This window comes from Myxocyprinus asiaticus, chromosome 9, assembly GCF_019703515.2.
Source record: "Myxocyprinus asiaticus isolate MX2 ecotype Aquarium Trade chromosome 9, UBuf_Myxa_2, whole genome shotgun sequence".
In the NCBI taxonomy this organism is placed as follows: domain Eukaryota; kingdom Metazoa; phylum Chordata; class Actinopteri; order Cypriniformes; family Catostomidae; genus Myxocyprinus; species Myxocyprinus asiaticus.
The window spans coordinates 29,408,140-29,480,228 of NC_059352.1; the positions used below are offsets into that span (position 1 = coordinate 29,408,140).

Here is a 72,089-nt window from a genome sequence, read left to right on the forward strand (position 1 = left end):
TTAAAGAAACGTATATTTCACCCCAGGCTCGTTCATGTCCTCAGTACATACATACTCATAGTATCAGCAGCTCACTCAGACTCCTTGGCAAACTTCAACAGTTATTGGACCGGCTCATTCGATACTTTGAGTCGGACACGACCGAAAAGCTGACTTTCGATGCTGCCTGTAGGTTTAAGTCGTTAATTTCGAACAGGTTCTTTGGCAAACGGTCTAGTCACCTATAAGAGCCATCTAGCCTGTATGAGTTCAACTCGTTCATTTCAAATTCTGTCTCAGGGTACTAGTTGTCTACATTTAGCATAATTTTAGTATGTTGTTGCTGATACATAAGTTAATGAAATTCAGATTTCTTGAAAACAAACACAACTAGAAAATAATTTGTAATTAATAATTTGTATAAATAAGAGTTAAAAAAAAAAAAACAAAAAAAAAAAAAGGCTGCTTAATTCAAGATTCTCAATTCTCAAATATTTTTAAATAAGTAAAAAAAAATAAATAACAGAAACCGACATCTGAAGGTTTATAAATGTTTTACTCAGTAATTCTCGGCAAATGTCGACAGTTAATGGGACCTGCTCATTTGATTATTTTTGAGTCGGACAGTTTAACCTGCTGCATAGCCAGTAGCCTACAGTTTCAGCTGTGCATCTTGCATCATCAGCCTGGAACTAATGTTTGATTTTGTCAATCAGCTCAAAAGAATTAGACATCACTAATTTGCACTTAGTTATTTTACACAACTGGTATAGAACCATATAAACTCAGCAAAAAAAAAAAAAAAAAAAAAAAAAAAAAAAGAAATGTCCCTTTTTCAGGACACTGCATTTTAAAGAATTTTGTACAAATCCAAATAACTTTACAGATCTTTATTGTAAAGGGTTTCAACAATGTTTTCCATGCTTGTTCAATGAACCATAAACAATTAATGAACATGTACCTGTGGAACTGTTGTTAAGACACTAACAGCTTACAGACGGTAGGCAATTAAGGTCACAGTTATAAAAACTAGGACACTAAAGAGACCTTTCTTCTGACTCTGAAAAACACCAAAAGAAAGATGCCCAGCATCCCTGCTCATCTGCGTGAACGTGCCTTAGGCATGCTGCATGGAGGCATGAGGACTGCAGATGTGGCCAGAGCAATAAATTGCAATGTCCATACTGTGAGACACCTAAGACAGTGCTACAGGGAGACAGAAAGGACAGCTGATTGTACTTGCATTGGCAGTCCACGTGTAATAACACATGCACAGGGTCGGTACATCCGAATATCACACCTGCGGGATAGGTACTGGATGGCAACAACAACAACTGCCTGAGTTACACCAGGAACGCACAATCACTCCATCAGTGCTCTGACTGTCCACAATAGGCTGAGAGAGGCTGGACTGAGGCCTTGTAGGCCTGTTGTAAGGCAGGTCCTTACCAGACATCACCGTCGCCTATGGGCACAAACCCACCTTCGCTGGACCAGACAGGACTGGCAAAAAGTGCTCCTCACTGACGAGTTGCGGTTTTGTCTCACCAGGGGTGATGGTCGGACTTGCATTTATCGAAGGAATGAGCGTTACACCAAGGCCTGTACTCTGGAGCGGGATCGATTTGGAGGTGGAGGGTGGGGCGGTGTGTCATAGCATCATTGGACTGAGCTTGTTGTCATTGCAGGCAATCTCAATGCTGTGCGTTACAGGGAAGACATCCTCCTCCCTCATCTGGTACCCTTCCTGCAGATTCATCTTGACATGACCCTCCAGCATGACAATGCCACCAGCCATACTGCTCGTTCTGTGTGTGATTTCCTGCAAGACAGGAATTTCAGTGTTCTGCCATGGCCAGCGAAGAGCCCAGATCTCAATCCCATGGAGCATATCTGGGACCTGTTGGATTGGAGGGTGAGGGCTAGGGCCATTCCCCCCAGAAATGTCCGGGAACTTGCAAGTGCCTTGGTGGAAGAGTGGGGTAACATCTCACAGCAAGAACTGGCAAATCTGGTGCAGTCCATGAGGAGATGATGCACTGCAGTACTTAATGCAGCTGGTGGCCATACCAGATACTGACTGTTATTTTTTCACACAAACTTCAGATTTTATGGAAATGTATTAAAGATACTTAAAAAAAATAAAATAAAAGAATTGACAAGATCCATTAGCCCTTGACCATGGAGTAGTATCGTCTTGAGGCAGAGGAGCTACAGGAAGGTTGATAAATAGGAGCATTCTGGCCAGACACTGAACCAGATCTACTCAAGATCTCAGAAGGCAAAGAGGTACTGGATGACGTTTGACCAACACTTGGCTGATTAGGCATCAAATTGGAGACACTCTGTGAACAATAGTTGCTGGAGAAACTCTGGGATGGAGTATATTGACTAGCTACTGAAGTACGGGTCATTTTGTTGAATAGCTGGTGGAAATCTGACTGGGAATCAAACCCACAGTGTGTCTGAGATGGACCGAAGAACATAGCAGCTTGGGGATTCAAGTCCAGAGATGGAGTTAAATTGGAATCTGTGGGGCGTTGCAGTGAAGCAAAGCGACCAGACATCTGGCTATTGGTTGTAGATAAAGGCACTTCAGATGAGGCGAGGAGTCTAGAGGGTCTCTCAACTACACCAAAGAGACTCTGGGATGCAGAGATAGGGGTCTTACCACTCTGGGTTACAGAATTCAGAGGAGGGCTCAAGGCAGATAGGAGAGAAGAAAACCCACTGGGAGGCTGAGAGCTTTGAGGAGAAGAGCTGCTCTGTAAGGCATCTGTACCAGAGGTCTGAATACCATGCATCCAACTAGAGGCTGAAGATGACAATCTTTGAGGCATTTTGATCTGAGACGAAGGGGATACACTGGGAGTTAATTGGTAGTACTGTCTGGACATGGGTACACTTGCATACAAGGAAGATACAGAGGCAAGCTGGCTAGAGGGGTTTTGGAGTTGGGCAGATGGGCCATCAGATAGAGCTACTACCACCCTGCACAGACATAAGGCGACTGAAAACTGCCAGCTGACTGCCAGACTTGCTCCAAGAGCCCAAACCACATAGACTGGAAGAGCTTTGATCACTGGAAGACTGGGTAGAGACACCAAGGTGTGTGGAACCAAGCTTTGCATATGCAGGGGCTCCTGGTGTATACTGATTAGAGCTGCTTTGAGACTGAGGAAACAGACCATGGTAACTGCCACTTCCTACTTGTGTGGAAAGTGATTGACTAGGACCTCTTTGTGAGGACAGTGAATAGAATGTACTGGGAGCCTGAGAGCTTGGAGAGGTGTTCAGTGATGCGGCTGCATCAGTGGTCTGAACATCTCAAGTCCAACCTAGAGTGGAAGACTGCCATTTGAGACGGGAAGGATACACTAGGAGATGCTTTGTAGTACTGACCGGACACATTAACATTTAGGGAAGGAGGAGATGCAGGGGTATACTGGCTATAGGCATCTTGTGGTTGGAGAGCTGAGCCAACTGTAGAGCCATTTCCTCCCTGTGCAAAGACAAAATGACTGAAAGTTGCCAGTCGTGCACCAGCCTTGTTCGGAGAGCTTGAACCATATAGGCTGTAAGAGCTCAGATCACTGAAAGACTGGCTAGAGACACACAAGGGTGAGGACCCAAGCTTCGCAAACACAGGGAACCCAGGGGTATATTGACTAGAGGTGCTTTGAGACTGGGGAAACAGTCCACGGTAACTGCTACTTCCTACTTGTGTGGAAACTAATTGACTAGGACCTCCTTGTGAGGGTGAATAGAACATACTGGGAGCTTGGAGATGGAGATGCCACTGCATCAGGGGTCTGAAAAATTTCAGTAGAGGCAGAAGGCTGCCATCATTGAGCCATTTGGCTCTGGGACAGGGAGTATGCACGAGTTGCTTTGCTCTCCTGACTAACACCTTGGGGTGATGACAAAGGCACATACAATGGAGACCCATGGGCAAATTGACTTTTGGTACCTTGAGGCTGGGGTGAGGGGTCAACATAAGTGCTACTCCCCTGTAATGGGAAGGAAGTGGAATCCGAGGGCATGTCAGGGCTGCCTGGGAAGGTAGACGTATACTGCCTACGTGAAGTCTGAGCAGTGGCAGACTGGCTGAAGACACCTTGGGGTGAAAACACTGGAGTGCTTGCAAATTTACTAGAGGCAGCAGGAGCATACCGACCAAAGTATTCTTGAGACTGGGGAAATGACCAACTGTAATGCTACTCCCTCCCTGGGAGGATACAAGCTGACTAGAACCTGCTTGAGGCGGAGCGCCAACCTGTGATGTTGATGAGAGTTGACTATATAAAGCCTGATCACTTATGGGCTGGCTAGAAACACCAAGGGGTGAGGAACTAAGCTTTGTATATCCAAGATACCCAGGGTCAACCTGGTTAGAGAGCCTTTGAGATTGGATGGAGCCACTGTAAGGACTACCCATTCCCTGAGGGACAAAATGAGAGCTGCCTTGTGAGGCAGAGGCATTTTACCTGGAGCCTGAAACTCTGGACTGGCTAGAAACACCTAGCAGGGAGGACATGGGAGCAGTTAAATATTTGGTAGGGAACACCGGGGCATATTGACCAGGGACGTGCTGAGGTTTGGGAGAGGCGGAAATAGAGCTACTTCCCCCTGGCACAGGGACAGGACTACTGGAAGTTGCCAATTTAATGCCAGGGCTACTCAGAGCACTTGCCATATACTGATGAGAGCTCTGGTCATTGGTGGACTGGCAAGTACCAAGCTTGCGGTACATAGTAACAGGGGAATACGGACTAGACATGCTTTGAGACTGGGGCAAACCACTGTAGCTTCCACTTCCTCCCTGTGTAAAGAGAGCCGGCCCAGAACTGACCCAGGAGAAAGCGGACTCTTGAGCATTGGGAGCCGAGCCATTGAAGGAGACATTCCCTTGGGTGCCAGTTGATTAAGAGCTCAGACTATACACGGTCCGAGAGCTTTGGTCACTGGAAGACTGGCTTGGAAATCGTGAGAGAGGCTCAGGGCTACCCTGAGAAACTGAAACGGAGCAGAAAGGGCTGACAAACTGTGAAAAGAGACACTAACCTGGGAGTACAGAGGAGGAAAAGCAGCTTCTTCTGATTGAGAGCTGGAGCTTTCCGGAGAGCTGGTTGCATGCAAACTAGTGGAATTTTGATCACTGGCGCTCTGGTCAGCAGTGGACTGCCCATAAACACTTGAGGCCAGGAACCGAGCTTAGCATATGTAGGGTAACTGCTACTTCCTTCCAGAATAGAAACAATTTGACTAGAAGCACTTGCAGATTGTGGCCCTGAGCTGCTCTGTGATGTTGAGGAGTACTGGCTTTGGAGACTAAAGGTCGATTGGCTTGAAATATCCTGAACACTTGAACCGGAGGACCCCTGGGGTTGAAGAAGTGATGTAAAACTGCCTACATGCTGTTCTTTTTGAGATGGGGCAAAGAAAGCAGAAACAGCACCACTTTGAACAGGAGACATAGATTGCTGGCTGCTGGAATCACCACCTTTCACATACTGGGACAACTGAGAAAACTTGGACCCACTTTCCTGGCAACTGTCAGGGAGCACATTAGAGCCCACTTCAACAGGAGAGATCCCAGTCACTGAGGCCTCTGACACAGAAGACTGAGCTGCACGAGGAGAGAAGGAATTGTGAGAAGGGTGACCCCACCGAGGGTGGCTGCGTGGATAAGCCCCAACTAGAACACACGTTTGAGTCCTTATTATAAATGAAGGTTAATAATGTGAAGTGAAATAAATGTATAATATTTTCCAAGACCAGATTCACTCTTCAATTTCTCACCTTTAGAAATAACAACATTACTCAAATGCCAGGAGAATCACAAGAAACCTACAATTAAAAAACACATTTTCCTTTTTATTACACCACTTACAGGATCCCTCACAAAGACAGGCTGAATAAACAAACTTACCTTTTCCACCCCTGATCCATAGCAGGAAAACAAAGAAGCCAAACAATTTTCTAGTCCACCTTTTCAAACCACACCATCATCCTCAAACTCCAAATCCAAGTACACATGTCATGAGAGGTAAATGTCTTTTATAGGCCTTTAACAGTCTAATCAGATCAAATGACTAATCACATGACTAATTACTGGTGTTCACCTGGGATTGTGAAAAAAAAAAAATTAACAGAAAAATTAAAGCAAAGTCATAACAATTGCAAACAAAATCATGTTTTCCTTATATTACTTTATTTTACTTATTTTCTGTTTTTTTGTGCTCTCTGACAATTTTGCTCATATTTTATTTTTTTTGTATGCTTACGCTGTATTTTTCTTTGCTTTTGTTTCCAAGTTCTGCGCTTGGTTTTCCAAAATTTGTGAGTACAGTTTCATGTAAATCGGTGCGATTTGCGTCCCTATTGGTCCACTAGTTCTTCATTGACAGCTCCTCCTCTAGACAATCATTCGAAGAGGGGAGGTGACGTCATTCCAATGCAACTCTGACGGCCGCTGCTCAATATTATATTATTTGTGGTTGATAGATATGCTGCTTGTGCCTGTTTTGAGTATTTTCTGCCAGCTCTAGGAAACAATGTGTTGTCCGAGTAGGCCATTATCACAGTCCGTTAACATGTATCGAGTCTGAATTTAGTTAGCAGAGTTTTAGTTTAGGCATTATTTAAGACTTCCTTGTTTGTAGGTTATTGGCTGCATATCTATAATATATATATATATATAATTATATGTAAGCATTTCTATATTTATCAGTATTTTAATAGGCCTTGGTGTCGGGATCTGGATTTTATTTCATGGAAAAGTGGATCAAGTTGGGTTCTGAAATCGCGACTACATTGGTACAGCTACTAAAAACATGCATCAAACACCCACACCAACCCAGCCTTTTTTTTATTTATAGATATGCAGCCAATAACCTACAAACAAGGAAGTCTTAAATAATGCCTAAACTAAAACTCTGCTAACTAAATTCAGCTGACTCGATACATGTGTTAACGGCCTATGATAATGGCCTACTCGGACAACACATTGTTTCCTAGAAAACTTGGAAGCAAAAGCAAAAAAAATACAGCGTAAGCATACAAAAAAATGAAAATATGACCAAAATTGTCAGAGAGCACAAAAAAACAGTAATACAACCAAGGAAAATATGATTTTGTTTGCAATTCTTATGACTTTGCTTTAATTTTTCTTTTTTTTTTGCAGCATATTTTAAATGTTTATATATTTTTGATTCATGCTTGTTATTTTTTGATCTGCACTCATTATTTTGATCTGTGCTTTTTATTTATTTTTGCGCTTATTTTTTTATCTGCACTTATTATTTCTTGATTCACGCTCATTTTGATTCACGCTTATTTTTGAATCCGTGACCGCAATGGTTTTGGTGGGATTTTGAGCCTATAAAAAAAACAAAAAAAAAACAAAAAAAGAGGTGAAATCTAGATGCTTGTTATTGGGTGCTGGTCATATAATTAGAATATCATCAAAAAGTTGATTTATTTCACTAATTCCATTCAAAAAGTGAAACTTGTATATTATATTCATTCCACACAGACTGATATATTTCAAATGTTTATTTCTTTTAATTTTGATGATTATAACTGACAACTAAGGAAAATCCCAAATTCAGTATCTCAGAAAATTAGAATATTACTTAAGACCAATACAAAGAAAGGATTTTTAGAAATCTTGGCCAACTGAAAAGTATGAACATGTACAGTACGCAATACTTAGTTGGGGCTCCTTTTGCCTGAATTACTGCAGCAATGCGGCGTGGCATGGAGCCGATCAGTCTGTGGCACTGCTCAGGTGTTATGAGAGCCCAGGTTGCTCTGATAGTGGCCTTCAGCTCTTCTGCATTGTTGGGTCTGGCATGTCGCATCTTCCTCTTCACAATACCCCATAGATTTTCTATGGGGTTAAGGTCAGGCGAGTTTGCTGGCCAATTAAGAACAGGGATACCATGGTCCTTAAACCAGATACTGGTTGCTTTGGCACTGTGTGCAGGTGCCAAGTCCTGTTGGAAAATGAAATCTGCATCTCCATAAAGTTGGTCAGCAGCAGGAAGCATGAAGTGCTCTAAAACTTCCTGGTATACGGCTGCGTTGACCTTGGACCTCAGAAAACACAGTGGACCAACACCAGCAGATGACATGGCACCCCAAACCATCACTGACTGTGGAAACTTTACACTGGACCTCAAGCAACGTGGATTGTGTGCCTCTCCTCTCTTCCTCCAGACTCTGGGACCCTGATTTCCAAAGGAAATGTAAAATTTACTTTCATCAGAGAACATAACTTTGGACCACTCAGCAGCAGTCCAGTCCTTTTTATCTTTAGCCCAGGCGAGACGCTTCAGACGCTGTCTGTTGTTCAAGAGTGGCTTGACACAAGGAATGCGACAGCTGAAACCCATGTCTTGCATACGTCTGTGCGTAGTGGTTCTCCCCCACATTTTTGAATGGGTTTTGTTTCACAATCCTCTCCAGGGTGCGGTTATCCCTATTGCTTGTACACTTTTTTCTACCACATCTTTTCCTTCCCTTCGCCTCTCTATTAATGTGCTTGGACACAGAGCTCTGTGAACAGCCAGCCTCTTTTGCAATGACCTTTTGTGTCTTGCCCTCCTTGTGCAACGTGTCAATGGTCACCTTTTGGACAACTGTCAAGTCAGCAGTCTTCCCCATGATTGTGTAGCGTACAGAACTAGACTGAGAGACCATTTAAAGGCCTTTGCAGGTGTTTTGAGTTAATTAGCTGATTAGAGTGTGGCACCAGGTGTCTTCAATATTGAACCTTTTCACAATATTCTAATTTTCTGAGATACTGAATTTGGGATTTTCCTTAGTTGTCAGTTATAATCATCAAAATTAAAAGAAATAAACATTTGAAATATATCAGTCTGTGTGTAATGAATGAATATAATATACAAGTTTAACTTTTTGAATGGAATTAGTGAAATAAATCAACTTTTTGATGATATTCTAATTATATGACCAGCACCTGTATAAAACTACTTATTTGTTCAAGGTAAATTAACTTTAATGGTAATTTTATAAGTAATTTACATTTTAAATTGCTTATAACTATTTTATTGAATTCTAAAGACTTTCAGATACATTGAAAATGAAGTATACACTTTTGGGTGAGAATCTAAAAAAGTCTGTATTACAAAAATATGGGCAATTTCCATGTTTGGTGGTAAAATGCAATGGTGCCTGCAGCTGTAGAAATATTTCACCAATCATGAAATGTGTCCCGTATTTCAGTTGGATGTTTAAAAGAACTAGCGATGACCAGTTTGCGAATGATTAATTATTTTGAGTCGGTTTTTTTCAGTGAATTGGCCAAACGGGCTTGCAAAATGGTCTGAATCGATTTGTGATTCAGTAGACAAATCATTCATAGCCCTCTCTCACCGAATCATTTGGAGCGGTTTCTCACACAGTAAAATGGTATCGGGATATTTACGAATACAGCGCTGGATAGAGTATAAATTTCCCTACGGTCAACTGAAACAAAAGGCTGTCTTTTTGAGAAGTAACTTTGAGAAACTTCAGCTAGTGCTGTGTAGGGCTTAGTGGTTTACCGGAACTAAAGCAGTATCGTAATACAAAATTTTTTTTAACGGTATGATATCATCTTGTTGCTAATTTCGGTATCATATTACAGTATGCTGTCATTAGCAAAACGATTTGAGATGTGACAGTTTTGAGATGAAATCAATGACAAATTGAAAATAAAATAAAAAACCTCTGGGTATGGCCAAATGTGATCATTAAACAGCAGAAGGATGTAATTTAATTAAATAATATAGTCACATGCGCTGCACGCTACAGACTGAACAATAGGTGCCGCTCTGTTCCTCTGTTTAACACACACACACACACACACACACACACGGTCGCGCGCACACTCACACAAACTCAACACATGCTACTGATACTTAATTTTCATTCAGTGTGTTTATAGTACAAACGGCTGTTAACACTTAAATGAACTCCTCCGGTACAGCTCAGAGATTTCAGCTCAAGAGTCTCATAGGATTATCCCAGCACTAATGGGAAGCTTGATATAACTAACCCGAAAAACAGGAAGAACTAAAAGGTCTGTCAAAATAAAAGTCCCACTAACATGAACGCTCTATTCAAATGGATGCATGAAATTGAAGACAGAAAAATCGAACTGCTGTATAAAAATGAAATATTCAAAAAGTAGCAATAATACTTATAATAACAATTATATAATATTAAATGGTTGTTTTATTATTATCTTTATGCAATATCACAAATGCAAGTGTTTTATCATCATGTTGTGATTCAGCCGTAACAGCCTTGTGCCACAGCTATAAAATAAAATTCATGAATGTTTTCATAACTACTGTGAAGCTCTATTGTGCAGCATTTTATTTGACCAAAAATAAAATTGCAATTTTTTTGTAAAAAATAAATAAACATAAATAATAATATATATATATATATATATATATATATATATATATATATACACAGGTGCATCTCAATAAATTAGAATGTCGTGGAAAAGTTCATTTATTTCAGTAATTCAACTCAAATTGTGAAACTCGTGTATTAAATAAATTCAGTGCACACAGACTGAAGTAGTTTAAGTCTTTGGTTCTTTTAATTGTGATGATTTTGGCTCACATTTAACAAAAACCCACCAATTCACTATCTCAAAAAATTAGAATACATCATAAGGCCAATAAAAAAAAAACATTTTTAGTGAATTGTTGGCCTTCTGGAAAGTATGTTCATTTACTGTATATGTACTCAATACTTGGTAGGGGCTCCTTTTTGCTTTAATTACTGCATCAATTCGGCGTGGCATGGAGGTGATCAGTTTGTGGCACTGCTGTGGTGGTGGAAGCCCAGGTTTCTTTGACAGTGGCCTTCAGCTCATCTGCATTTTTTTTGGTCTCTTGTTTCTCATTTTCCTCTTGACAATACCCCATAGATTCTCTATGGGGTTCAGGTCTGGTGAGTTTGCTGGCCAGTCAAGCACACCAACACCATGGTCATTTAACCAACTTTTGGTGCTTTTGGCAGTGTGGGCAGGTGCCAAATCCTGCTGGAAAATGAAATCAGCATCTTTAAAAAGCTGGTCAGCAGAAGGAAGCATGAAGTGCTCCAAAATTTCTTGGTAAACGGGTGCAGTGACTTTGGTTTTCAAAAAACACAATGGACCAACACCAGCAGATGACATTGCACCCCAAATCATCACAGACTGTGGAAACTTAACACTGGACTTCAAGCAACTTGGGCTATGAGCTTCTCCACCCTTCCTCCAGACTCTAGGACCTTGGTTTCCAAATGAAATACAAAATTTGCTCTCATCTGAAAAGAGGACTTTGGACCACTGGGCAACAGTCCAGTTCTTCTTCTGCTTAGCCCAGGTAAGACGCCTCTGACATTGTCTGTGGTTCAGGAGTGGCTTAACAAGAGGAATACGACAACTGTAGCCAAATTCCTTGACACGTCTGTGTGTGGTGGCTCTTGATGCCTTGACCCCAGCCTCAGTCCATTCCTTTTGAAGTTCACCCAAATTCTTGAATCGATTTTGCTTGACAATCCTCATAAGGCTGCGGTTCTCTCGGTTGGTTGTGCATCTTTTTCTTCCACACTTTTTCCTTCCACTCAACTTTGTTAACATGCTTGGATACAGCACTCTGTGAACAGCCAGCTTCTTTGGCAATGAATGTTTGTGGCCTACCCTCCTTGTGAAGGGTGTCAATGATTGTCTTCTGGACAACTTTCAGATCAGCAGTCTTCCCCATGATTGTGTAGCCTAGCGAACCAAACTGAGAGACCATTTTGAAGGCTCAGGAAACCTTTGCAGGTGTTTTGAGTTGATTAGCTGATTGGCATGTCACCATATTCTAATTTTTTGAGATAGTGAATTGGTGGGTTTTTGTTAAATGTTAGCCAAAATCATCACTATTAAAAGAACCAAAGACTTAAACTACTTCAGTCTGTGTGCATTGAATTTATTTAATACACGAGTTTCACAATTTGAGTTGAATTACTGAAATAAATGAACTTTTCCACGACATTCTAATTTATTGAGATGCACCTGTATATATACACTACTGGTCAAAAGATTTGAAACACTTACTCATTCTTTATTATAATTGTTTTCACATTTTAGAATAATAGTAAAGTCATCAAAACTGTGGAATAACATAAATGGAACTTTGGGAATTATGATGTGACTAAACAAAATCCAAAATAAATCAAAACTGTGTTATATTTTAGCATTTTCAAAGTAGTCACCCTTTGCTTAGAATTTGCAGACATGTACTCTTGACATTTTCTCAACCAACTTCTTGAGGTATCATGCTGGGATGCTTTTTAAACAGTATTGAAGGAGTTCCCATCTATGTTGGGCACTTATTGGCTGCTTTTCTTTATTATTTGGTCCAAGTCATCAATTTCATTTTAAGGCCTGTGCAGACCTCTAGGCAGATTTCTGTGCGTCCCCTCAGATTAAATCCTGCAGGCGCCCATGGGCGCTACAGGGCTGAGATATTTTTTTTTATACAAAATCTCCATTTGCGTTCTGCAGAAGAAAGAATGTCATTCACATCTGGGATGGTATGAGGGCGAGTGAGAGAATTTTCATTTTTGAGTGAACTATTCTTTTAAAGGTGCAATATGTAACATTTTTTTTTTTTGCGAATGTGTGAACGGCTTGTAACGCAACTTAAAAAATGAGCCCTTCCCGGACTTCCTAGGTTGCCTATTAAAGCCTGTAGACGGATTTTCATGCAAATGGAGCGGGTCGCTTTTGCCGGGAAAATCCAAAGGATGTGACATTTATGCACGCTCCTGAGAGCCTTGCCTTAGACAGTAGCTTATCTTCCGCTAATCAACAGTGTCAACAGACAGTCTGCAACACTAGGTAACGTTATCTTAGAGATGGAATCCAGCAAACGTCCGGCTCCCAGCACAACACCGACTCCTACAAAAACTCAGAGTAAGCCAAAAATAAATAAAAAATAACAATAACAATAAAATTTATCTACTGAATCTAGTCTGGCTAAGCGGGAACGTGATCGTGGTCGAGTGAAAACTAGAGTGAACATCAGCAGGGTATTTGATTCCTGGAGGGACCTTCGTTCGGTTTTGGGGATCAAAACCGATCCTGAATTGGCGTTCTTCTTATTGGACAGGTAAGCTTACATAACCGCAAAGCATGTGAAAAATAGTGCCATAAGGATTGATCTGTGTAATTTTAGCTAACTTGATCTTGCCTGCTAACGCTGACGAATTGCAAGCTACCATGCTTCGTAACTTTCAAATAATTTCAACGATCTTCTCTTTATACTAAAAGTCAGGTTAATGTCAATGTTAATCTGTAATTATTCAGCAAGGTAAACTACAATAATACATGAAATGAATGCCAGACAATGTTCAAGATAATTCATTAGTGTAACGTAACTTGGTTATACAGAAAATATATACATTCTGTTATTATAAAACAATAGCGCATCGATATCTCAAAATGACAGTTGTGATGGAATCACATCAATACTGAATTGTGTCAACATATTTATAATGTACAGTCTATTTTATAAACAGCTACTGTCATCATCCACCAAATTAACTAAAAGCTATTGATAAAGCTGGCTAGCTAGCTAATGCCGACATAGGATAATCCTATAAATGCAGTCAATGTATCATGCAAAGAAAAGTGATTACTTCAAACTACAGTCTCGCATAGCCAGACCTATATCCACACTTTGTTTTAGCCCTGTTCCAGCACTGGAGAGTCAAATATAATATACAGTCTCAAAGTTTGTAGTAAAACAATCATAACTGTGTAATTTTAATTATGCTACCTCATCTGTCAGCATGATGTTGGTGAATCACATTCAGCCTCTTTGTACATTATGTCACTGTTTTGGTCGATGCTTGCTCGCATCCCTATGAAGTGTGTGCGCGATCATGAGCAACAGGTAGCTGGCTGCAGTTCACTTAACGGCCACAGGTGTCATTAATAACAAGGGTTTCTGAATCTTATATACTGCATCTTTAAGATGGCAGTTTTCATATGAGTATATTGATATTTAGTTATATTCTGACAAATGACCATACTGATGTTTTGAATTTTTTTTTTATTTTTTTTTTTTTAGCAATGTGGTGTCATCTCAAAGAGGTAAGAATGGTGTGAGAGAGAGTTTATTAGATTAGAATATATCAGAACTTTACTGTCTTTGTGCAGAGTGTAAGTACAGAGCCAGTGAAATATAGTTAGCATCAACAGTAATATAGCATATAATAAAATGTGGAAAAGTGCAACTGATCATCTAAAGGGGTACAAAATGGCACAATAGTGCAGATGATCAAAGTAAACATGGTTCAGGGTAAAATGTTCAAGAAATGTACGTATGTATGTATGTATGTATGTTTGGACAGACAGACAGGCAGACAGACAGACAGACAGACGGACAGACAGACAGACAGACAGGCAGGCTTGCAGGCAGGCAGGCAGGCAGGCAGACAGACAGACAGACAGACAGACAGACAGATAGATAGATAGATAGAGGTGAATATAAATGTATATATGTTTACATTTGTAAATAAGTACAGTAAATAAATACAGTTCCTTGGTACAGATGAAAAGCCACATGGTTTAACAGCTTGGACCTCACTATCCACAAGACTCTGACCCGAGGGTCAACACATTAAGTCTAGCTATCAGTAATAGAGAAAGGGTCTTTATTATCTTCCTCCATCCTGAAGCCTTTTCTGAGAACTTCAGCCCGTTCCATATCCAGCACCGATGGGACCTTGTCAGTTTATAGCATCTGTGTTTCTTCTATTTTAGAAAAAAATAAAAAATAATAAAAAAATAAATAAAATAAAATTCAGTGTAATTTGAATGCACTTTCTTCCTGTTGTTTCTGTGTGAGCTGCGCTAAATGTCGTATAGTCTGCTTGGTGTTGTGTATTAGTAGATACTGTGTTTTGAAGCCGGGCCCCAAGGCGTTCATCTTAGAGGATTTCAAATCCTCTGTCTGTCAGCTGAAAGAAGCAGCACTGGCATTCTGGAGCATCAGGATTGACAGAAGATAAAAAAAAAAAACAAGGACACAGAAAAACGGAGAATGAGATTGAGAGGAACAACGGATTGACTGTTTCAACACTTATTTGTAGTGTGAAATGTGGGTAAAAATTCTAATTGTCCTCTTCTTGACTGGCCCACATTCAGTAAGAAACCCTCAAGGCCTGTTGAGAAGTACAAACAAACAGTTTCCGCTTGGGGCTTCGGAGAATGAAAAGAAACATTATCAAGCGCTCTGCAAATGTATTTCCTACTGCGATTCAAGCCGCTTATTCTGTAAACACTGCGCCCTCTAGTGACAACTAAACTGTAAGACATGTTAGCCATTGGTCAATTGGTTAGTGCTGAAAAGTTACTGAGGAAGTAAGCAAGGTGACCACGGGTAAAAGGCTGTAAATGGCACCCTATTTGTCACCATTTTCCCTGGAGAGTCTTTCATCTTGGCCAACAGTGTACAGCTCGAGTTCTTTTCTCCGAGACTTCACTAATGGAGGGCCCACAATGATTGCAGCTGCTCAGGCTATCAGAGCTCAGAGGCAGAAACAAAATTTAAAGGGCAGGAACCTTTATGTCTCTTTATAAGGATGCAAGCCATTCTAGGTCATGGTGTAAAATAGGACAAACAAACGTCAGGCCCCTCCTGAAAGAGTGGTAAGAAGGCGGTTGTATGTTGCCAGGTGAGAAATGGAGAGAGGTATGATTCAACATTTAATCTCATTTTGAGATGAATGTGTGCTGATAAGAATGGCAAGGAACCCAACTCTGTTGAATGAAAGATGAGAACATGTAGCCTGGCCACTTTTGGTCAGAACTTACAGCCACCTAACTTTGAATTTGTGTTGTAGGTAATCATTTACATTTTTTGAGTGTTTTGACGTGTATCAAGGTATTGCCAACAATTTTCATTGGTTACACACATGCAAAACATTATTTCAAATTATTTTCTCATTTAGCCACTGTTGGACTCTTCTTGATATGACTTCTACCACAAATATGAGCATACTAATCATGGTTATGGCTTTTTCTTTTAATGAAAAGTGTGTTTTCCTCTCCCTTTGTCTTTCATTGGGTCATTTCTCATTTTACTTTAGGTAAAAAAAAAAAAAACAATGTTTAAACATTTATAGCCTGTTTCCTCCATGTAGTGCTTGCTGAGCATCTAAATATATGTAAGTATATTTTGGAACATGTTTGCCTTTTGAGTTATATATATATTCTCAAAATTGATCAGTAAATCATAGGAATTGTTCTCAAAACCATTGTCACTGTAACTGCCATTTTTGCACTGCAATGCCTTAATGGAATAGTTCATGAATATTGACATTATTTACTCACCCTAATGTTGCTTTAAACCCATATGACTTTGTCTTCCATGAAACACAAAAGGTGACATTTTAATAAGTCTTAAACAGGATTTATTTGCCATGTGATGAAAGTGAATAGTGAAAATTAAGTCATTATTCACTCTTAAATCAAATCATAAATAAAGTACTAAAATATGGCAGCTATGTCAATAACATCAAACCTGCAATATGGCAACATTACATTTGTTCACAAGACATGATGAGAACCAGGGACTAAAAATAAAATGCTTTTAATTTCGGTTCATTCTGAGTTAGTTTCTAAGTGGAAAGTGTTTTTTAATTTTAAAATTTTATTGAGCCATTTCGTTCTTCCAGTTTCAAAACAAAAGTTGATGCAATGTCACAAAAATGAGGTATATGCTTAAACTCTGACTTATGACTGGTAGGACAGCGCACGTACGTCACTTGATTCTGAGCATTTCCCCACATTAATCATAAGGAATGCTTCCATCCAAACACAGCGCTGTCTCATTCATGAGCTCACATTACACCCACAGTGGAAAATCCAAACTCATGACATGGACATAACCGCTGTTCCGCAGGTGCGAGACTTCAACAGCATTTTAGAGTGGACATTTACACTAAACACCATAGTCAATTAGAAATCACTCCACAAAACGCACCGCAGTCCATAACCGCGCCAGCGCAAGCATTTCTTGGCTGCAGTTGTACTAGTTCCGCTCCAAACACGCTGTTTATGAGGGAGGGCTACGAGTGCTGATTCCATCACTTCTTCTCTGTGTTGGATAATGGACATGATAAGATTGAAATCACACATAAGAATGGACCACAGTCCACTCCATAGCTGCACTGGTGCGAGCATGTTTGTTGGTTGGCTTCTGCCGCACTTCAAACATGAAGCATTGGTGTATTTCAGGTGTATTTGGGGAGGCTGTTCTGTTTAGCCACGCCAATCGCATCTTCTCGCCATGCATCTGATCATAAACAGGACAGCTTGTTCAAAAACAGAAGACAATGATGAAAACAAACATCAAGTTTTACATCAAGTTTATGGGATTTATGCCTAATGCTTACTGGTGTTACGTCGTCATGACAATGGAGTTAAAATACTGGATAACTTTAAACAGACATGGTTAGTAAACTATTTTATCACATTAGAGTTATGTTAAAATGTATTATGCCTAAGTATTGTAGCTATACTTTTAAAAAGTGTGTGTATATTTTTTCTGTACCTGTTTACTCTCATTGTAAGTGCCTTACTGCACACGATTTGTTTCTTTAGAAAAAGAGATGAGTCGAAATTATTTTCTGTGGCAATCAACATTATGTCACAAATACTTCCAACAGACTTTAACTTGTATTAAACCCGAAACACTCATTGTAAGAATAAATATTTATGAATTATTGTAAAGTCTTAAAGCAGTGCTAGTTTTGATGGTAATGCCTGCTCTGAGCGCTGTTCTTACTTCATTCTCAAAAGTTTGAACAAAATATAGAAATCTTTTTTACAGATTTGCAAACTGTTCTATTGCCTTAACTCTTCACACTTTTGTCCAATGATTAATATACAGCAAAGTGCCCCAAACTCTTTTGTTTTCATCTCCACATATAATGTGATGTTCAGCCATCTCTGTTGTTTGCATTTTTTGGAAGTCACTCTTGACCCCCACAACACTCACCCACATATTTACGTATTTTCCCGCCCAGTTCGACACTTGTTTCTGAGGTGTGAAAATTGGGCCTCAAATAGGTGGGTTTCGTGACCCTTTAAAAATATTTATAAGTTATTGTGAGTCTGGTTACTTTTTTCTTTTTAACATGTTCAGTGTACTGATTATGAATTCTTAAAACTATATTATTAAATCAGTTTGTATGTTCACTATTCCTCTTTATATTTATCTTTTTTTCTAAAAACTAAATGTATTTTTATACATACTAAAATGTATTTTCACAGCTTTCCTTTCCACTGTTTGACTACATGTATACCATGGTCTATCATAATACACACTGTGCCTTAAAATCGTTTAACGCACACCTAGCTGTGGATTATCCCTTTCATATATTGCCCAAAGTTTCATGATTGACTGATACTATTGAATATCAGAAAGCACTAATGAAAACATCTGCATTAACAAAGCATTGTTTTATTTGAAATTTCAAACATTTTATAAATATGTTAAACTTTCAAGAAAACTTTTTTTCTTAACCAGACACGATGCCACAGCACACAATAAAAGGTATTTTTTCAATATTAATCAGAGTTTTTGTCCTAATCAGCCGCGGCAAGCGACAGGACACTCTGCTGATCGCTCGGTTTCTATTTCTGCAGCGTTTAGACCCATTCTCTTTGGTCTAAAGTCCTTCTCATAACAGAACATTAAAACCGTCATCTCACTAGTGGTTTAAAACAACTTGGTTTTGGCTGAAGGTGTCAAACCTACCGACAGTTTTGCTTAGGTCTCGCTCTCTTCAGTCGGACGATTTAGAATGAAGGAGAGGTGACAGACATACCGGCTCCTTCTGACTTTCTCTCAGATTCGCTGTCACATGGAGATCGGCAAAATAACAACAGGAGTACTCTGTGAATAATAACAATTGTTATAAACTTACAATTGACTAAATTAGAATGCGAGGATAACTTTGCCCTGTGGATGTGTGTGATTAGGTATTTATCCCCTTGAGGCTTGCTGAAGAAAGTTCATACTCAGCTTCAGTGAGAAAAGAATGATTTACATAAAAAAAAAAACAGACTGTTCTGCCATGTTCTGATTTTTATTTTATTAGTCATTTAAGTATAGGAGTGGTGTTGTGCCATGTCCCATCCAGTGTGCAGACAAACTGCTTGTTTCCGGAATTGTATCGCGTCGTGTCTGGTTAGGACATGGTGTAACAGTAAAAAATGGCTCATATACACTAATACAAATTTGTATTCTTGATTGGCTGCTAAAAATGAAGCACATTATGAACTACATTTGGCATTATTAAGTTAGTGCACCATTTACAAAAACAAAGTACTTGAAGGTTATGTCATAGCTGATTGTTTTGGCTGCAATTTGTGGGGACAATTATTTCTTATTGCATTAAGCCCTTTAATTATGGCTTTTGTTTTTGTGTATTTTATGTGAGTCTATGTGAGAAGTTCGGTTTGCAGTAAAAATGTGCATTTGTTTGAAAAGAATTCAAGTGCCATCACACTTCACCACGCCCCAGCTCTGCTGGCTGCAGAGCTCCATACGCTGGTTCCTGAGGTCCCACCCACCTCTGAACTCCTCTGCACACCTGCTGGGGGAGCTATGAGCTCCTCTATGGAAGACAGCTCCAAATCACTCTCCTCATCAGGTAGCTAGAACACAGATATAATACATCCAACAGCCATTCAGTCCAATGCTATAAAAACAGTGTTAAAAAACAAATTATATTTCTGCTGCTGGATTTCAACGGGTTTGGTAATAGTGAATATATTTGTGAGAATGTGTGCCATTTATTTACCGCTCGCTGCTTTACAATGGTGGGGCGAGGGGAGGGGTCGGAGGCTGGTGGCAAAACTCTAGTCCCGCCCACAGGCTTATTGACTGGTTTGCTTAGCTGTCTTTCCAAGCTTCTTGTCAGAGTTTGGACAACAAAACCTGCAATCATAAACCATTCATCTTAACTGACAAAACTGACTTTACTAGACAAAAAGTGTTCCATGGGAACCTCTTGCACAGGGATTGAATTTGACATCGCTCACCATGTGGACTGGGAGCTTTGAGGAGTTTGGGTGAGCCTGATGCCTCTGAAACTTCGCTATCTGACCAATCAAGCTCAGCAGTTGGGTTAAGCAGTGAGCCTGATTGGACAAGTCGCACTGAGGGGGAGGGCTTGCCCCGAGAGCTGGTGATGTAGGTGCTGTTCTCAACTGACTCGTCCTCCTCTGAACTGAAAGGAGGTGTGCTGAAGAGAGAAAAATACTCATTAAACACATACTGATAAGCCTGAGGTAAAATTAACAATAGCTAAAAGGTGCTTGGCCTCTTAACTCTGGCACAGTTCTATTTTCATGTTTCCCTGAAGTAGTCTCAACAATGTTAAAAAAGTTTACCTATTCTTTTTTTGCCGTTTTGGTGGAGTCTGAACCTGAGGAGGTGCTCTGGAGCGTGGGGTGGGTATTGGAGTAAGTGCTTGTGACTGCTGGGTTTTGGCTCTTTGAATGGATGGCTTTGAGCTGGATCTAAGCCTTTTGTTCTTCACTGGGGTTGAATTTTTCTTTTCTCCTAAAAACAAAATACAGTGGCCCATAAAAGTATTTGGACACAATCAATGTTTTACTTGTCTGACACAATAATGTATTAGAATGTTTATTTAAAATTAATATGTTATCTTTTGGGGGTGCCTTTCTGAGCAAATTTTGATAAATATCCAATTAATTGTGATTAAAGTGATAGTTCACCCAAAAATTTTAATTAATTCATTATTTACTCACCCTCGTCTTGTTCTAAATCAATATTGCTTTCTTTTTCGGTACACAAGGGGATACATTTTGAAAAAAAAAATATGCTCAGTGATATCATACATTAGTAGTGGATGGTGACCACCTCTTTAAGCTTTAAAAGGATGCAAAGTATCATTCCAAAGTCAAATAAATTATTCAATGTGACTCATGCCTTTTTCTGAAGGCACACGATAAGGTTTGGTGGGAAACAAACTGAAATCTAATTTACTATTTAGTAAAAATCTTGACCAACCGTTGCTCTCCTGTGCACATTCATGAGTGCACGAGAGCAACAGTTATGCTGCCCCCACTCGCTAGATGGGGCGTTCAAGTGAGGAACCGCTTGTTTGGTACAATCGTACCACCACAGAGATACTGCATATAACAACAGAAAACACAACACCGCTGAGAACCAAACTTACAAAACATGTCTGAAGAATTTGAAGTCGAAGAGGAGATGCATGTCTATGCCACACCTTATCTGTATGAACCGAAGTATTCGGAACTGAGAGAGACTGAAGGGCCACACATACACAAAGAAGCCACAGTCAGACAAAGAATACAGAAGACCACAGTGTTTTTGAGGTTTTAAATGTTTCGCTTACTGAAAGTGAATTGGAAGAATCGAAGAGAAGAGTACCGGTATATGTCACGTCTTTTCCATACTGAACTGGTGTGAAATGTGTGAGAAAACTCAGACTAAAGAAAGCAAGATCTCGGCTAAGATCAAGTTGTTTTTAGCTGGATAATAAGATGCTGGCTTCAATATGACAAAGATTTTAGACCAGTGCCAGTTCATAGCGAATGGGGCTGCACGGCGCGACACCGCAAATAGAAACCAAGCGATCGACAGAATGTCCCTTTGCTCATCGTGGCTGGTTAGGACAAAAACTCTGATTAAAATAGAAAAGATACCTTTAATTTCATTTCCGGTCACATCTGGTTAGGACACATTTGTGAGTGTGAGTTAGGTTTTCTGGTTTGTGTGCAGCTGTGTTGTGTTTTCTGTTGTTATACACTACCGGTCAAAAGTTTTGAAACACTCATTCTTTATTATAATTGTTTTTTCTTCACATTTTAGAATAATAGTAAAGTCATCATAACTATGGAATTACATAAATGGAACTACTGGAATTATGTTGTGACTAAACAAAATCCAAAATAAATCAAAACTGTGTTATATTTTAGCATCTTCAATGTAGTCACCCTTTGCCTAGAATTTGCAGAAATGAACTCTTGACATTTTCTTGACAAACTTCTTGAGGTATCACCCTGGGATGCTTTTTAAACAGTACTGAAGAAGTTCCCATCTGTGTTGGGCACTTATTGGCTGCTTTTCTTTATTATTTGGTCCAAGTCATCAATTTCAAAACTTTTTTTTATTACATTTTAGTTTTATAATGAAATCAATTAATATGGTGACACAATTATATTTTTGTCTACAAAACTAATTTCAAACATTTAAGCATATGCCTTCAGATCGAAACATTTTTAAGATCATGAGAAACATTTCAGTCAAGTGTTTCAAAACTTTTCACCGTTAGTGTATACAGTATATCTGTGGTGGTCCAGTTGTACAAAAACAAGCGGTTTCTCACTTGAATTCCACATCTCGCTAGAGGGGGCAGCGTAACTGCTGCTCTCGTGCACTCTCATGAACGCACACCGGAGAGCAACTGTTGGTCAAGATTTTTACTAAGATATAGTAAAGATAGATTTCAGTTTGCTTTCTCACCAAACCTTATTATATGCCTTAAAAACAAGGTATGAGTCACATTGAATAATTTATTAGACTTTTGAATTATACTTTTGCATTCTTTTGGTCATCATCCAGTGCCAGTGTATGACATCACTAAGCAGAAATTTATTTTAAAAATTTCTCCCTTCATGTACCAATAAAGAAAAAAGTAATATTGGTTTAGAACAAGACGAGGGTGAGTAAATATTGAATTAATTTTAATTTAGGGGTGAACTATCCCTTTAATCGCAAATAGGATATTTATAAAAATTTGCTCAGAAAAAGATAACATTAATTTAAAATAAATATTCTAATACATTATTGTGTCAGACAAGTAAAGCATTGATTGAAAAAAAAAAAATAAATAAATAAAAAAAAAGGGCCTTTAGAAGTCAATATATTGTTTATTTTATTCCCAATTCATTGAACTTTAGCCCACAGTTGACAGCAATACATTTTGTAATTGTTTGTCAATCTTTCCTTTTCTCCGTTGTCGGCCTGTGTACATATGTGTAAAACAGATGCTTTTTCATTTACATTTTACATTTATTCATTTGGCAGACGCTTTTATCCAAAGCAACTTACAAAAGAGGAATAATACATCATAAGCGATTTTTCTTAAGGAGACAGTAGCACGAAAAGGTCTGCATTACAAAGTTTCAATGGCATCAGAATAATAGTATCCAAGACAGATTAGAGTGCAACATGAAAACATATATATATATATATATATATATATATATATATATATATATATATATTTTATTTTTTTTTTGTTTTTTTGTTTTTTTTTTAATAAGCGCATGGTCAAGTCCACATGGAAAAGATGTATCTTAAGCTGTTTTTGAAAGACAGAGAGTGAATCTGCTTCACGGATGGAGTTGGAAAGGTCATTCCACCAACGAGGTACGGTGAAGCTGAAAGTACGGGAAAGTGATTTGGTGCCTCTTTGTGTTGGTATAACAAGTCGCCGCTTATTAGCCGACCGCAGGCCTCTGGTGGGAACGTAGCTCTGCAGAAATGATTTTAGATAAGCTGGAGCAGATCCAGTGACTGTTCTGTATACCAGCATCAGAGCCTTGAACTTGATACGTGCAGCAACCGGCAGCCAGTGTAGAGAGACAAGGAGTGGTGTAACATGAGCTCTCTTTGGTTTGTTTAAGACCAGACATGCTGCTGCATTCTGGATCATTTGCAGAGGCCTAATTGCGCATGCAGAAAGGCCTGCAATGAGAGCATTACAGTAATCCAGTTTAGTTATGACAAGTGACTGAACCATTTTTTTGAAGATTTTGAAGCATCTAATGTTTTCAGCGTCATAAACGCCACATTTCTAGGATGCTGTTTAAAGTAGTTGAAACTGTGAAAATCGCATTTTGACATCCCTTCGGTCATTGTCCAACTGTCAAGAATGCGTCCTGGCTCTCATTCCATTGCTGTGCTACTTATGAGCTTTATTGAGGCACACTGACTGCCCCCTGCTGCGGCTTGTAAAAACACCATGTTTCATGTACTGCAAGCTTGAATTGCAGGAAATTGTAGGAAAATATGTACTTTGTTTTACAGAATTTACATATGGGTCTATGGAGTGGTCAGGGGCATGATACATTTTGAGGGTTATTTTATGCTTAATTTTTCAAATATATGTAATCGAAATAAGTGAATGCGTAAAATTGACAGCTCTAGTTAGAAGCAATCTATAAAACAAAGTAGCATCTGCAAACAATTTTGCTAAAGCTTTTCTAAGGACTAACTTACTTTTAAACTATAGGTGCCAAGGTGATTTTTGGTGGATAGTTAGAATATTATAATTCAAACACCTTTCTATTAGCATAATAAATAACACATCTGCTTACTCTGTTTCAAAGTGCTGGGCGCTGATTTCCCCTGGCTCTTCTGTAGGCCTTTTACACGCTTGGTGACCTCATGTGCCAGGTTGTCCCTAAGGTTCTGAAGGTCTGGCTGCTGTCTGGATCTTTGCAGCCGCTGACCAGTCAACAGAGCACTCAGACTCTTAAAAGTTTGCTTTGAGATGCCCTTGGTACCCTGCCAAAACATCATCACATCAGTTACTGAACAATGCTTTTGAATTACATAATGTTGTCTTGTTTATATTTGGTCTACCTTCCACAGTCCAATTTTCTCCAGTTTTTCCTCCAGCAATTCTTCTACGATGGTTCTAAGCTCTCTCATCAGCTCTGGGTTTTCAGTGAATGATTCTAGAATCTTCCACTGGGCTTCTCCTGAGTCCTCCAGGCCTGGAGGGGCATTATGTTTTTAAATACTGATCACTCAATAGCTGATTGGTGTATCTGTATGTGTATTATCAGAAAATACTTAACCACATACTCTCTGCATCTTCTTCCTCTTTTTCCTCAGGAGAATCTTGGGCATTCTGAGAAACCACTGGAACTATCAAATGAGAGAGAGTCTCAATATCCAATTTCATTCTAAGCAACAATATTTCATTTTTATTTTATATTATTTTAATCAAGTAATGAGTGTAAGTCTACAAATAGCTGATTTAATGTATTACCTGCTACAGACATGGCTGACAGTTTTTTAATCTGTGATAAAGCATAAATTAGCAAAATGATTAGTGTTCATGAATTAAGACATCAGCAGATCACTTCACAATAGCTTATTTCTGAAAAAATCTACTCATTTTGATTTAAAAGAAGTGCATATTTTTTGCTATCCAAGTTAATATGCAGAGACAACAATAAGCAAGCCATTTGAAGGTTAACTTCCCTGAAGAATGTAAACGATGTGGCTCTGTGGAGCTTCAATACATTGCTCTGTTTGTTTGAGCAGCCTTAAATACTTTAGCAACATTAGCTTAAAGGAATATTCTGGGTTCAATACAAGTTAAGCTCAATCGACAGCATTTGTGGCATAATATTCATTAGCAGAAAAAAATATTTTTCTTTAAAAAAAGCAAAAATCTGGTTTCCAGTGTTTCACTTACAATGGAAGTGAATGGGGCCAATCCGTAAACGTTAAAACTACTCACTGTTTCAAAATTATAGCCACATGATATAAACAACATGCGTGTTGTTAACATGATTGTAGTGTGATAAAATCATTTACTACCCTTGTCTGTGTAAAGTTATAGCCAATTTTACAACTTTGTTGCCATGATGATGTAATGTCAACAAACCCTAAAACAACTGTAAACTTTACAGCTCAAATAATACATGAGTTTTAACAGAGGAATTAATTTAAAGTGATAGTTCACCCAAAAATGAAGATTCAGTCATTGTTTATTCACTCCTGTGTTGTTATAACCCTATATTATTTTCTTTCTTTTTCTTAACATAAAGGGAGAAATCGTGAAGAAAAAAAAAATCTGCTCAGTAATGTCATACAATGGCAGTTTATTGTGACTACCTTTTCAATCTTCAAAAGAACGCAAAAGTATAATTCAGGGGGCGTATTACAGAAAGATCCTAACTTTAGAATCTTATCTTAACTGTTTTGTAACCAATGCAATTTCAGTTAGGATCTCATTTAAGACAAAAGCTTTCACAGAATAGCATTTCCTAAGTGCATTATCTTCTCTTAACTACAGACAGGTCATCAGTTATATAATGTCCTAAGTATTTAGCCTCATCACATACTATAAGGACAATACCAGACAGAGAGAAGTCAGGAAATGACAGTTTCCTGTCCTCCCTACTCCTAAAAATCATAATATTACTCTTCTTTGCATTGTATTTAATGTCAAAGTCTGAGCCATATTGAGAACAAACCCTCAGTAACTGTTGAAGGCCAGCACTATATGGACAAAAAAATCACCAAATCATCCCCGTACTTCAAGTGGTTGATGATAGTGTTACCAACCATACAACCTGTTCCACAGCCATTTAGCAGCTTCGATAAATCGTCCATATACACATTAAAGAGAAAGGGAGACAAAATGCTTCCCTGTCCAACTCCTTTGCATATATTGAATGGAGCAGACACAGAGTTACCCCATTTTAAATGCATTGACTGATGAGCATACCAAAAAGCCATAATTCTCACTAGAAATTTAGGAACTCCTCTGTTGTGTAACTTGTAAAATAATTTTTCATGATTTACATGATCAAAGGCTTTAGAGGCATCAATAAAACACATAAAAATTGTGGAATTATGCCTGTTATACAAATCTAAAATCTCCTATAAAGCAAAAATACACATATCTGTGCCATGTTTAGGTTTAAAACCAAACTGGTTGTCAAAGGTCAGGACAAACTATTCCAACTTATTCAGTAACGTCCTCTCCATGACCTTGGATAAAATACTGGCCAGAGCTATAGGACGGTAATTACCATGCTATTTATTTTGCCAGCTTTGTCTTTAATAATAGGCACTAACATAACAGATAAAATAAAATCAGGTAAAATACCATGAACAAAAAACCCAGTAAAACAAATGGCATGCAGAGGACAGAGTTTTCTACTCGCAAATTTTAAATGTTCAGCAGATATCTTATCCATACCCCATGCCTTATTATCTTTTAGCATCATAACTGCATCATAGACTTCTTGTGGGGAGACAGTCACATCTTCATTATTATCAATGTTGCCCACTGCAAAGGAGTTACTTTTAACACTGTTGAACAGCCCGTAATAATGTTTCTGCCACAACTGAGTAATTTCCTCTGAACTGCTTACACTATCAATATTCGTTGGCAAAGATGTTTTACAGTTATTCTTTCTTTTGATTTCTTTCCAGAAATCATTTGAATTATTATTTTGCAGTTTCCTTGCAAGTGAGTCTGACCTCATTGTATTTTCATTCCTCTTAATGAAACGTAGGGCATATTTAAAATTTCTTATATTCAAATAGGGGACCATGTTTATGTCTGCCCGACTCAGCCCAAGCTTTAAAAGCCCTTCTAGCCTCCACATGAAACTCTTCAACATATTCATTCCAGCCTGGCTTGGCTTTGGGCATCTTGGTCTTGTACAGCGGCCTGCTTGAGGTAAGAATGGACTCCACAATATTATCATACAAGGAACACAACTCAATACCATGTTGCGGGTTATTCCAGGTTCAATAAAGTTAAGCTCAATCGACAGCATTTGTGGCATAATGTTGATGCCCACAAAAAATATTTAGACTCCTCCCTTCTTTTCTTTAAAAAAAAGCAAAGATCGAGGTTACAGTGAGGCACTTACAATGGAAGTGAATGGGGCCAATGTTTGGAGGGTTTAAAGGCAAAAATGTGAAGCTTATAATTTTATATAAGCACTTAAAGGATTAGTTCACCCACAGATGATAATTCAGTCATTGTTTACTCACCCCTGTGTTGTTGTAACCCTATATGACTTTCTTTTTCTTAACACAAAGGGAGAAACTGAATAAATGTTGTGCCCAGTGATGTCATACAATGGCATACCACTCCCCCAGACATACTGGTATAAAAGGAGCTGGTATGCAACCACTCATTCAGATTTTCTCTTCAGAGCCGAATGGTCAATGTTTACTGAGCTGACTGTTCATTCACCTCTGCTGGATCTGATGGCGCATTTCAGCGGCTTCTCCCTCCTCTGCACTGGTGCACTACAGAGAACGCCCCTGGGCGCTTGGCAGAAATAAGAAAGTATATTTCTCTAAAAGAGTATATTTCTCTAAAAGAGCGGCACACACGGAACGTCTTTTTAAAGACACGTCTTTTTAAAGATGCCTTTCCATTTGTGTGTTATTCCTGGTTGCGGTCGTTATCTCTCAACTTCTGATGGTCACGATCGCTGTCTTTCGTGTCTGGGCGTGACCCACGCGGAGACAGCGTTCGTGGATGGATAATGTACTCATTGCGAGAAGATGACCATAGCAACGTTGCGGTCGCGCCCAGCGGCTCCCCGCCTCGGTCCTTCTACCTACGGGTATGAGGCCAGTGTGGCTAGCACTGGGGGTGATTTGGGGACCCCAATGGGACCACCTCTGCCAGGTATCCCCCCACGGACCTCCCAGCACGCTCGTCTGCCCCGATCGGGCTTCCGGATGAGTCTGCCGGCTCGTCTCACGGCGAGTTCGACCTCTTGTTCGGAGCCCGCGAAGCTGATGAGTATCGGAGAGCGGGCTCGTCTAGTCGGACGCGGAAGCCTCAGCTGGGCTCCCCGCCCTCAGGTACAGTCACCCAGTCACAGGCTGACGCAGAAATGACGGACATGCTTTCCCGGGCAGCCGCGAGCGTCGGGCTAGAGTGGAATCCTCCACTCTCCCCTGAACCCTCGCGGCTCGATGATTGGTTCCTGGGCTTGCGGCATTGCTCACAGCCATGCCCCGCTCCAGTTCCTTTCTTCCCGGAAGTGCACGAGGAGCTGACAAGGTTGTGGGAGGCACCTTTTACTGCCCGGTCCCGATCTTTCAGCTCCCCTGCCCAGGGGCCAGGGGCTATTCGGTGATTCCCCCGGTGGATAAGGCGCTCGCGGTGCACCTATGCCCGAAGAGCGCTGCCACCTGGCGCGGACACCCAGAGCTCCCGTTCAAGGCCTGTAGGTTTACGTCGTCCCCGACGGCCAAAGCCTACAGTGCTGCTGGACAAGCTGCCTCCGCCCTGCATGCCATGGCACTCCTGCAAGTCCACCAAGGCATGGCGCTACAGGAACTGCACGAGGGTAGTTCCGCCCCGGGATTGATGCAGGAGCTGTGCTCGGCGACCAACCTCGCTCTCCGGGCGACGAAGGTCATGGTGCGGTCTCTCAGGCAGGAGATGTCCACCTTAGTGGTCCAGGAGCACCACTTTTGACTCAGTCTGGTGGAGATTGGAGAGGCCAACAAGGCACGGTTCCTTGCTGCCCCCATTTCCCAGGTTGGCCTATTCGGCAACACTGTCGAGGACTTTGCCCAACAGTTCTCGATGGTGAAGCAGCATACGGAGGCTATCCGGCACATCCTGCCCCGGCGCGGCTCAAGATCCCACACCCCGCCTGCTCGTTGCCAAGGGCATCCCCCTGCGGTGACTGCACCGGCTCCGCCGCAGCCCGCCCCTTTGGCCCGGCCCCAGCGTGGAGTTCGGTCCGGGCTACTCTGCAGTATGCAAATACCACTCGCCAATTTTCATTGGCCTTTTATCAAAGACCAGAGGTGTCTCGGGCTCACAAGAGTGACCCCTAGTGTCACTACATCGACACAACATCTCGTTCCCTCCATCAGGGAATGGAGGTTACGCAAGTAACCAGGATGATGTCCTGTGCACGTTCATGATAGGGAACGAGAACAACAGTTCATGCAGGCCCCTCGCAGGGACATTTGGGCGTTCAAGTGAAAATTTGTTTTGTTTACCTAAAAACAGGTCCACCACAGCGATAGCGACAACAGAACACAACACAGCTGCACACAAAATGGAGAACAGGACTTACTAAACATGTCTGAAGAGTTTGTAGTCAAAGAATTGATGCATTTCTATGCCCAGCTTTATTTATTTGAACATAGAGGAGGCAGCCACAGTCCCACCATGTCCTAATCTGATGGTAACCAGAGTTTTTGTCCTAACCAGTAGTAATGAGCAACGGTACATTCTATCGATCACTTGTTTTCTATTTTCGGCATCGCGTGGGTAACTCCGTCCACTGTGAACTGCCACTAGTCCAAAAATGTAAAAAAAAAATAAGGCTGGGCATAGAAATGCATCAATTCATTGACTACAAACTCTTCAGACATGTTTAGTAAGTTCTGTTCTCTGTTTTGTGTGCAGCTGTGTTGTGTTCTGTTATCGCTATCGCTGCGGCGGACCTGTTTTTAGATAAAACGAGTTTTCACTTAAACACCTCAATGTTGCGAGGGGGCTGCGTGAACTGTTGCTCTCGTTTTCCTATCAAGAACGCAAGAAACACAGCAATGAAACATGGTTCTGCTTTTTCCCCCTTTAAAGCCCCCCTCCCCCCAAGTCCAGTCAGCCCCCCCAACCAACAAGTATCCCCAGCCATTTACAGACATACACAAAATGTCACACCAAAAATTCAGGAGTGACAGAAAAAAACAAAAAACAACAACAACAAAAAAACATTATAACCATCATAACAAACACAAAATAATCAATCAATTAATCCTCCTCTGCATTTTCAGGTGAGAGGGCAATTGTGTCAATGTAATCTAGGAAGGGTTTCCATGTTTTGTGAAAAACTTTTAAAGATCCCTTTAAGGAATATCTTAATTTCTCCAATTTTAAACAAAACGGAACATCTTTGATCCATCTATCATGTGAGGGTGGAGAAACATGTTTCTATTTAAAGAGAATAAGCCTTCTAGCCAGTAACAAAGTAAAAGCAATAACATCTTGTGCAGCAGCAGTTGAAGACAATATAGATATATCAGGAATTCCAAACAGAGCAGTAAGAGGGCTTGGGTTGATAGATATCTTAAAGATGTTTCCAAGAGTATCAAATATATTAGACCAGGATTCTGCTAACCCTGGACAGGACCAAAACATATGGGAATTGTTGGCTGGAGACTGTTTACATCTATTACAGGTATCATTTTGGTCTGAGTAAATCTTGGCTAGTTTAGCATTGGTATAGTGTACTCTGTGTAAGATCTTACATTGTATCAGAGCATGTCACGCACATATTGATGAAGAGTGCACCAGATTAAGTATGCATTCCCTCTCTGCTTCCGATATATCCATTACTAGTTCCTGTTCCCAGGTGTTCTTGAGAGTTACCGTGGGACCTGTGTTTAATGAATCTATGAATTCATAAATAACGGAGATTAACCCTTTTCCCTCCACAATAAGAGAGAGAGAAGGTCATCCATTTCAGATTCTGGGTGAAAATTAGGAAATTGGGGGAATTGGTTTTGTACAAAGTGCCTAATTAAAAAAAAAAAAAAAAAGAAGTGAGTGTTGGGAAGATTAAATCTAGTTGATAATTCTGTAAGAATAAAAAATGTTCCCTTATCATAGAGGTCTTTAATGACCCTGAGACCCTTCGCAGACCAATCACGAAAAACAGGATCAAAACAAGACAGCTGGAAGGAAGGATGGTTCACAATTGGAGCCAAAGTTGAGGGTCTGTTCAAGCCACTGTGCTTCCTAAATTGAACCCATATTTTAAGCATATTGGTCACTACAGGGCTGTAAGACATTTTTGATAGTTATAGAAAGCTGAGAGCACGCCAATGAGTGAAGTGAATATTTTGAGGATAACAGTTCCATTTGGACCCACAGAGGGTGTTCTGTAGCTCCTGAGAAATCGACCCAATAAAGAAGTTTATAAATATTACAGGTCCAGTATTATTGCTGAAAATTAGGAAAATTAGGACCCCCCTTCGACTTTGGGAGTTGGAGGACCATTCTCTTGATGCGCGCACACTTACTGCCCCACAGAAAGGAGTTTATTATCTGATTTAAAGTGACAAAAAAGGTCTTGTTAATAAGTGTAGGGATATGTTGGAAAAGGTATAAGAATTTGGGCAATATTACCATCTTGACCAAGTTAACCTGGCCTATTAATGACAGTGGGAGGGAAGACCACCTTCCTATGTCTGCTTTGCAAGAATCAAGCAAGGAGAGAAAATAAATATGCCCAAATATCTGAACCCTTCCTGAACCCACCTAAAGGGGAAAAGGTGCTGAGAGAGGTCCTCTGCTGGCAGATTACAGGGAGTACTCATGGAATAATTTATTAGACTTCTGGGGGTGTGTTACAGAAAACTTCCTATCTTAAGTTAAGATCTGATCAGTCAAGTTAGGATTTGTCACAAATTCATATTACAGAACAAATCCTAACTGATGATAGGGACATTTACAGACAGTGTCGTATGATGTATGCACAAGCTAATATGTTGATTCGCAAATTTGGTATGTGCTCAAGATCTGTGAAGACTACACTTTTTAGAGCATGTTGCACCCCTACGGGTATGATGCTAAACTATTTGTGGCGGCGCTACAGAAAGAGCAGCATGCAGAAACTCAATGTAGCATATAATGATGGAATGAGGCTGCTGCTTAAGGTGCCACGATGGAGCAGTGCAAGCCAAATGTTTGTCAGTGTTGGTGTGCCCACCTGCTCTGCTGTGCTGCGCAATATCATGTACAGATGTATGTGTAGATTATCAGACTCTGCAAACAGTATAATTTCAACAATGACGAACCCGGCACTAAGTTCGGTAAGGTTCTTCTCTAATATGTGGAATCATTGGCATTTTAGCCTATATGTAAATAGGTAATATTGTGGATTATGTCTGTTTTTTGTTTTTGTTTCTTTTCCTTCTTCTTTGTTTTTTTCTTGTATTTGTCTATTTTATTGTTTGTGTTTTGGACTGTGTGTGTCCTTAATAAAGCTTTGATTGATTGATGACACCTGCTGTTAACAAGCAGAGTCTACTAAAGGATAGAGGAACAACAAGAACAGGAAAACAAGAGAACAAACCAGCAAACACCACAACAACTGAATCTGTCTAACTGAAATGTACATCAGCTGCAAATAAAATAGATTATTGGACAACAATCTCTTAATATGTTGTGTGAGGATGTTTAAGAAATGCAGGTTATTTTGTTTTTCATATGTGTACAAAAGTTATTTTTGAGAGAGGTTTGTCTCTATTTAGTGATGCTGATGTCATTTTGTTCAATTTCCATTATGGTGATTAGTGTTCATTTTGGTTAGGCACTTGAACTTTGTTTTATTGTACAACAAATACTTTCCAGCCAGTGCAATACTGTTTAGGAGAACAACAGAGAATATAATTTGGCATTCTAATATGATCTGGGGAAAATTATTTTAAAATTCAGACTGTATATCAGAATCAGAATGAGCTTTATTGCCAAGTATGAAAAAAATAATTAAAATTGAATAAAAAAATAGATAAATATTGAAAAGTATATATAGAACAATATATATATATATATATATATATATATATATATATATATATATATATATATATATATACATTTATACATACATACATACATATACATATATACATATATACAGGTGCAACTCAATAAATTAGAATGTCGTGGAAAAGTTCATTTATTTCAGTAATTCAACTCAAATTGTGAAACTCGTGTATTAAATAAATTCAATGCACACAGACTGAAGTAGTTTAAGTCTTTGGTTCTTTTAATTGTGATGATTTTGGCTCACATTTAACAAAAACCCACCAATTCACTATCTCAACAAATTAGAATACATCATAAGACCAATAAAAAAAACATTTTTAGTGAATTGTTGGCTTTCTGGAAAGTATGTTCATTTACTGTATATGTACTCAATACTTGGTAGGGGCTCCTTTTGCTTTAATTACTGCCTCAATTCAGCGTGGCATGGAGGTGATCAGTTTGTGGCAGTGCTGATGTATATTGATCGTGGAAGATCAAGAGTTCAAAAGTCTGATTGCTTGGGAGAAGAAGCTGTCATGTAGTCGGCTGGTGCGGGTCCTGATGCTGCGATACCGCCTGCCTGATGGTAGCAGTGAGAACAGCCCATGACCCGAGTGGCTGGAGTCTCTGATGATCCTCCAAGCTTTTTTCCCACACCGCCTGGTATATATGTCCTGGAGGAGAGGTTGTGCTACTGACACCAGTGTGTCAGAGTGTGCACCTCCTCTCTGTAGGCTGTTTCATCATTGTCAGTGATCAGACCTACCACCGTCGTATCATCAGCAAACTTAATGATGGCATTGGAGCTGTGTGTTGCCACACAGTCATGTGTGTACAGGGAATACAGGAGTGGGCTGAGAACACAGCCCTGCGGGGCTCCAGTGTTGAGGGTCAGTGATGAGGAGATGTTGCTGCCCATTCTAACCACCTGGCGTCTGCTTTACAGGAAGTCCAGGATCCAGCTGCACAGCGAGCTGTTTAAGCCCAGAGCCCTGAGTTTCTTATCAAGCTTGGAGGGCACTATGGTGTTGAATGCTGAGCTGTAGTCTACAAACAAAATTCTCACATAAGTGTTCTTTTTTTCTAGGTGGGAGAGAGCAGTGTGTATTGTAGATACAATGGCATCATCAGTGGAGCGGTTGTTGTGGTAAGCAAACTGTAATGGGTCTAGTGATGGAGACAGCACAGAGCAGATGTAATCTCTGATTAGTCTCTCAAAGCATTTGCTGATGATGGGGGTCAGAGCAACAGGACGCCAGTCTTTTAAGCAAGTGATTTTGGATTGCTTTGGAACAGGCACAATGGTGGATGTTTTAAAGCATGTGGGGACTACAGACAAAGAGAGGGAAAGGTTGAAAATGTCCATAAAAACACCAGCCAGTTGGTTCGCGCACGCTCTGATGACGCAGCCCAGAATGCCGTCTGGACCCGCAGCTTTGCAGATATTCACCCGTCGGAAGGATCGGGTTACATCTGCTACAGAGACGGAGAGTGAACTAACCTCTGTAGCTTTGCCGCGAGAGCTCTCTCCGCGAGGGCGGTGTTATTTCCCTCGAAACAAGCATAGAAAGTAGTTAGCTCATCCGGGAGAGAGGCAGCGGTGTTCACGGCGGAGTTTTTATTCCCTTTAAAGTCTGTGATGATGTTAATTCCCTGCTACATGCTTCTAGAGTTGGTGGTGTTGAACTGTCCTTCAATCTTGTTCCTGTACTGAGCTGCTCTGATAGTTTTTCGGAGGGCATAACTGGCTTGTTAATGCTCCTCCACGTTCCCGGAATTAAAAGCAGAGGTCCGCACATTAAGTGCCGCGCAAACATCGCTATTAATCCAAGGTTTCTGGTTCGGATAGATCCGTATTGTTTTGGTCGGAACGACGTCCTCTACGCACTTTCTGATGAAACACGTTACGCTATCAGCGTAAAGCTCGATGTCATCATTAGAGGTGGATCGGAACATCTCCCAGTCCGCGTGATCAAAACAGTCTTGTAGCATAGAGTCTGATTGGTCCGACCAGCACTGGATCGTTCTGAGGGTGGGTGCTTCAGTTTCTGCCTGTAAGAGGGCAGAAGCGGAATGGAAGAGTGGTCCGATTTGCCAAATGGTGGGTGGGGGAGGGATTTGTAGCCATCCTGGAAAGGAGAGTAGCAGTGGTCCAAAACCTGTTCCCCTCGTGTGTTAAAACTACTGTGTTGGTGGTATTTTGGTGCGACTGATTTGAAACTGGCTTTGTTAAAGTCCCTGATCACAATGAACGTGGCCTCAGGGTGCGCGGTTTCCTGCTTGCTTATAATCCCATACAGTTCCTTGAGTGCCCGGTCTGTGTCTGCTTGTGGCGGGATGTACACAGCAGTGATAATGACTGCTGTGAATTCCCTCGGTAGCCAGAATGGTCAACACAGAAGCATGAGAAATTCCAGATCAGGAGAGCAGAAAGACTTGATAGAATGTACGTTCCTCTGATCACACCAGGATTTGTTGATCATAAAACATACACCACCACCTTTGCTTTTACCTGAGAGGTCTTTCGCTCTGTCCGCTTGGTGCACGGAGAACCCTGCGGGTTCAATGGCTAAATCTGGAATCTCCGCAGACATCCAAGTTTCTGTTAGGCAGATAATGCAGCAGTCCCTTGTCTCTCATTGGAAAGAACTTGTTGTCCAGAGACTGAACATTTGCCAGTAGAATACTGGGTAGTGGGGGTCGATTTGTGCGACGTCTTACTCTGGTGAGAATGCCGGCTCTATTTCCCCTTTTCCTCCTGTTTTTCCGCGGCTGGGGAGCCCAGACAAAGGGCTCCACTGGTGTGTTTGTAAACAGGGCATTGAGGAATTTGAAGTCCGGTTTTCGGTGTGTGATTGCAGAACCAGTGTCCAAAAGTGTTTGTCTGTCGTAGACAATAAGGCAGACAACATCCAAGACAAAAAACATAAGAATTGTAAACAAAACAAACAAAACACTACAATGTTGTGTCGGAGCTCACAACACAGCAGCCATACTCGGTGCCATCTTGAGTCCAAAAATGTCTGTCTCTGGTTGGGTATGTAATGTGCTGTTTGTATTTGGGCAGTTCACGTGTGAGGTTTGCTTTGTTAAAATCCCCAAGAATAATAATAACTGAGTCTGGGTATTGTTGTTCTGTGTCTGTGATTTTATCAGCCAGCTGTTGCAGTGCAGCATTCAAACACTGCTATGGTAATAAAGATGGGTCAATGTGATACTGTTGTGACAAGTTGAATGAATGAATGAACGTTACATTTATATAGTGCTTTTCTGACACTACACCCAAAGTGCTTCACGCAGTGAACAGGGGACTCTCCTCAACCACTACCAGTGTGCAGCATCCACCTGGATGATGCGACGGCGGCCATAGTGCGCCAGTACGCTCACCACACACCAGCTATTGGTGGAGAGGAGAGAGTGGAGTGATAGAGCCAAATTAATAGATGGGGATTAAGTTGAGCAGTTACTGTCTTTAGAGTATATAATCATTTGAGCTGACAATATGACACAGACATCAACATTTCACATACAAATTGCAACAACAGTGATAATCAACAAACTCATTTTCTGGCTCATGCCGCAGTGCATGCTGGGTGCCAGTGTTGAGTTCTGTACTATGTGGACACCCACCAGGCATTGCAGTATGAATATGAAAATGAGTTTGTTGATTGTCACTGTTGTTGTGTTTTGTATGCTGAGTCTTGAAGTATGTGTGTCATTGATGACTAAAGAATTATATCCCTCAGAGGAAGTATGTGCTCAATTTGTTAAAACATATTTGCATTTACCCATCTTTATTATATACAAATTATATTTCCATAGTAAATGTAAACTTTAAGTTATGACTTCTCTTCATTGCACTTTGAATGATGTCTCAATTAAGTACTTAAACCCATCAAAAAGTATTCTCTCCATACTGCATCACAACTGTTGTCTTGAACAATACCGCACTGGCTGGAAAAGTGTTGTACTATTAACCAAAGTTCAAGTGTCTAACCAAAGTGAACACTAATCACCATAATGGTGAAAATTAACCTCTATTAATTCTCAATAAAGGACCTTTGAACACATATGAAAAACAAAATAACCCAATTTTTTTAAGCATCATCACATGGCACATTAAGAGACTGTTGTCCAATAATCTATTTTATTTGCAGTTGATGTACATTTCAGTTAGACAGATTCAATTGTTGTGGTGTTTGCTGGTTTGTTCTCTTGTTTCCCTGTTCTTGTTGTTCCTCTTTCCTTCAGTATACTCTGCTTGTTAACATTCTGTGACTAATGATCACTCATCATTCAGAGAGTGTATCTACTTGATCTCATTAACTGTTTGGCCAATTCACAACACAGAGTAAATTCAAAACTGTTCAGTGTTAGTTTTTAACTCCTGTAGAGTGGACACGTGAAAACACCAAGGACTGTTAATTTAACACCAGGGATTTTTCTGTGTACAAACAAAATGTTCATATTTGTTTGAATAAATAAAACAGGCTACTAATACTGATAAAAAGAATCAGTAGAAAAATCAGAATATTTGTGTTGTGACTCTTTTAACAACAAAAACAAAAAAAAACAACAATAGTAATAATAATAATGATAATAATAATAATAAATATAGCTGCAAGCAGCAATAACTGGGGTTCAAGCGGCATAGGGCTTTTAAGTGCATGTGCTACAAGATTTTAAAAATTATTCTGATAGCCCGTCAGCACCTAAAATATAGATAAAGCAATATAATTTTCAGCACTCACAGGAAAACAACTGTAGAGATTGTGCTTTATTTACATGTCTGACTGTTATAGTGCCTCCTATTGTCCAATCCACACCAAATTTTGCATGCTTCTTTAGAATCACATTTGTGTACTAAATTTGATTTCAATCGGAGCCTTTGTTTAAGAGTTATTGGCTTTTGGGTAAACTAAGACACTCCCATATGTTTAAATTACCCTATTGTAGCCATTCTAAATAAAAACTTTTTTAATAATAATTATTTATCTAGAAGTTCAGAGAATTATACTACATTGGTTTTGTCGAGGTTGAGTGAAAAACCTAGAACTAGTTCACAAATATTGATTTAAAAAAAAAATCTAAAATATTTAACAAACACTTTGATTGACATCTATAGTTCTTGAGGCAAAGTTGTTCAGAATGAGGAGATCTATCATATGATATGAATAACGTGTGTCTGTGTGAAACATTGCAGAATACACAACCATTCACATGCATGTAAAACGCGATTGCACAAACATTTATAAAGGTTATAGCGCCACCTATTGTCCGATTTCCACCACATTTTGCATGCTTCTTCAAAATGATATTTCGGATATGCATACAAAGTTTGATGAAAATAGGACTTTTCTTGCAATTATTGATCTAGGCTGTCCAAAGATTCTTCCTGTACATATTTTTTTGATGTCACGTAAAAAACCTAGGACTAGATCACAAAAGTAGGTTTTTTAAATAATCTCAAATATTTAATGAAAGATTTGATTGACACCAATGGTCCTTGAGGCAAAGTTGTTCAAAAAGTGGAGATCTATTATATGATGTCTATCATGTGTCTGTGTGACACACCGCATAATACTCAGCAATTTACACGCATGTAAAACGCGATAGCACCTCCCGGTGGCCTTTTTTTTTCTTCAAATTTTGCACAGACCTCTAGGGCCAAGAGTCAAATATGCCCACCGCATTACATTCCGATCAGCCTTTGACCCTTGATTGGTCGATGGCGGCCATGTTTTCCAAGATAAAAGTAGCCATTTGCACTTTGTACGTATTGGCGTACTGTTGCGACGATGAATCGAAGTTAAAACTTTTTTTGAGAATTATTGATATTGGGACTCCAGAGAATCTTTCTGCACTGGTTTGGTTCCGATTGGTCGAACGGCCTAGAACTAGTAAAATTTAATGAAGGAAATGAAATCAGAGATAGCCATTTTATTCGGCTTGAACCAATTCCAATTGGCTTGAGCCAATTGATTCTAACGATATAAGGCACTTGAGTGTGCAACATAGGAGTTAGGAGTTATGGCCCAAAAATCATTTGCCTTTGCTACAGCGTCACCTATAGGCCAATTGGGGCGAGAACATGCATATGCGTACCCAGCTGGAGTACTACCATTCCCCAAAGTTTCATGTCTCTAGGCCTTATGGTTTGGTCTGTAAGATCAGTTTTACGGCAGAATAATAATAATAAAAATCTTAGCAAAAACAATAGGGTTTCAGTTCTTTGTGCTTGAACCCGTGATAATAATAGCAGCAGCACAAGCACTTTGTCATAACATCAAGGATGGTGGCCCTTGCTTTGTATTGCTGACAGAATTTGGCCCTTGGTGAAAACTATATGTGACATTTTTGCAATTCTATTTGGCGCCTCTAACACTTCCCCTTTAAAATAACAATTTCTGACAAGACTTTGGTATCATAGCTGACCCTATTGTCTGTGAATGTAACATAACCCACCTTCGCCTCCTGAGATTTGATGAGTCTGTCCTTCTGTCTCAGCTGAGAGGAGAGAGATACAACCTGCTGTTGGAGTTTCTGTAGACTGGAGCCAGAGTTCTGCTTCACAGACACGGCCTTCAGAAGCCTGGCATTCTCACTCTGCAGCTGTAAGTCACACACATAATACAAACAACACAAAAGATGTCATAAGATGATTCAACCATGCTGCACAGATGACACATACCAGACAGACTTGCCTCCTCTTTCTCCTGCTGGTGTCTTTTCTGTGCTTCCTGAAACTTCTTCCTCCATTCACTTTTCTAAGTGAAAAAATGTACGTAAAATGATGAAACACACTGAGAGACATGCTAAAAACACAAAGTGAGTACATAAAATTTAAAGGGGCCATATCATATATATTTTTTTATATCTGTTTATTTTTGCCTTTAGGTTATCTTTGTAAAACTTTTGCTGCTGTGTCATTAAAAACGCCTTCTTAACATATTAAATGAGAAACAGTCTTTTTGCAAAGCCTGCATTATATTGTGACAGGTTCACAAAACATTGAAACACACTGAAATGTGCTGCTGAAACTGTTATGATTGGATTCAAATGATCAGGGATCTTGTTAAAAATAAAATTCAGTCACTTGTTTCTAACATTGGGATCCTTCAGAAGGATATGCAGAGCAGAAGGTGCTGCACAGTGCAAGGAACAGCACAAAGCAGGGGCGGATCTACCGGGGTGGCAAAGGGTAGCACATGCCACCCTAAGAAAAAGCATTGCCACCCCATCTGCCACCCCAACATAAGTATCCAAATGTATTTAATATAAATGTAAGTATATTATATTTGATGTTGACATTGTGTAGGGTTTATTCATGTCAAACTGCCTAAACTCTCACCGAACGCACAAATGACTACAGACCCATAGTGTGATTGATTACAGCAGCAACCAATCCCGTGATTGTTTACAGCAGCTGCAGTGGCCAATCACAACACTGACCAATTGCCTATCTGCTATTGCAGTGCGTGTACAGTGTTTGGGCTCTTGCGGGTTGATGAGCTTATTTCCTCAACACCAATGACCACATGGACAAATAAGAGGGAAAAAAAAGAGGTAAAAGATGAATTTCTCAGTTGTTTCCAAGTATTCACAGAATGATTATTAGATTCATCACTGTCAGTTATGGGTTGAGACAGATGGGACGTGTCCTCACCACTTGAAATAGCTTTTGTCAGGTATTTGTATAATTCAGATGAAACATCTCCAGTTCTTGAGTTCCAGTTCATCTGTGTGTGTTTCAACTGGCGATCTGGTGCTGGAATGTGTTATTTTGAATGTTATGATAAATGTTTGTTGCGGCTGTTATCAGAGTTGTTTAGTGTCGGCAGTTTTCTGCAGCTCGCACTCTTTTCCATGTCCCCCATTGTGATGGCCTTCTCTGCCTTATTGTTTGTGTGTATGCAGAGTGTGTGTGTTGAATTTCGGAGTTGTTTTTCATATACAGAACTGTCAATAAATGCGTCTGTGTTTCCGCTACTCTCGTCTCCCCATATCTGTTGTTGCATTTTTAAAGTGTAACACCCATCCACTGACGTCCAGATGCAATCTTGTTTTATTAAAATAAAAAGTTATATTTGGGCAAATTAGAATCCAAAACCTCTAAAAACTAAAGGCAAAAAGTTACCACTAGTAACATCAGTCATGTTCTTAATCAAAGTGCTGATTTATGTATTCATCTACCGACTAACAAAATCCCCAGACTGATACTGGCACATGTAGAAATGAAATTACCATATTATGTGAAATATTTGGGTGCTTGAATCAGTCATTAAGAATGACTTTTTTTTTTTCCCATTTTTCTCCCCAATTTGGAATGCCTAATTCCCAATGCGCTCTAGGTACTCGTGGTGGCATAGTGACTCGCCTCAATCCAGGTGGCAGAGGACGAATCCCAGTTGCCTCCACGTCTGAGACCGTCAACCTTGTTGAGCGTGTTAACGCGGAGACATAGCATGTGTGGAGGCTCACGCTATTCTCCGCGGCATCCGTGCACAACTCACCACGCGCCACACAGAGAGCAAACCACATTATAGCGACCACGAGGAGGTTACCCCATGTGACTCTACCCTCCCTAGCAACTGGGCCAATTTGGTTGCTTAGGAGACCTGGCTGGAGTCACTCAGCACACCCTGGATTCAAACTCGCGACTCCAGGGGTAGTAGTCGGTGTCTTTACTTGCTGAGCTACCCAGGCCCTTTCAAGAATGACTGTTGATTGAAACAAGTAATTTAAAAGAATATTTTACTGTGCATAGCATAATTAATATTCATGAGTTTTGCAGCACTGTACCCCCGCCCCACCCCCCCCACATTACATTTTTCTGTACAGTTTATTTTTATTTAGACCTAACTTTGTGTTAATCTTCGCTTTCAAATGGATTATTCCAGCTGTAACAATGATGATTGGCCTACAGGACTTTATTAGCAGAATAACATGGGATATGCATGCATTTTCCATCCATGGGTACACTTAACAAAAAAACAAAAAAAATCATTTGGCCTGCATAAGGTGGTGACGTTTAGTCCAGACTGCAAGTTCTATATGTGAAGCTTAGGAACATTTAGAATTTGTTGATGTGTTTAATAGACAATGTCTTGGTGTTCTGGAGATATATCATTTGTTACTTATTTTTTATTATGCAAACAAATGTTTTTTTTTTTAATGTTGGCAAATCAGTAGCAAAATGGTTACTATGTGGCTCCTGTGGAAAAGCAGTTGTATCGCAAATTCATGGACATTTGTAATTTGATAGTGACTCCAACAAATGAACTAGTACTTGTTGCAATGAAGCTTGGTACCTTCAACCATAAGAACTACACATAGGCGCTTGCTTTAGTGTTGCCACCCCTCATAGTCTGCATGCCACCCCCTTGCCACCCCATAAAAACATTTCTAGATCTGCCCCTGGCACAAAGCTTGGCACACTTTTCTATCCTACTTTTTTCTTATTACCTCACCAAGATAGCGTGGGCCAAGTTTCTGAATACCGAATAGGTATAACTGATGTGTAAATGTGGCCATACGTACTGTATGTTAATGTATTTTACACAGAAATTTCCAACTCAGTTCCAATAGATTGTCTTTTTGGACAATCTATTGGACAATGATTGAATATTTTAGTTATATGAAAGTCCCAAAGTAGTAAAACTGTGAGAACTCTCACCTTCTGGACCATTCTCTCTTTTAGCTCTTTCTCTCTGTTTTCTCTTCTTTTTTTCTCGTGGTCGCTCTCTTCTTGAAAGCTTTTGTTCTTGTAAACATTGCTTAATGCATCCACCTCTCTATTTTGCAACTCCAGTAGTTTCTATAGTTGAAACAATGACAAACATTACTATAAAATACAATAAAATATTGATTGATTTATTTTACATCAAAAACATCAAAGCACAAAAACAAAACAAAACATTATAACCTACTAATAATTGCACTGAAACATAACATGTAGCTTCCAAAACCAGAGGATCTATCTCCATCTATTGGTGACAGTTTAAAAGGTTAATTTTGAACTCTTGTATGCTCACAGCCTCTATGGATGTGTTCTTGCTTGCCATATCTTTAGATTCCTGGAAAAAGAGCTGTCTCAGCTCCCCAATTTCCTGCTGAAAATTTCTTCTCTCCTCCTCTTTCCATCTGTCCAGAGCTTCTTTCTCTGACTGTTCTCTTCTTAGCTGCTTCTCTTGCTCCTGACACAAAAAGGTTTATTAGATGTATTTTCTCCAGGCTTTTTGAATACAATTATTTGTGGTACTTGAACTGGTTATTTAATGACTTAAAAACTAAAATAATCAAATATAAATAACTTGCATTTAAAATTCTCCACCCTGTTAGGTGTGGATATTACAAGGATCCAAACTCATGAGAGATCAAAAATAAATAAAAAAAAGGTGAGACATTCATAGCAGGTGTTCCAGGGGTATATTTTCAGTGATTTATTTGATGTATTTAAAGCTTTAAGTTGTTAAGATAAAAGTACCCATTTCAATTGATTTTAATAAGTAATTAAAAGTAAGTACAAATTAAAAGTTTTACCAAACAATTTCGACAAATTAGTTCCAAAAAAGCTGACATTAGCTGAAAAGGTGAGTAGTTTGGATCCCTGATACTAACCAATACTGTCAAATGTGTGAAGTCCAACACTGTCTAATTCTTGCAAAACTGCATTACTACATACCTGCAATAATGATGGAAATGTTCAATAGCTTTTTAGTAGCCATTAATTCTACATAGACGAGGTATGTGCCAAAAGATTTTTTATTTTTTTTTGCTGACAAGCCTATAATTGGCTGTTTAATAGCAGGTTCCATTGTGACAACTTAACTCATATTGGGCATGTTGTCACAAAAGGTCAACGTAATTTTTCTGGGCAATAACAGTGAAAATTTTCAGTAGTGTAGTATATTAGGTGCAGAAGAGCGAACAGTTGCTATGCAAAATTACTTGAATCCAAGAAAACCCAACCTTTTAACCCTGAAATTCCTCAAAGCCATAAAACTAAGAGACTGCCAAAATAGCACCCTAAAGTCTGGTATGGCCCAGCTAAATGAGATGAACCACATCTGGCCAATAAAACGAACAAAGGAGACTTGTCTAAGATCACATGCCCGAAAACACTCATGTTAATAATTATTTAAATGACTATCGTCATTGTTCAAGACACAGAGATTGAACAGACTTACTGGTTCTGAACTGTTGAACTTCTCTTTAGCAGGACAAACTAATGCTCATAACTTCAAATGTACAAATGAACTTTCCAAGTGTATACAAGTGTATCTCGGGATATCTCATCTTCATTTAGGAACTATGACACAATCGCAAAACTTACTTTACTGTAATTTTATCCTACACATAATCTGCCAAAGTGCCTAGAACTCTTGTTCAAGGTTTTACCTGATAATATACCCTGACAATCATGTTTCTCATAACGTGTAATGTATTATCCATGTTGTCATACCAATGAATTAACCCTCAGGGGTTGACTGATGCGCCGGTGCGTCCAGCTGGATTTTTTCCTCATAACAGCTGAAACAACTTAAAATACTCCGTCATTTTGGGCATACAGATAAATGTAAAACATCATTAGAGAATATAAAGGGAATATAAATCTACTTTTATTTGTGTACACTCACAATAACAACAAAACCTTGTGCTTTTGTAAAATATAATGTGATCATACCCACCAGCAGAGCACGCTATTCATACGGTAATGTGCTGAGACAATCAATGCAAATGGTAAATGCCCCAACAATGCCTTAAAAAACATCAAGTTCATCATCAGATTCATTCACTTTTCTGCGCGTTTGGAAGATGGCACGCTACACAGGTGAGGAAGCTCCTGGATAGTGACGAAGAATTCACATTTTCCTCAGAAGAAGAGCAGGAATCCGACGAGGAACGTTTGCATTTTGAAGAGCGACTTGATCCAGCCGAGGATACAATTTCAGATGAGTAAGTCATTTAGTTTTACTTACATATTAGTTGACATGCTATTTTATATAAACATGGACAGATTTTACTAGTTGGACTATTTCCAGACTTGCCAGCCAGAATTCAGAGTATTGAAATTTGAAATATGTCCTAATAGGCAAGTTTTAGTTACATTTAAATGTTGTTTTGGCTAAAGCAGGTATTTAAATTGTATGCTGTATGATATAAATATGATATGTAATATGATATAAAAATAATATGAATGTTTAGATTATATTGTAACTAGTGTTTATGCTGCCTCATTATCATCAATGAAGCTTGTGCTTGCAAATAACGGTTCAGGTGTAAATGTGTAAAATGTGCTGTAAATATGCCCATATTAGAAAATCAGCATATTAGAATGATTTCTGAAGGATCACGAGACACTGAAGACTGCAGTAATGATACTGAAAATTCAGTTTTGATCACAGGAATAAATTGCATTTTACAATATATTCAAATAGAAACAGTTATTTTTAATTGTAAAAATATTTCACAATATCGCTGTTTTTGCTGTATTGTGGATCAAATAAATGCAGCCTTGGTGAGCAGAAGAGACTTCTTTTAAAAACATTAAAAAATCTTACAGATCTAAAACTTTTAAATGGTAGTGTAGGTCTAAAGTTTTTAAGTAAAGTCTTTATGTAAAGAAAATGCATAGTCAGATTACTTCTTTTAACTTAAACTTGATTTTGTGAATAAGCTACAAACAATACATTCAATCATTAAGTCTCCTCACATCACATTCATTCTCTCTCAGGGGAGGGGTCTTTGTCTCCTCAGGTGTGAATCACATCAATATTCATGATCATCCACGCCTCCTCGCATATGGCCTTTCTAACACTAAAAGTGTCTTACAAAAGTTAAATGACTATATTGTTTTGTATGAATGAGTGATCAGGATGGTTTTCATATCATTTTTGTAGCAAAAACTCTAGGCTACAAGATCCAGTTTTTCAAAAGTCTTGTGAACAAATGTTTAGTATGTGTTATATGGCCTTATTTCAGTGACTTAAAATTTTTGTTTTTTCAAAAACCACGCATAAATGTTATTTTCTCAAAAATACAAAGATGTACACACATGTTGTTCACATATTATTGTAGCCCAGTTTGTGCTGAATACAGTGTTATCAGACTTTAGCCATTAATATGTTTTTAAGCAACTGAAAAAAGCACAAATGTCAAGGCATGTTAAAACTTCTCCATGGCCCAAAACACCCTCAGACCCCAGAGGGTTAACCATTATGATTTTTAATCAGGTATTTTCATGTTTTGTTACTTGCATGTTGAATATTCATGAAAGTATGTCATATTTAGTATGTAAATGCTTGCTTATTTACGTAGAGAATGTTGATGTTAACGAATATCATGTCTCTTGCACCATTTTCAAGATACATGAATAAACATTGCCTTATTCTGAGCGGGAAACAGGAGTCTTCACAAATAAAGGCTCATCAATCATCAATCAGAAGGAGGGAAAGAAATTACCATGTGACTCTAAAAAGCTGCCTTTGATTTGCTTAGAGCCTCTTTGGGGTGTGAACAAACAAAATGGGTTAAAAGACCAGCCTGGACAACCCCCTCGAGCTTTTCTCTTGCTCTGCACTCTCTTGCTTCTTCACTTCCTCTTCAGCACCTCATCCTCCGTGCTCTGGCCCCCGTGGCTTGCAGCCTCACCCCGGCGCCCCTCAAGTTCCGTGCAAAGTAGAAGTCCAGGAAGGCTCGGAGTAAAGCTCAGAGGAAGCCCTTCTCTTCTCTGCGCTACAACACACACACGTGACGGGAGTCGCAAGTCCTCATGCGGAAGGCCTCGCTTCAAAGCCCCGCCTCATCATCCCAGCAACAGACATCCATGATCTTAACAGAGGTCCAAAACATCGACGGAACAACCAGAACTGTCTACAAAGAGCCAAAAAACCAAGCAATGCAAGGAAACGCAAGTACATCTCCAGACTTTGCTGAAAGTGCTGGTGGTCTCTTTAATATAATTCGAGTCACCTGATTGCAAATCGAGTTAGATTGAATTAAGTATCGAATGGTTCTCAAGGCATTGTCTACAGACTCCATAAGTTCATTTTCTCTGTATAGATCATTTCCATTCAAGCTACTCTGTTCACTTTACTCACCAACCTGTTTCATGTTTGTATATGTTAGATTAGTTTTATGTTTAGATTAGCAATAAAGTCTTGTTTGTATTCAAAGTTAATTTGACTGTGGTATATTTTGATAAATAATCCCGTCACTTGATTTTTCAAAGATCTTTGCATCTAAGCTATACTTAAAATATTTGTGATATTATTTTCAATAAGTCAAGAGAATAATATTATTCCAATAAGTGAATTAATCATAATTCCCTTATTAAAGCTTATTCCTTACAATAGAAATTGTGAGCAGATACAACAAGCCGTTGTATTATGATTTTAATGGTGGAGAATTTTATTCAGACAAATAATCAAATTATTTGTCATTTATCCTTCTTATAATGGTTATCGAAAGCAACTAATTCCATTATGAAATTCCTAAATTATGACATAGACATGCGGACAGTTTAATTTAATTCCTAACACACATTCTGTACCCTACATAATGATGGAGGTACACGGGCACTTTAATCCATACCATGTACATTTACATTAACCAAAATTCGTACAATAGCTTTTTTAGTAGCTAAGACTTCTGTATAGACAAGATATGTGCTTATACAGAGATTGACTTTTAAAAATAAAATCTACCTTGGAAAAATATTTACTGATGTACAAAGTGTGACAGCTAGCCTCTATATAGCTAGCCCCTTGGTATCCCCTAAATAGAAACATACTCTTCTTTTTATTTTATAGTAGTGCAGTAATTCAAATTCCAAGACACGTGATTTAAACAAAAGAAACAGTATTTTCTAGACCACTGATATGACTGTCTTCATTTCATGTGAGTGCACATGATTTGAATCATATTTGTCAAAAGTGTTCTTCAATCTTTATTTGTAAAACTATTTTAATGAGGAAAAAATTACAGTGTCCCTTTAATCTTAATCAGAAACTTCAATACTAAGAGCTAAAGCCTACTATCTGCCAATAAACAATAAAATATGGGACAATGTTTACCAAGTACAGTATCAAACAATAGAAACAGAGGAGTTACTTAAGAGGTTCTGTCCAGTATGAACTATATGTGGTGCTGGACATTGATTCAAACACAAACATACCTGCTGTTGCCTCAAACTGTCCATTTCTCTCTCTGCCTGTAGCTGCATCTGCATCACTCTTAGTCTCTCTTTCAGCTCTTCTATCCCATCCTCCATCTGTTCTACCTGCCTCTTCTTCTGCCTCTCTAAAACAAAAACACACACAATACACAATCTGCCAAATTTAAATGCATAAAATACAGAGGCAGTGATTGAGTTTCATAAAAAAATCTTTTCCACCAATCATACATTTCTGATCATTGAAATGTATAGTGTTAATATAGTGTTATCTGAAATGTATGCAACTTTGAAGATTGAAGACATTCAAAAGGCACTACCTGCATCTGTGACCTCAGGATGTCGTCGCTGAACATGTGCTTGTAAGTAGGAGTAATTAACAAATGATTTTTCACAGAAATGGCACTGATAAGGAAAATATCAAAAGATTATTCAAAAAATGTTTTATGACAAATAAAGGTAATCAAGCTTTGGTAACCACAAAATCACTCAGTATATGCTCGTTTGTCATTTGTATAAAGGTTATAAAAGAAAACCACCTTGTGAAAATTATTAGAGCTGGCCTGCAGGAGGAGCTGTTGAGTGGCGATCAACTTCTTTTTTTGCCGCATCTCCACCTTGGTTTCCTGCAGTTTTTTCTCTAGTTCTACTCGTTGTTCTCCCTCTCGCTGGGCCTGAGAGAGCATCCCCTGCAGACGCTCCTCCAGTCCTGACAGCTGAGAGCCCAGGAAATCTTGACAGTGGAGCAGGAACTCTGTGCTCAGCTGGGACATTCGGAGCAGTTTGATCAAAGAAGGATCAGCAGGCCCACGGCAGTTCGGACAACACTCACCCACCACATCACAGAACGTTACGGTTGTAATGAAATCCTGAAGCACACCGACATCTATTTCCCGTGCAACCCGGTCCACATCAAGGGTAGCAAGACGCCTCCAGTCTACAGACTCAGAGCGTGAGCGAAAGAGCTGAGGGTGGGGTGCTGGGATCCAGGAAGGTGTGTTGGACAGAGTGGAATAGGGCTCACCGGGAAAGAGCTGACCAAGCATGGTGAAAGGTTTGGGATGGACAAATGAATGGATATGTTGATTCCTATAAAGAGGCTGAATGGGGAGAGACAGGGAAAACAGAAAGTACAATTACAAACACACGCACAGCCACAAACCCTCTTTTGTTCATTAGGTTGTTTTTTTTTAAGTGAAGGAAATGCAATTCCCACTACTTTATTTTTATTTTTTATCTAAAGCACTCTTGTTAAGCCACACAAACTGTTGTTATGTTTGAGTAATGTATAAGGTGTGTACAAAGCATTTGTGTAAGCTTATTGGTTCACTGTATTCTTCTCAATATACATCAGAGGCGTTGCGAGGGGGAGGCTTCGGGGGCTTAAGACCCTGATTGTTTTTTTGTTTTTTTGAAGATTCACTCGTTTCACTTCACAAAATAAAATATGTTTTATGACTTTGTTTGCACATGTAGTCCATCTGCCTAATGAAAAGCAATGGGCACTGGCAGTGTTAGATTACTGCATGCACCTTCATTTAGTTCACTGCAGAAATGACTGTAGCCCTCACATTTATATCCATCTTTTGAACACTACCTGTTCTGCCAGTAGGTGGGACTGTTGTCACTCAGGTTTCAACAAACCAATATTGTTTCAAAGAACTGGTGATGAGGTAACATGCATGTGTAACCAGGTACTATCCACTCACTGTTCAACAAAATTGAGATCTTATTTCTAACTTCTATAATTAAAGGAATAGTTCACCCAAAAATGAAAATTTGCTGATAATTTACTCACCCTCAGGCCATCCAAGATGTATATGACATTCTTTATTCATCAGAACAGGATTTATGATTTTTAAGAAAGTATCCCAGGTTTTTAGTTTCACCCAATGCAAGTGAATGGATTTTGGACCACTTTTTGACGGTCCAAAAAGTACACTTAGTCAGCATCAAAGTAATCCACACGACTCCCACTGATCAAGTAATGTTTTCTGAAGTGAATCAATACGTTTGTGTGAAAAACTAATCGCTAATTAAAACTTTATTAATGTAAAAAAAAAAAATCGCTTCCTGTAAACACTGAATGCCTCACGTCACTGTCGTGTGACGTCATCACATTGGTGCGTTCACGTGAGAATTCAGAGGTTTCGCTCTATTTACCACAGAGGAATGTACTTCACGCGAGAGTTAGGTCAATTCAAACAGCTACAGAGAGCTGGCGGAAGCCAGTTTTAATTAGCGATTTGTTTTTCACACAAACATATCGATTAACTTCAGAAGACATTACTTAATCGACTAGAGTCATGTGGATTACTTTGATGCTGCCTAAATATGCTTTTTAGACCATCAAACATTGGTGTCCATTCACTTGCATTGGATGAAGCTAAAAACCTGGGATACTGTGGAGCGGGACGTGGTCATGTGTCTGTCAGTGGGGAGAGAGAAAGCGGTAAGAGCTTTCACCTGGTGATTATTGATACTAAACACATGTGTTTAATTTCAGTGACGGCGGAGACGGGCTTGAAAAGGCTGGCGAAACGCCAGAGAGGCAGAGAGAGTCCAAACCAGACACACACCCTGAAGCTGTACGATGCAAAGCATTTATTTAGTACTTTAAGTTTGTTCTGACTAAGTGAAGCTGTGTCTGCAAAGTGAAAAGATTTGCTGAAAAGCACCTTTTTGAGTTAAACTGGGACAATAAAATCACACTTACGTGGACTGCAACCCCGGCTCCCGCTTCCTTCTTACTAAAACCTGCTAAACTGGTGCCGAAACCCGGGAACTGGGAAGAAGACTTGCCACCATGGACACCTCACCACTGGGCAAAGTCATCCGTGCCATGGCTAGCATCCAGGAGACGCACCACCAAGCCCTTCTCGCCCAGGAGCGGCGTTTCCAGGAGCTCCTCCAAGAGCAGGCCGAGGATCGGCAGGCCTTACAGAGCTGGTAAGCTCCAGGCGGGTCCTCCGCCACGGCCTCGGAAGCAGTGATGAAGCCACACCTGCTGCTCTCAAAGGCTCTCATGGGGCCCCAGGACGATCTGGAGGCAAACCCAATGGGCCCTCTACCTGCTGCCGCTGCTTTCGGGGGAGGCCCAGCTCGCGGTGCAGCAACTACCAGAGGTCCGCCTGGACTACATGAAGCTGAAGACCGCTGTCCTGCAACAGGTTGGCCGCACCCCAGAACAGCACCGCCAGCGGTTCCGCTCCCTCACCCTGAGCAATGCCGGCCGCCCGTTCGTGTTTGCCCAGTAGCTCCGTGATGCCTGCCGAAAATGGGTGCTAGCCGAGGAAGGGCGCAGCATGGAGGACTTCATCGAGCTGATGGTGCTGGAGCAGCTGACCGTTAGCCTGCCTCTAAGAACCGCAGAATGGGTCCAGTGCCATCCCCCTCTTTTCCCTCCCTCTCGCCCTATACCTGCTCCCCAGAAACAGGGAGTGTTTTCACCCAAACCGGCGCCCCGCCTCCACGGGCTGCACTATGCGCCAGCCCCCTCCCCTACCCCTCTCTGTCGCCCTTCCCAGGATGCTGTCTCCACTGCCACGAGTGCAGCCGGGGAGCCTGGGCTGGTCTGTTGGAGTTGCGGGGAGCCAGGACACATCCAAGACTGGTGTCCAGTAATGGAGGTGGGGGCGTGGATCTGGGTCCCCGACAAGCCACAGACTGCCCCCGATTGAGCTGGGACGTACCGCATGCGTGCTGTAATAAAAATAAATAAAAAAGCTTACCTTACACTTCACAGCAGATGCACTGGAGGACAGATTATATATTATCAAACATATAATATGGTTTTTAGATTTTTTTTATAATGATTGATTATGATAAATAAGATGCAACCGTGAGTGCGCTTGCCAGCTATGTGCGCTGCCATATTGTTTACACTGCAATGCAGCATGGGATTCTGAATTCGTGATTGAAGCATAGAAGGTTCTAAAAACCTAGCCCTTCCACTTTCCCAGAACCGGAAGTGGTTAGAATGAGTGACGGATGGAATGGGAGAAGGCTTGAGTGGATTGACTAGTTTGTATATTCTTTGTCTGACGTCAGAAAGTGCGCTCCAACTGTAACAGCTTTAAACTTTTATTTAGTGATTGTTTGAATGTTTGTAACATATAAAAATAAAATATTGGGAGTATTTGAGCAGCTGGTTCATTATGACAATCACTTCAGTCCCTCTTTTGCTAGTAAACAGCAGCACAAATACAGATCACACTGGTTTGATCATACGCATCTGAGCCCAGCCTAGTGTAATCACACCGGTTTGATCATACGTGTGAAAGGGTTAATAATTGTTCAGTTTACAATGTGACCTAGTAAGTTTATAGTTTGAACTTTTACATTATTTGGGGGAAATTTATTAACGTTATTCAATGAAATACGGTATAAATGTATATATAAATGCATGTACATTGTAACGGAACCCTGTTCTTACAGTTTAAAGAGCTAGATATTAAATAATATATTGGATAATATCAGGCAGCTTGGTAACACCAGTTACAGTAATGTTACTTAACTAATGATGGGCAGATCAGTTGTTCCTACTTGAGCTCAGCAAGCTAGATAGCTAACTTGTTCATGAAGTAATAGTTAAATCAGAGATTATTTGGCTAGCTTGCTGCACCTCAGTTAATTAACCACTTTGCCCAAATTAATATACTTATAGCCTTGTAGTACTTAGAGCAGCTAATTAGAGCAGTGTTTCCCAAACTGGGGTATGCGCAGACCTGGGGGTATGTGAGGTGACAATGGGGATATGCAAACAAAATACTGAGATTTACTGTTTTATCAGTCTAAAATAACATTCATACTGAATTCATGTATTTCTCACTGGCAAAAAATAATTTTGTGCGCCCTCTGGTGTAGAAATACCAAAATGGTTGTGTCATAAAGGCTAGATAAATATCATGCAATAAAATAATCCTATCTTTTGCAGTAAAAAAAAAAAAAAACCAGAGTGACTATTTGCGCTATAGGTGTAAACAGCACCTGCCACCCAGCACGGCTATTTGCACACAAATAGTCTGAAGGAAACACAGAAATTAAAGACAAACTGCACCCTCAACTGTTGCTGTAATGGTATAGTGTTAAGACAGTATGGATGTGCTTTTTCCATGCGGAAGACCCAGGTTTGATTCCCCTTTTTGTCCCACTTTATCCCATACTGTTTCCTGTCTACACTCCTCACATTTCCTTTAATAATACTTATAATAATAATAAATACAATTAATATAAATGTTGATTTCCTCACAGTGATCTGGTCATGGTGAACAATGGGGAGTTGAGAGAAAGGTTTTGTTCGGGTAAAATTAACCATTATTTTACTAAAGTAATGTTGTAGTAACCTTGCTTTTTGACAGAAGCCATAGTTTTAATGTAATTAACTATGGTGTTACTACAATAATATGGTGTTAATATAGTAACCATGTTTAATTTTGTGGTAAATATTATTTTACTACAAAATACCATAACGATACTATGGTTACTATGGTAAAACCATGGTTAATTTGTGAGGGAAGGTTAGGGATAGGTTTAGGGGTAGAGGTTGGTGTAGGCTGGGTGTCTGTGAGACACCAAATAAACACATTGCAGTGATGCCACTATACTGTATGTTAGTATTTAATTAGGGGTGTAAATAGTCTCTGCCACTACTTGCATTTTCACTATACATTTCCCTTTAACACTATTTGCACTTAGTGCAAAGAACATACTTTTTGTTACTATATACACTTAATGCAAATATCCTGTGCTTTAAAAAAATGCATCTACTCATGCGTTGTGAGTGCGCAACATACATGATGCAAGTATCTTTTTTGCCAGCCCAGCACACTGCTAGGTGACGTAGCTAAATGATAGCTAGTAAAACGGATACTATGCTGACTAGCACATGTCAGTGGTCCACGATTTTAGTTCATTTGTTTTTAAATCGCAGTTTGAAACGTAATTTGCATATAATGTGAGATGCATAGGGAGTTTTGATTGTGATGGTGTAAGTTCATAAGTTTTTATGGCAGGTGTCACTGCACAGATGCAGCCAAATAATTTTCAACATTCACTCAGTAATTTTCACTCACATTTGCTCGCACCCTAAAGCCCTGTTTTTCATTGTCAGCAAGGTTAAACTCATTTCCTGAAAAAAAAAAAAAAATCATGCAACAGTCTCAAATATTACACCTTGAGCTGTCTGCGCAATTGCGCAGATACTTTCCCATAATGCTTGAAGCAGTCCAGCAATGCTGTACCTGCAATGATGTGCAATTCATGACACAGTACTGGCAGCTATTTTACGTACCAGCAGCTCTTATAAATTGCGGGTACTATGTCCTATAATCTATGTTTTGGAGAGGGGGTACACAAAAGGATGTTGAATGTTTGGAGGGGTTTGCCACTTTAAAATGTTTGTGAACCACTGGCTTAGAGTATGTAGGCTGACATCTGAAATATTAAAAATCATATTTTAAGATGTGAAGACATGCAGAAAATAACAAAATGTTTCAAAAAACATTGCCAATCAGCAGGAGACAGGAAGCTCAAGAGGTCTGACATGACCCAAGACAGACCAGTAAATTAATTTATGCATGCAGTTGTTTTTTATTTCAGCATTTTTTTTGTATTTTTTATTAACAAGTGAATAGTCATCCATACAATGTAAATACATTAGAGTTTGTCTTTAACCTCCATGCCATTTAAACAAATAAATATTATTTCAGTCAGATCAAGCATCAGTTATTTGGTCAGCAAGGGTCAGCATTCAGAAGGCACTTCACTGGCAGCAGCACTAATTCAGTAATCTAATTCAGTGGCTCTCAAACAGTACCTTGGGAGGTGGGCTGGTGTGCCATGGAATTTGTCCTTACAACCTAAATAACCTTTTTCAATTATTCAGTTAAATTTGTGGTACAAATTTTTTATATTTTAAAATATTTTGCCACAGATATAATTTTAAAAATGAAACTAAGCAAAGAAAATTAAGTAGGCCTAATCGAATTACCTAAATAGCCTAAAATGAAAAAGCTGTAACTTCCTCCCTCTCGCTCTCTCTTTGCTCCCATGGCAACGCGATATTGCTTACCGTGTGCTTTTCAAGTAAACAGTATTGGTAGCAGCTAGTGAGCAAGCTAACTAGGCTTAGCTGGTAAGTCAAGCACCATAGATAGTAACCTAGGCCTAACAGCAGGACAAAGAAGCAACCCCTCCACTTTGAACACTGTGCAGATTTTGCTCCCAAAATGTGATTTAAAAGATCTTTTCACTCAGAAAGAACCTGATGCTGTCATTGGTGGCTGATTTCTGATTTCAGTAGATAAAGAGGTGAATGTAGTGACTTTTACAACAAATTTGCGGAGATTCTCAAGGCGAGATGCATGGAATATGTGTAAAAAACCACAGTAACAGTAAACAGTAGGATAACCTATTTATTTATTTATTTTTATTTTCTACCCTTTTCTCCCCAATTTGGAATGCCCAATTCCCAATACGCCCAATAAGTCCTCATGGTGGCGTAGTGACTCGCCTCAATCCGGGTGGCGGAGGATGAATCTCAATTGCCTCCACGTCTGAGATCTTATCACATGGCTTGTAGAGCTCGTTACCGCAGAGACATAGCGTGTGTGCAGGCTTCACACTATTCTCCACGGCATCCACGCACAACTCACCACACGCCCCACCAAGAGCGAGAACCACATTATAGGAGGTTATCCCATGTGACTCTAACCTCCCTAGCAACTGGGCCAATTTGGTTGCTTAAGAGACCTGGCTGGAGTCACTCAGCATGCCCTGGATTCTAACTTGCGACTCCAGGGGTGGTAGTCAGCGTCAATACTTAATGAGCTACCTAGGCCCCCTGGATAACATATTTATTAAAAATATCTATAAAGGACTATAGGTCATAGCAGTTGCATAGCATTATTTCTGGTTAGTCTGATATGTGGGTATTTTTTGGTGAACTAAATTGACTGCTGTGAAGGATTAGATTGTTAAATTGTGCGTTTTAAATTTTGACTCCCTACAAAACTGTACTGCAAAAGGCTCTGGACTGATCTGGGCCCCGTTTCCCAATAACGATTGATCATAGTTGTTAAGAGCAATTTTATGAACGTTCGTTATTTTTTACTAGCATTCCCAAAACTGCACTTAACATAAACGCTTGGAGAGGACACGCTTTAAGTGCTATTTAAAAGAGTTGCTGTCCATGTGTGAGGTGCTGAAACGTAACCGTATTCACCTTACTCAGCCCCGCCCCTTTTCAGCACTCCGTTCTTCCGAATTTTGTCATCTAACTTCCTGTTTGTATTGAAGCTACTGAGAAGAGTCGATCAAAATGGATTACGTCTAGGAGCACAGAAAGTATTTTTCATCAAGAGATGATGGTGTGAGTGTACATAATGACATTATCCAAAATCTCAAAGACTCATTTTAAATTAAGTTCTGCAATTATTCCTAATCAAAATGAATATTTCAGGCTTATTTTTTTCTTTAATATTTTCTTTACTTGTGTGATTGCTTAAAGCCAAGAAAGAGGGTAATAACCAATATAGATATCAAGAGTACTGGCAATCATAATTATGTTTGTTCAAAATGTAATAAATGCAAAATGTTGAAGGTATTCACTACCATTTATTACACATTTTAACATATTTCAAAATTAATTACAGGGATTTTGGTCCTCTGGGTGCCCTTATCTCTTCCAACCCTAGCAACACCCTACAGCACATAAGCTCTATTTGAGGATTAGAAGGCAGACAAGAATTTAAAGTAAAAGAGTCATTCTCTATGACAACAACTGTCTGTTCTCAATGGCCAAATGGCGACTCTTTCAGAAGCTCTGTTGGCACGGTTTTTGTTTTGTTTTTAGGTCTAATACTGTACAGTTTTTTATTAAAACTTCAGCAAAAAGCGCATGCCTTCCGAATTGTAAAGAATAAAATGTTTGTGAAAGAAAGGCATCCATTCTTTTATGTTCTATGCACTAGATAAACAATGATACCTTTATACGTTATCATTGACTAGAAGAATGTCAGCTAAAAGAGCACATAACAAATCATACAGACCTATTAATTATTAATTCAGAGTCCTGTATATAAGATAATCATAACATGTACATAATTTTTACTAACAGTTCATTAAAAAACACACACACACACACACACACTGTTTACCTGAAAATGCATTTGGCAAGGGATCATCTTGTTTTATGTCATAGCGTCTGAGTCTGATGCCTCTGAGTTTACATATCAACAGTCTCTCTGCAGTTTGAACTGTATTGTTCCTCAAACTAAACCGCCCACAGTACTGGTTAATAGTATTTCACTCCCCCTGTTTCTAAACAACCAAAGCCACGCCTGTAATTAACTGATTTAACTGACTGCATGATCTCAATAGTTTACCAGACTACATGCAATAAAGTGGAAAAAGGGTTATCAATTTGCTCATGGTTGAATGGTCGGAAATTTTCAGATGGATGGATGGATGGATGGACCCCCGAAATGTCAGCATTCTCTCTTATTAAAGTTGCAGTCAGTCATTTTTTTACACATCCTAAGGAAATGAATTGTTATTTTGATATATATATATAATCACATGAGAAGAATAAAAAAGCTGTTTTATTCTACATGGTCATGTTAGAATCACATGACCAGCCAAATACCTGCTTTATCTCAGTAATCGCCCTGTTACTGGACACTTTCACTCTTGGATTAAATTAATCATGGCTGAATGTGAATAGTGAATTTCTACAATAACAACAATAACGGAAAAGTATTCTGTCCAAGTCCAGGATAAAATAAATAAATAAATAAAAATACTGACTGCACCTTTAACATTAGGAATTCAGTGATCGATCATAATCATGGATTTCATGAGAAACATTCTATTTGAGTTTCAAAGTGTGTTACTGTAAAAACAAAAACACAAACCGTTCTGTGTATCAGGCCAGATTAAAAAGTAAAAAGCGTTTTTCCATCAGTTTTACCTTATGTAAACAGTTATTTTTGTGATCAACGCGAAAGAGACAGGATATGCTGTAACACTGTCGCTCTCAACCGAGTACACAAAAGTTGAGTCCGCCCTTCGATAATGTTTCTGTAGAGATTTCAGACGCTTACCTCAGTTTCAAGATTCAAGTTAAAAGAAGAAAACCGGAACAATACATGATGTCAGTTTGAAAGTAAAAAGTGAAGGTAAAGAGTGAAGGAAGAGGTTACTGTAACAGCTGGCGACTGTTGCTGATAGGCGGGGCTAATAGGAAAGCACAACCTGTTGCCATGGAGACCACTGACTCATTACCTCAGGTGCTAAAGCTGAGGATATGTACAGAAGAGATGTACAGTTTTCAGAAATTGCAGTTGTAACGCCCTTTAACAAAAATGCATGGATTTTAAACAAACTGTTGAAAACAAAGTGTTTGGTTCGGCTATATTTGACATTTGACACTTGTTTCATTTTGAAGAGAAAGTGGTGGGGGAGATGACAGATTATTTTTAAGCCTGGATTGATCATTAAATGAGAAGTTGCCTACTTCCACTCCACTACAATGAGAATATTCACCATACAAAATTCCCTCTAATGCATCTTGTCAATGCATAGACATTAGTTGTGATGAAGAATTATTTATATATTAAAAGAAAAAGAAAAAATCTTCAAAATATCACAATAGCCAGTTTTATTTATTTGTTTTAGAATAGAAGGGATGTGCGTTTTTTAGGAAATTCACACATTTTCTTGTGCATAATATTTCTTTGTTGGTGGCTTTACTTCTGTGTTTGTATGTTAGTGTAACTAGCTGAAAGATGTTTAAACTAAGATCTTACGTTTGTATTATTGTTGTTGTTGTTGTTGTTGTTATTATTATTATTCATCTATTTAACGCAAAATGTTTTTAGTATAGTATATCGCTGCCATTCAGCGACCGTTTTGTATCAGATAAACTACAACCACAATTAAAATGATCTATTTATCCAAAATATGCAATAATAAAACTCTTGCTCACTTTCTGTGCTGCCACGTAAACATGCAAATGAACACAAGATGGAGCCACTGTATAAGACATATGCGGGATTGTTGCAGTAAATCCAGTATTTGCAATGTGTAAACACTGGTTCACCCAACCAGGACATACTGTATATTCCCAGAAAGTAATTTAATTAATATCGACCTCAGAAAAAAACAGTGCTTACCATATTCCACTACTGTATTCATGTTTTATTGGCTATTTAATTATTTTTTTTTTTTTAAACAGTAAAACAATTAAGAAAAACAACCATATAATCATTACATACAAATGTGTATTTAAAAGCAATAGAAATAGATTTATCAGCTTTTAAAAAACAGGAGGGAATGCTTCTGTGACAAGCCTTCCTCCTTGAAAACCATAAACAAAACTTGGTTAAAGAAGATTCAACCCAGACAATATGTAAAAAGTATAAAAATGATTATTGCAAACTTAAATCTCATTGCTAGTTTTAATGCACTTAATGGCTATCCATGTTTATGCATTTACAAAATTGTCAGGTTCAGCCTGTGTCATATTCAAGGGATAATTCATTCAGAAATTAAAATTATGACATCATTTACTTGCGCTCATGTTGTTCCAAACAAGTATGACTTACTTTCTTCTGTAGAACACCAAAGGAGCTGTATGGTGGGGGTGCAATGAAAGTGAATGGTGACTGAGATTAACATTCTGCCAAACATCTTATTTATCATATTTACTGACACTTTATCCTTTTCTTTTTAATTATTCTTATTTTATTTTTTGGATTTTGTCCCCTTTTTCTCCCAATTTGGAATGCCCAATTCCCAGTGTACTTTTTAAGTCCTCGTGGTTGTGTAGTGATTCGCCTCAATCCGGGTGGCAGAGGATGAATCCCAGTTGCCTCCGCGTCTGAGACCATCAACCCACGCATCTTATCATGTGGCTTGTTGAGCGCGTTGCCACGGAGACATAGCGCGTGTGGAGACTTCGCACCATCCACCGCGGCATCCACGCTCAACTCACCATGCGCCCCACCGAGAACTAACCACATTATTGTGACCACGAGGAGGTTACCCATGTAACTCTACCCTCCCTAGCAACCGGGCCAATTTGGTTGCTTAGAAGAACTGACTGGAGTCACTCAGCACGTCCTGGGATTCGAACTAGTGAACTTTAACCACTGAGCTACCCAGGCCCCATTCACCCTTTATCCTTAATCCGTTTGTGTTCCATGGAGAAAAGAGAGACTCATATGGGTTTTGAACAACATTAGGGTAAATAAATTATGACAGAATTTTCAGTGAACTATGCCTTTTACAATTTTTCATATTGTTTGTCCTATGCAGAATCAGATCATTGTTACAGTATATGAAATCATTTCAATGTTTCATTTTAAGGACTTTATTGTTTACATTTGTAAACTGTGTTGGGTCACCACTTGGTCTAATGTAAAATCTAGGTCCTGAAGCAAAACCAGCTGAGAACCACTGATTTTGGTCTTCTAAATTTGCTTGGTCTGAAAAAGTCAGCTGGTGGATTTCTGTACATTTTACAGATTTTCTTAATGGGATGTTTAAATTCCATTCATGCTCTGTGGCTGACTGCCTCTGCCATTTCTGGGGAGCAAGTTCATCCTTCACTGTCTGATTAATGAGGTGCGTGACTCACCTCAAGTGGATGGGTGTAAGAGACTCTCTCCACAGCTCTGTTCTATCTCCTATAACAGTATAACTGTCAGGACTTGTAGCTCCTTTACACTACAACCCATCAGATTGGGTTTTTATTATCTATTATAACCACAGAAGGGAGCATATATGGGGGAGAGCTAGTTGCCACAGTACTGTTCACTGTAACTGTCTAAATTGTTGCTGAAAAGCAATTACATTGCCTATGATACATTTTAAATACAAATATATTCTGAAAGATGTTTTTTTTTTTTTTTTTTTAACTTAAGATAGTAATTTATATTGTGAACTAAGGTATTATTTTCAAATCTGTACCACAGGTTTCCATTGTGATAAGCTACCTACATAGTGTGTGACAACATGCCCTCATATTAGGCTCAGTATCACAGAATGTAAACATTTGTTAAATGAACTGTGTTAAATTAATCTCTTTTTCCATGGGCAACACACACACACACACACACACACACACACACACACACATATTTTTATATCATTGTGGGGACTCTCCATAGACTTCCATGCATTTTATGGATTTTATACAGATCTTACGATAATTTCTATCCCCTAACCCTACCCCTAAACCTAACCCTCACAGAAACCTTTTTGCATTTTTACATTTTCAAAAAAACATCATTTAATATGTTTCATAAACCATTTCCCTCATGGGGACCACTGGCTGGGCCCCTCAAGGTAGGTGATCTCAGGTTTTACTATCCTTGTGGGGACATATGGTCCCCACAATGTAGTATAAACATGTACACACACATACACACACACAATCGGTTTATACTAGATGTTTATGAACTTCCAAGGCTGATGTTACTGTGATGTACTGTTAGAGAATCAACAAGTAAAATCTACTCCACATTTCCCACAGGATCTCTCTAAGTTATGTAAACCACTTTTAATAGGAAAAGGCCACAACGAACTTTAGAAGTCTCTTTTTTCCTCTGACATTAATAAATTCACATTAAGGCCAACGCATTTATAATTAATTGCTAGTTTTGAGAAATAGTACAAGATGTTAATTGATGTTTGGGCATGATTCATTGTTAATTAGCTGCTAACATGGGTATGCTCACTAACTTAACAAATGCCTTAATGTTGATTAGTGCTGTAATTGTTTAGGGCTGCCTCCCTCATGCCTTAATTTTACCCCTCTTTCCACCTGAATTCAAGACTTCTTCAATTAATGCTTGCCACATTTCTAAAATTTGCTGCAGACATGCAATTTCCCAGAGTGAATAAAGGACAATGTGAAGAGAATGTTAAAATTAAGTGCAACTGAAAATGAATACTGTATGTCCAGACCATGCTATTAGTAAGTCAAATATAGAAGCTAACCAATACAACAGGGCTGTGCTGATCACAAAATAATGTGGTCCTGCATTTTGTCATAACTGGGTCTTTATGATGTCATAATGGGGTCTTCACAATCTTATAATTGTGCCTCTATGATGTTATAATGGGGCCTCTATGATGTCATAATGGGGTCTGTATGGTGTCATAATGGAGTCTTTATGATGACATAATGTGGTCTCCATGATGTCATACTGGGGTTTCTTTGACGTCATTATGGTGAATTTATGATGTCATAATTAGGCTGCTATGCTGTCAAGGGGGTCTTTAAAATGTCATGATGGTGCCTCTGAGATGCCACAATGGCTTCATTATGATGTCATATTGGGGCTTCTATGATGCCATAATTATTGATCTATGATGTCATAATTGTGCCCCTTTGAAGTCATAATGTAATCTATATGTCATAATTGTACCTCTATGATATCATAATTGTGTCTTTATGATGTCATAATGGGGCTTATATGATGCCATTATGGTGGATCTATGATGTCATATATGTGCCTTTTTGATGTCATAATGCAGTCTTTATGGAATAATGGTATGCTATGATGTCATATTTGGATCTTTATGATGTCATAATGGTGGTTCTATGATGTCATAATTGGGTGTATATTATGCAGGGGTGGATCTACTGGGGTGGCATGGGTTGGCAAATGCAACCCTAAGAAAAAGCATTGCCACCCCATCTGCTACCCCAGCATAAGTATCCAAATGTATTAAATATAAATGTAAATATATTATCATTGATTTTGACATTGTGTAGGGTTTATTCATGTCAAACTGCCTAAACTCTCACCGAACGCACAAATGACTACAGACCCATAGCGTGATTGATTACAGCAGCAACCAATCCCATGATTGTTTACAGCAGTAGACATTGACCAATTGCCTACCTACTATGGCAGAGTGTGTACAGTGTTTGGGCTCTTGAGGGTTGATGAGCTTCTTTCCTCAACAACAATGACCACATTGACAAATACATGGAAAAAAAGAAGTAAAAAAATTATTTCTGTTGTTTCCAAGTATTTACAGAATGATTATTAGATACATCGCTCTCAGTTATGGGTTGAGACAGATGAGACGTGTCCACCACTTTTTGAAATAGCTGTCGTCAGGTATGTGTATAATCCAGATGAAACATCTCCAGTTCTTGAGTAGGAGTTTCTATTTCATCTGTGTGTGTTTTAACTGGCAATCCAGCGCTGGAATGTGTTATTTTGAATGTTATGATAAATGTTTGTTGCGGCTGTTATCAGTGTTGTTTAGCATCAGCAGTTCTGCCGCAACTCACGCTCTTTTCTGTGTCCCCCACTGTGATGGCCTTCTCGGCCATATTGTTTGTGTGTATGTAGTGTGCGTGTGTGTGTGTGTGTGTGTTGTCTTTTTCTCTTTCTCTCCCTCTCTCTTAATCATTCTCAGGGGTGCGGTAACCAGGTAAGCTGATTGTTGACAGGGTGCACTTATGCGCAGTGTGTTCCCTCCCTATATAAACTGTGTGTGGCTGGGTTGTGCTGTGGGTGAGGGTTGTTCGTGAGCTGTGTCATCTCTTTCAAGGGCGCTCAGGTGCATGTTGACTTTTTTTTTTTTTTTTTTTGGGTTCCTGCTGCTGGAGCAGAGAGTTTGTGGTTGTTGCTGTATGAATTTGGAGTTTGCTGTTTTTTCATATACAGAACTGTCAATAAATGCGTCTGTGTTTCCACTACTCTCATCTCCCTGAATCTGTTGTTGCATTTTTAATGTGTAACACCCATCCACTGACGTACAGATGCAATCTTGTTTTATTGAAATAAAAAGTTATATTTGGGCGAATTTGAATCCAAAACTTCTAAAAACTAAAGGCAAAAAGTTACCACTAGATCAATCAGTCATGTTCTTAATCAAAGTGCTGATTTATGTATTCATCTACTGACTAACAATATCCCAAGACTGATACTGGCAGATGTAGAAATGAAATTATTTGGGTGCTTGAATCGGTCATTAAGAATAACTGTTGATCAAAACAGGTAATTTAAAAGAATATTTAACTGTGCATAACATATTCATGAGTTTTGCAGCACTGTCCCCCATATTACAATTTTCTGTAGAGTTTATTTTTATTTAAACCTAACTTTGTGTTAATCTTCGCTATCAAATGGATTATTCCAGCTGTTACAAAGATGATTGGCCTTCAGGACTTTATTAGCAGAATAACATGGGATATGCATGCACTTTCCATCCATGGGTAGTCTAGTCCAGAGTGCTGGTTCTAAATGTCAAGCTAAGGAATATTTAGAATTTATTGACACATTTAAATAGACAATGTCTTGTCAATGTGCTCTGGGGATATACATTTTGTTACTTACTTTTTATTATGCAAAAAAAAATAAAATAAATAAATAATAATAATAATAATCATAATAATAATTATAATTAATGTTGGCAAATCAGTAGCAAAGTGCTTACTATGTGGTTCCTGTGGAAAAGCAGTTGTATCGCAAATTCATGAATATTTGTAATTTGCTAGTGACTCCAATATATGAACTAGTACTTATTGCAATGAAGCTTGGTACCTTAATCCGTAAGAACTACACACTGGCACTTGCTTTGGCGTTGCCACCCCTCATAGTCCGTATGCCACCCCTTTGCCACCCCATAAAAATAAAAAAAATTCTAGATCCATAATGGTGCTATTTTATGTGGCAGATGCCCCTCTATAATGCCACAATGGGGTCTTTATGATGTCATCCTACCAAACTGAGTGGGGAAATAGTAATTTTGTAGTTTAAATGAGATAACGTCTTCTAAAGCTGAAGTATGTATTTTCTGCAACACTAGCGCCACCGAACAGAATTGCGAAAATAAACAATGTTTTCAAAACAGCTTTCTGAATACGCCCCTCGTCTGCAGTTGTTTAAACAGTCAGATAGTCCCGGACCAAATTTACATCATTAGATGAGTAATGTTTCTGGGGTGGGTCTAAGTGGGTTAATCCAAAACAAGCACAGGAATTTGTATAGTGCCACAGAGACACAGTGTTTACAGTTTTGGAGAAAGTTAGCCTATGAATGGCTTGTATATGAATGGCTTGTAAAAAATGTTTAAATAGCATCCAATAATTCAAGATTTCGGAAGCAGTATTTATCAGAGCTGAGCACCGAGGAAAGGTATATTGATTTTTTTGGAAATAGTGGGGCTGGATAATGAGAGGTTCAAAGAGCTACATGCTTTTCATAGTTGGAGATTGTTTCACACAGTAAATAAGTAATGGTCACAAAACTGTGCTTCTTTCAACAGAGCTGAATAAGTCCTAAAAGAAGCCAAATGGAAACAATCTATACACATCTTCTGCTTGTGTCATTGGAAAGTCTGGCAATTGAAGAAATGTGACAAACATCTCTTTTGTGTTTATAGTTCAGTTTTCTTGAAAAAAAATCTGTTTAACTGTCTGCAAGTCACTTTTAAGTGTCAGATTTTGTGATAAAGTGGATATTTTTTTCTGAAATGTTTATTCTTGACATTATATATATATATATATATATATATATATATATATATATATATATATATATATATATATATAGTATACATCATATACTGCAGAAATAGTAAGAGTAGTATGTTAGTATGCTGTTTCAAACATAGAAATTGTGTATAGAACTGTTTATAAAAGCAATATTACACTCACAATCGTGCTGTTGAACTGAATATCAGCATGGCTGTTATTACCTGTGGCACTTGGCCTGTAGCTGATGTTCTCTTGCTGCCTTCTGATGTCTGTCTAATTGTGTAAAAACCTTTGACTCTACCATTAATGTGGTCATGCAGGCAGAAGGCAGACAAATATGATGATACATCTCTGCACCAGCTATGTGATGAAGGATCAAATTAGTTATTTTAAGCACCAGCAAAATCCACCTGATTTGATATGTAGTAATTTCATGCACAGTTGGGTTCCATCACCCCTCAATGTTCAGTGTGTTGGGAAAACTTAAAGGTGTTAGAAGCCATTGGCACATCAGGGGGGTGTAACTTGTCTTAAAGCTAGTCTAGTACATGATGTACATCTGCAATGAAGTTTTCATTCAATCAGCAATTTTTCAAGATGGGGCTTAGGCACATCTACACATACAGAAATTTCCATTGTGGATATTGCACGTTTGGAGTAGACAGAAATATGGAGATAGAATTGTTTCATATTAACCTACAAATGGAAAGAGGTTTAAAAAAGGAAAGTTGGTTCACAAATAAAGAGAATGAGATTTACAAATATATGTTAGGAGTTTCACAAAAATAAAGTGAATTCACAAATAAATAAAATGAGATCTGCAAATAAAATATTTTTTACAAATATATTTGTAATATAGCGGGTTATGCGGTCAGCAAGGAGCCCCTCCTCCCCTCGCAGTTGTCAGCCGTTCCTCCGCTTTCAGGCAGCCGGGCTCCTCCGTTCCCCGGCGGATGGGCGCGGATCCTCCGATTTCGGTGGATGGTAGTGGCGAGGACTCTACTACGGTGCATCACTCCTCCTTCCCGGGTTGCAGCACCAGTGTAACAAAGTAAAAGGGAAAGGAGGAGGTGAGAACCGGCTTGACAATATAAATAATAGTTTAATGATTAACTTAAACAAAAAGACAAACACATGCCGGGCAGCTGACCATAGTTCTCTCTCGAGTTACAGCCTCAGGTCGCCTTTATCCCTCTCGGGCTTGATCAGCCTGATTAGGGGCCGGGCGTGTAGAATCACGGCCCAGCCCAGCCCTACGCCCTGCCACAATATTTTTAACTCACAAACACAACTCTGTCCAGCATTCATTTGTGAATCGCGCGCATTTATTTGTGGATCGCTTCCCATGAATTTGCGGATCGCTACACGCATTTGTCCATTTTGAAACAAATCTAGCATCAAGACATGCACATAAATCTACAAATAGGTGGACTCCACCCATCGTCTACTCAAGCCAGTCAGATAACGGCCACATTACTCGGACCAACCGTAGCACGTTCTATCTTCAACCAGTCACGCTTCGTTTTACTATCAGGGTGGGACCAGAGTCACAGCGCTCTCATGAGCATGGAATCAAGCACATATAGATAAGCTCCAAGGCCGTAAACTCTAAGAAAAGGATGCCATCAGAGGAATACTGTGATTTAAGGTTTGTATAATTTTATCTCGGTTATAAACATGTGTAGTGTCTTGTTAAATGTCGACTGCTGAAAACTGCCCATTTGTAGAGTGTCCTGATCATTAGCTTTATAGCTAACCTGTCTGACTGTATGAGTCTGCTATTTTAATTTTAACCAAGGTTCTTGACTGAAATGTGTCGTCAAGACCTTTACTCTTAATGTTACATGGCAGATCCAAACAGACACTCTACTAGACACTACAAAAGATCAGTAGTACAGATAGTGTCTTTATAAAACATTAATAATATTAGATGATCTTAGGAGCACAAACCATAAGTTAATATCCTATATTACACAGTGTACACAATCTGCTATACCAATAATTTGGTTTCACATTATGTTAATGTATTTAATAAAAGCAGTTGTAAAGTAATATTTATTAGAATTTTACATTTTAGCACTTTTGTGTGATGTTTGAGGAGGTACTATTACAGGGTCCCTTTCTAAAATACAGTATCATGTTCTGACAGTGATAATTGACTCATTGGTTATTGTCATCTTTTTCAGATGTTTCCCCTGTGTACTACCCATCAACTTTGAGCACTTGACTCACCTGCTCCAAAACTTAGTGGTTCCAGCTCCAATACAGGACACTTTTTAAAATGTGTAATATGAGATTCTTTATTTTTCTGTTATGTCAGATTTCTTTTAAGTTACAATGTCATGTCATGAAATGAAAGTGCAATACTAAATTTATATAAACCGTAACATTGTCTTTGGGTTGAATTACTTAAAAATGAAAATTTTGTCATTCAAAACATGTTTTTTTAAAACCTGTACTATTTAGTTTCTTCTGTGGAATATGAGAATACATTGTAAAATGTAGATGCTGCTAATGAGGCTGAAATGAAAGCCAGGCTGTCAGTCCCTATCATTATTCCTGACATTACCTTTTGAGTTCTTCCCACAGAAGAAAGTCAGTTGTTTGGGTTTGAAACAACATGAATACGAGTATAAAAGATGACTCATCTCATTTGACAAAATAATTTTTGTCATTTAGTTGACAAATCTTTTATTGAGTTCTATCAAGGCATTTTGAGGTAAATAGGTTTTAAAGAGTTTCCGTTGTAATGGTGGCGGCCCCCAGAATACATTTAAATAATTAAATAAAATAATAATAATTGAACAAATAAATTCAGACGCCAGACAGGATTAGGCCTGTCACCAAGGGTAATTTGACCCTGGATAGCTCTAAGCCACCTGTTACACAATATGTTAAAATGAGCACAGTTTTGTTTGAACTCAAAGAATACACATACAAAAAAGCTTCAACTCACACTTGTGTATTATTTCAAAAGAACAGATCTCACACAAATGAAAGGCAAAAGGATGAATGATACAATAAGTTTGCAACAAGAATGAGAAGGTGTGGTTTGAGTCTCCAAGGACGCAGACGGAGAGTCACAAACGAGGGTATGGAGTAGGTCAGCAAACCTAGGTGATCACCTGGCACTTCAGACACTTGTATCCAACTTAACTCTGCTACAGAGCACTTCAGCGGGTCAATCCTCTGCCACTCCGTTTTAAACATTGAGTCAATGGTTACATGGTTTGGTCCATTCTTTGTATCCAGACAAACAATGTTATGCACTAGTTAGTTCCTTTTTGTAGTCCTCTTTGTTCTTTTCTCACTCCAATGACGCTCCTGATATCACACCTTCGCCGGGCAAACTTTCTCCAAGCACTAATTCTGTTCACCCCACATTTGTCTTACTGGGTTAGGGGTTAGGGTTAGGGTCACACATCTGGTGCACACAAATTAGCAGACTGTAAGGGGGGTTCAGTGGAAAGGAGGAGGCGAGAACCGGCTTGACAACTTAAATAACAATTTATTAACCAAAAAAAAACACAACTAAAACCACACAGTACAGCTGTCTGTAATTCTCTCTCTCTCGAACTGTCGTCCCCGGCCACCTTTATCCCTCGCGCGCCCCCATCAGGCTGATTGGGGACCGGGTGTGTCTCATTCCAGCCCGGCCCCGCCCTCCTCGGCTCTACACTCCTCCCGGCGTTGCCTCAGGCCGGGGAGCCCCCGGCATGACGTACATCCCCCCCACCCTTCCTCTCCGGGGGGGGCGTGCCTTATGCCCCGACTGCCGGCGGGTCCTCCCCGCCTTCCTCGACCTGGGAGGAAACAGGAGGGGAAAAAACAACAAACACAAAATGGCGAGGGAAAGGCCAACACGGAGCAACAGAGAGAGAGAGAGGAGAGAGAGAGAAAAAAGAAACTCACCGGTTCTCTGATGCGCCGTCGCATGGTCCCCGATCACTACTCCACCCTCTCAGGCGGACTGCAGCCGCTCCTCCCCGGGCGGATCGGAGTCGGACCTCCGACCCCCAGCGGACAGAACGCCCCTCCGCGTTCCCGGCGTCCCGTGGGGACTCTCCTCCGCCCCTGGCAGCGGTCCTACCACTCCAGGCGGTCAGGGAGTTGCTTCCCTCCTCCCCCCGCGGACGGCGGTCTTCTCTCGACCCCTCCGCATTCCCGGGGGACGGCAGGGCACTCCTCCGCCCCCGGCAGTGGCTCCCTCGCTCCAGGCGGTCGGGGAGTCCCGTCCCCACTCGCCTCGCGGACGGCGGCCGTTCCCCGCGTCCGGGTGGTCGGGCTACTCCGTCCCCTGTCGGACGGCAGCGGTGCTCCCCTGGGTGGACGGCAGTGTCGAGGATCCTGCGACGGGAATCCCTCCTCCTTCCCGGGTTTCGGCACCAGTGTAAGGGGGGTTCAGTGGAAAGGAGGAGGCGAGAACCGGCTTGTCAACTTAAATAACAATTTATTAACCAAAAAAAACACAACTAAAACCACACAGTACAGCTGTCTGTAATTCTCTCTCTCTCGAACTGTCGTCCCCGGCGGCCTTTATCCCTCGCGCGCCCCCATCAGGCTGATTGGGGACCGGGTGTGTCTCATTCCAGCCCGGCCCCGCCCTCCTCGGCTCTACACAGACATTTTATACTCTCAGGTTTGGGATTTGTGGTGGATCCTAAAAGTGACATTTTCTCTCCACCACACTGTTTTTTTTTAACACTTTAAAGCAAGTCTGTTGGCTAAATGGTATGATTTTTTGGTTACTAATTACAGGTTGTCATGCATGTAACTGTAAAAGACAGTAAATTTGAGTACATGTATTTACACACACAAACACTGTAACTGAACATTACAACTGCAGTGCTAGCTTTTGCTCGAGTTTGTTGTACATGAACATCCTCATTGCCACGTAATGGTGTTGTATCATTTGTCTGGGATGGATACTCCTAGTCAGAGTAAGAGCATTCTGCACAAATGATCGGAAAAAAATAACAGTTACACGTTAAAAACAAGTCCATTACTGTATAGAAAAGAAAATGTTACACAAACAAGATTGGGCCATGGAGCTTTGTAATGTCTTACCACCAGTAGCACAAAATTCCAGCAACTGTTTCTATCTTTTTGTGATGTGGAGCAGAGAGCACCAGTTCTTCAGTATCCTTGCAACTCTTTTATTATTATTATTATTATTATTATTATTATTATTATTATTGTCCTCCTGTATCTCACAGCCCATATACTACTAAATAAATAAGTGAAACATGCATTGTTTTACAGGGTTAACATAATAATTTCTTACACTAGCCTGGTCTGCCATAACACTTATTGCTAAATTTATAAATCCTTTGAAATATTTCTTCACTTAATTCTTTTAATACAGTAACATAATGTGAAACCAAATGAATGCCATAGCAGATCTTGTACACTGTGTAATATAGGGTATTGATTTATGTTCCCTATCTGTCACTCACTCGACGTTGGTGTCGATGTAGTGACACTAGGGGTCACTCTTGGGAGCCCGAGACACATCTGGTCTTTGATAAAAGGCCAATGAAAATTGGCGAGTGGTATTTGCATGCCACTCCCCCGGACATATGGGTATAAAAGGAGCTGGTATGCAACCACTCATTCAGATTTTCTCTTCGGAGTCAAATGGTCATGCTCATTGGCTGAATACTACTGTTCATTCACCTCTGCTGGATCTGACGGCGCATTTCAGCGGCTTCTCCCTCCTCTGCACTGGTGCACTGCATAGAACGCCCCTGGGCGCTTCGGCAGAAAAACTAGAGAGTATATTTTCTGAAAGAGCATTTTTCCCCTCTAAAAGAGTATATAATTCTCTAAAAGAGCGCACACACGGAACGTCTTTTTAAAGACGCGTCTTTTTAAAGATGCTTTTCCGATTGTGTGTTATTCCTGGTTGTGCTCGTTATCTCTCGCCTTCTAACAGTCACGATCACTGTCTTTCGTGTCTGGGCACTGCTCACGCGGAGACAGCGTTCGTAGATGGTCATGTTCTCATTGCGA

General features: G+C 39.5%; 1 protein-coding gene across 2 annotated transcripts; it reads right to left on the reverse strand.

Annotated features, from left to right (window-relative positions):
• Positions 1-19,130: 19,130 nt before the first annotated feature.
• Positions 19,131-58,806, reverse strand: dzip1l (DAZ interacting zinc finger protein 1-like). Of its 2 annotated transcripts, none has more exons than XM_051707495.1 (16): positions 58,675-58,806; positions 49,111-49,671; positions 48,892-48,976; positions 48,575-48,699; positions 43,431-43,592; positions 43,073-43,213; positions 40,101-40,163; positions 39,862-40,008; positions 25,117-25,147; positions 24,930-24,992; positions 24,705-24,838; positions 24,437-24,626; positions 20,453-20,624; positions 20,102-20,304; positions 19,861-19,997; positions 19,131-19,714 (listed from the first exon to the last, which is right to left on the reverse strand). In XM_051707495.1, the coding sequence occupies exons 2-16, from the start codon at positions 49,615-49,617 to the stop codon at positions 19,568-19,570; spliced, it is 2,307 nt and encodes a 768-aa protein (XP_051563455.1). In that variant the 5' UTR covers positions 49,618-49,671; positions 58,675-58,806; the 3' UTR covers positions 19,131-19,567. The 2 variants fall into 2 exon arrangements, with proteins under 2 accessions (XP_051563455.1, XP_051563454.1); XM_051707494.1 differs by lacking the exon at positions 58,675-58,806 and adding an exon at positions 57,730-57,832.
• Positions 58,807-72,089: the final 13,283 nt, after the last annotated feature.

What these genes read in the sequence shown, in the direction of transcription:
- dzip1l (XM_051707494.1), bottom strand. Translation starts at nt 57,756, where the DNA reads ATGATCCCTTGCCAAATGCATTTTCAG. An exon ending in ACCAGCAGGAGAAAGAGGAG is followed by an intron (nt 40,009 to 40,100) that starts GCAAGTCTGTCT and finishes TGTGACTTACAG; the next exon opens with CTGCAGAGTGAGAATGCCAG. An exon ending in GCCCAGCACTTTGAAACAGA is followed by an intron (nt 20,625 to 24,436) that starts GTAAGCAGATGT and finishes TTTTGTTTTTAG; the next exon opens with GAGAAAAGAAAAATTCAACC.